The sequence below is a fragment of the Acomys minous genome (assembly GCF_964271855.1).
Source record: "Acomys minous genome assembly, chromosome: 8".
NCBI classification, from domain to species: Eukaryota; Metazoa; Chordata; class Mammalia; order Rodentia; family Muridae; genus Acomys; species Acomys minous.
The window spans coordinates 1,052,316-1,124,404 of NC_140489.1; the positions used below are offsets into that span (position 1 = coordinate 1,052,316).

General features: G+C 42.9%; 1 protein-coding gene across 1 annotated transcript; it reads right to left on the reverse strand.

Annotated features, from left to right (window-relative positions):
• Positions 1-16,370: 16,370 nt before the first annotated feature.
• LOC311603259 (E3 ubiquitin-protein ligase RBX1-like) lies at positions 16,371-17,482 on the reverse strand. The gene has a single exon (XM_084792259.1). It carries the CDS (start codon positions 17,479-17,481, stop codon positions 17,155-17,157), a length of 327 nt encoding a protein of 108 aa, XP_084648385.1. The 5' UTR covers position 17,482; the 3' UTR covers positions 16,371-17,154.
• Positions 17,483-72,089: the final 54,607 nt, after the last annotated feature.

The window sequence follows — 72,089 nt, forward strand, 5'->3', positions numbered from 1 at the left end:
AAAAACCTCAGCGATAACAAGAAAAGGATAGATGACTTAAACTTATAAAACCATCACATCTCAATTTTAAAAAATACATTTAGTTCTCCCTCTTCTTTTTACAGGAATATAGGAACGGAGAACATAGCTCAGGTGGCGCAGTGCTTGCCCTCAGATGGCAGGGTGCTTGCCCTCAGAAGGTGGGGTGCTTGCCCTCAGATGGTGGGGTGCTTACCCTCAGATGGCAGGGTGCTTGCCCTCAGATGGCAGGGTGCTTGACCTCAGAAGGTGGGGTGCTTGCCCTCAGATGGTGGGGTGCTTGCCCTCAGATGGCGGGGTGCTTGCCCTCAGATGGTGGGGTGCTTGCCTAGCACATCTGGAGCCTACATTTGATTCCACGCATCACATTAAACGAGGCATGGCGGTGCATATGTCCCATGGTATTTGGAGGCGAGAACTTCTGAAGATAATTAGGGATATATTTGGTCAAGAGAGCAGAGCCCCTAGGATGGGATTAGTGACCTTAAAAAAGCCAAAGAATTAGGTATACAGGCTCCCACATTCTCACCTATACACCCTGTGAAATACCTCAGTGAGGGCCTGTCCCTGGTACTCACCTGGGGCTTCCCCAACTGGAGAATTCTCAGGCAGGTGTGGTGGCGCACGCCTTTAGTCCCAGTACTTAGGAGGCAGAGGTAGGTGGGTTGCTGTGTGTTCAAGACCATCCTGATCTACAAAGGGAGTCTTGGACAGCCAGGGCTATTACACAGAGAGACCCTGTCTCAAAACAAACAAACAAACAAATAAACAAACATAATTCTTTGTTCTTTGCAAGCCACTCAGCAGCATTCTGTTGCAACAACAATAACACCTCCCTAAAGTATGTACACACACACACACACACACACACACACACACACACACACACCACCACCACCACCACCACCACCAACAACAACAACAGAAGGACTAAGACAGCAGCAATGTAGTTAGAAGAGTCAGCTCAGGATTTCTTTTGTGTGTTGGGGGCAGGGAGGGTTTGGCATGTGCACACCACAGTGGAGTGAGATCAGAAGACAACTCCCAGTTAGCAGTTCTCTCCTTCTACCCTGTAGGTGTTCTGGTATTGAACTCAGGTCATCCTGCTCGATGGCAAGTGCGTTTATCCACTGAGTCCTGTGGCTAGCCCCAAACCCAGGTTTCCTCCGTTAGAGTTGATAATGTTTCCACTCTACCCATTTCCCATTAACAGTTTCCCTGCTTAAATAGGACAAAGCCCAGGACCTTAACATACTCTTTCTGGTTCCTCCCTTAAAAGTTTCACCTCCTAAATTTTAAACTCAATCTAGTCAGGAGCCAGCTTCATTAGACTGCTTTGTAGGGAAGGCAGTATAGACCCATCCAGAGTGTCTATTCCTAGAGAGCAGGGGTGCTCCCCATGGGCTCCTCCAGGCTCGGTTTGAGAAGTTGGCTTCTATCCCTGTAGCATTTGTTGTGGATTATCGTGAACCCCACTCCCCATATTCCATGTCTAAGCTCTCGATGGGAAGCAAATGATTGGTTGTTCACACTGAGATAAAAACGAGACGCCGGTTTAGAGCAGTACCTAAGAGCAGTACTTCGGTTGGGTCTTGCGATCGGCTCATGACACTTTAGGACAGTATCTGAGTCCTTTCATATGGCGAGGGCCATTATTAATAATACTTTGCTAAGGTGTCAACCAAATCTTTTCTACTTGTAATTTGTGTATGTTTCTTGCAAAAAATTATATATTATCAATATTAACTGCCTTGATTTATTTTGTTTCTGAAAATTCTTTTGCTCTACTCATTTTTCAGTTCATTGCATCTAAGCTGTTGAGATCTATTAATAAGGCCCATTTTCTAAATGACTAAAGTGCTTGTAAAATATATCACTGCTAACTTCCTGAATAATATAGTACCTTGATTCCTGCTGGTTCCCACTCACCGACACACTGCCTTTTGTTGTGTAAATATGACAAAGGTGTATTGATCTTTTCTCTTAAGTGCTTAATCAAACTCTCCTAATGTGGCTAGCCATAAACTACCCATCAGATGGGTGCGCTGCAAAAGGTTCGCCTCTATGAACCAAATTTAAATGAAACAATTAATCACGAGATGATTTTCTGAGCCTACTGAGAGTTCACCCCAGATTTTTTTGAGTTATTATTAATTTGCATGTTGCCCTTGTCTAATTCTATGTAAAGTATGCTGATTTATTAGAATGTCCACTCAACAGTAAGCTGATAATTGGATGCTCTTCAAAGAATGAGTTTTATCGATTTAGTCGATGGCCACAGATATTACTGAAGTAAACCTCTTCGCAGTGCTGGGGCGTATTTTGGCTATGATCAATGTTTCTGAATCTTCCCTTGTATTATTTTGTTTTGTTTTGTTGTGTTTGGTGCCAGCTGCATCGATTAAAAACCTACAGCAGATTTAATGTGCTAAATTCATCTTGACACACAGTTTCATTACTTTTTGAGGGATGCAAACTTCTTTGTTTATTATAGATTAAAAATCCTCCCTGTCAGTCTTTGAAAATAATCTATTTATTCTAAAGTCAATAAGTATCAGCAGTTGACAATAAGAAAAGTGAAAAATTAAAGTCATTGCCTTTGAAATAATTGAATTAAGTCTCTCTTTCTCAAGCCATTGCAAGCATGTACCTCGGTACTCTCCAAAGGATGTCTGAATGCTCTGAGAACTAAAGGTCAAATCTAAAACAGCCTCGCGTTTCTGTTTGTAAGAAGAAACTGCCAAGCATCTGGCTAAGGAATGAGTCTGATCCCAGGTCAGAGTCCTTGAGAATCATCTGTGTATACAGAGTGGCTGCTTTTAGGCAACTTCATAGTCTAAGAAGGACAAAGGAAAATGCCCAGGAACTGGTTATAAACTAAATATGGGCTGTCAACGTTCTAATCTATGCATCATGAAGAAACTGTACAATGCACAGGCTGGTGCCATTTTGTCAGTATGATGGGCTGAAGAGGAAAACACCACACAGCCCACATGCACTAGGTAGGGTGGAGTTTCTGATTGCCCAGTACTTGATTATGTATGATTTTTTAAATGTTATACATTCTAATATCTACGATAAAGAGAATATGGGACACCACATTAACTTAATTGATTAAAAAATCTAATATGTACAAGTGATACATATATGTGTATTACATGATACATGATCAGGGAAGTTCAAAAGGCAGCAAAGGTATTGTCCTCTTTCCTTAACACGCAGCCTGTTAGGATACAGTCCCCTCTGTTGGTAAGTGGTTGCTTGCTTCTTATGCATACTTCTAGGCATGCTCTTACTGCATTGTAAGTACAAACACAGTATATAACATGTGTATATGTAGTATGCAGTCACATATATGTGCACATACATACAAGTGGTGGCATGCTGCGTCACTTAACCGTACTTTTGAACTCTTTCTAATGTCACTGTATACAATGATGTCATACTTGAAGGCTGAACAACAGCGCATCCTATGACTACGCCATGGGGCTTTTAGTCAGCCCTTCGCTGCTGGAAATTTAGGCTGCACTCAATCCTTTCTGTATGGAATAAAGCTCTCACACGATTCCCTTCTACACAGATTCTACCTTATACACGGAAGTACATCTGTAGGATAGCCTCATGAACAGAACTTCCTGGCCTAGAGGCCTGTCGACTTGAATTTTGACAAACACTGGGCGTTTAACAATGGGTGAGGCACAGGTTCTGGGCGACAGGGTAGACAAGCTGTGGAGAAGGGGATGAGGACCAGACAAGAACACCTCAAAGTCTCCTCCGGAGGTACAGCTGACTGACCCTCCTGTGAGGCTTAGCTTTCCAGTGTGATGCCTGTCTACACAATTCAACTCTGAATGACCCTTATAGCCAATACAGCATTATTACCGGGAACTGCTGGGGAACGTAGTGATGATAAAAGCACTATATTTAGACTACGTACAAAACGTGCTATTTTAAAAGCAAACTAAATGTCATCAGCTTTAGCATCGTGGGGGGGGGGTCTACCTGTGTGGCCAGAATGTGGCCAGAGGACAGCCCTACTCCTTCCAATCAACACCTAGTGGAGTGCCCGCAGGTAGGGAAAACTGTTTCCGTGAGCACCGAGCCGAGGACCGGGAAGATATAAAATGTTCTCTCCAGAGACAGGCTGCGAGTACCCATATAGTAACACTCAATTTTCTTGTTAATTTCTACTTTCTGTTTCCTAACATGTGGAATTTGGTCACTTATTAAATATGTACCCCAAAGTCAAAATTATCAAAGGGAGAAAAAAAACTTACATTTTATCTTTTGGTCATTTAATTCAGAAACCCGAAGAAAACTATCTCAGCCTGAATATTCTTAGACCATGATTATTGCTAAAATTTGCACATTTCATAATGTGGTAATTGTATTTAGCTAGCTGTCTTTTGTTTTGGAGGGCTGGGGTGTAGATACTTGCAAATGTGGAATTTAACACCTGAAGTAGTAATTATGTGTACTTAGAAATTACAGGGTAGGAATTGGAAGCTGTAATGGAAAAGGCAGGTTATAGAAAATAATGTGCAACATATAGATGTATGTGTTGAGTGCTGCAGGGACGCAGAGCAAACGATGCTCTGACGCCTTCAGGCAAAGTTACTAACTTTATTAATTCTCTCCCGTCCTCCTCCGCCTCTGATTCCTGAGAAACAAAGGGGGCAAAACCATGCAGATAATGAATCCCAAACGCTGCAGTATTAACCCTGAATTCAGTGCTGCCTCCTACATTCACGTTGTTTGCGTAGAGTGCGGTCCTAGAACTCTAGTGCTATACACACCGTACAACGTCTTCACAGCACCTTAAATTGTCTGGGCTTCCACCCTTCTCCTGCATCTGTGAAATTCTGTGTCATAAACACAGGGACTTTCGATGACTGGAAAAACAGCCTGAAACTTAAGGTAAGAAGGAATTGGCTAACCACGGGAGGCGAGTCTATTTAGACAATGTTAAAAAAAAAAAGTGTGAATTCATTCTGAAAAGAACAAATTCTTCTCCTTGAGAGTTGGGCATCTGACATCTGGTTTGTACGCTGTAGGCACTGATGGACTATTTGTGGAATGAGTTCATGAGGCTGCCAGAAGGATTTGCTTTATTGGCTGAAATGGGGACAACAGGCAACAAGTGCTGAAGCCTGGGAAAGGGGTTGCATGTGCGTCATTAAATAGTGCCGGTGATATCAAGACTGGATTCCATTACCCAGGCTAAAGGTGAACAGCTAATTTCCTAGTTGCACTAAATAGTTATATCACATATCAGTCAAGGTGATATAGGCTTCTAGATCCCTTGGAAATCACCAAAGGGCAGAAGCTAGGAATCATTATAAGTGTGACTAAGAATACTGTTATTAAAGTGGGTCATGGAATTTTTTTTCTCAATGCCAAGAAAATAATGTCATAATGGGATTGTGTCTTTCCCATTTGCTTTGAAAATGGGTTTAGTATTAGGTTCTAGCCAATCAAAGGATTTAGAAATATGCTAAGAGATGGAAGTTTCTGGGGTTTAGTTATTGCTTGCTGAGCTGTATTTTCAGATTAAAATCTTAATGAGTCAAAAGCAAGAGAAGAATGAAGGAAGTGAGGGCGTGTTTGGTGGGCTCTGTGAAGACCTTCAATAAGGAAACTGACAATTACTAATGTTTTATTTGAGGAGAGTAAACAAGAAACTTTTCTGTGTGAAAATTGGAGGCATATAATTCGCAATGGAAGACTGCTTAGTAAGCAAATCTTTGTAGGGTTCTAGAGAGAGCACCAGGTACATTATTCAGTTAAGCATATTGGAAAAGCCGTTGAAAATAAACCATAGTTCCACACTGTCTAAGAGACAAGATCTGGAAACAATTTCACAACTAACACCAGATTAGTTTATCATGCCCTGACTTAATGTGGCTTCATAATCTAATTGCTAACCTATTTCAGGCCAGAATGAACTGGAACAGTTCTTCATCTCAGCGTCCTGACCTAAAATGAAGATGAATGTTCTGGTGATGTTAGGTTTGCAATCGGGGTGCTTTAGCAGCCACTGCGCCTTTTGCCCTTATTCCCGGGAGAAGCCTTTGAAGTGTATCAAGTCTGGCTTGTGAAATAGGAAGCTTCACTGGGGAGACTGTGACATTGGGGGCATGCGCACAGACAACCAGCCCCCTTAAACCTTTTATCATCCCAGTGTCTTCTACCTTGAAGCTTCTAGGTGAAGCGCTTTTCTAGAATTTTCTCCCCAAACTCTCTGCCCACCAATGTTGATGCAGAGGACCAGGCTGTCATCTCCTTACCAGGAGAGATATCAGCCAAAGGCGCATGACAGTTCCCAAGAGCTTTCCGGTGTTGAGGAAATACTGAATGTCCCACCTGCACTCTCTCTTGAGACTGAGGAGGAAGACATGTTGCCCTTGCTCTGTAAGCAGTGAACAAAGCAGATTCTCTGTGGTCTTCCGGGGACACCACTGCCGGTCTTGCTTACTTTTTCTCCCTGCCTAAGCTTATTGGCGTGTGTGATGCTAACTTGTGAAAGGTAAAGGATCAAGGCTCAACACTCTACCTTACTAGATGTGTGCTCCCTTGATACACACACTCCTCCAAGTATTTCCCCATAGCCACAGGGCAAACCCAACCTACTATAAGAAAAACACCCAGTTTATGGCAGCACAAGTGTCAAATACAGCCTATTTTCACAAAATAATAGTCTCCTGGAAAGCATGCCATACTCGGTAGTCTGAAGAACCCACAGCTGTGTTCTTAGTTCCCCACGTTTCCTGAAGCAGGGAAGATGCAGTTTAAGTTGAAGGCTCACAGGCGCGGCTAAGACTGCCTTAGTGTGTTTTCTGACTCTGTAACAGAGTGCTGCAGACAGTAGCTGAGACGAAAGCACATTTACTTCTTACAGTTCTGAAGACCGTGAAGTTCAGGTTCAAATAATGTCTATCTAACACGTTAGAAGGCATATCTACCTGTTGAGAAGCTTAGGAGAAAAAAGCTTTCATTTCTTTCTCATGTGCGAGTTTCAGTAAAGCTTAGGAGAGAAGAGATTTCATTTCTTTCTCATGTGCAAGTCTCAAAAAAGCTGGACCACAGGACTGTGTGCGCACCTGCAATTCCAGCTCTCAACAGGTGGATGAAGAAAGATCAAATTTAAGGCTATTACTTTAAACTGGGGCATATGAGGAGGCTCAGCAGCTAAAGGCACTGGCTGGTCTTTTCAGCACCCACTTTAGATGGCTCATAGCTGGCTATAACTCCTGCTCCTGGGTACCTTATACCCTCTTCCGGCCTCTGAAGGTGCCTGCATACATGTGACGTATACTTTAGATAGACACCCATGCATACAGTTTTTAAAGTAAAAAAAAAAATTTAAAGCTATGGCATGCTAACTGCACCAGCTCTTGTCACTGAAAGGTTGCACTATTAGACCTTTAATCTCTGCAGTTGTTTACCGTCTTCTAAGAGGACAAGTGGCACAGAAGTCTTTGCACCCAACACCCTCCGACTTCCTGGGCCTTTATTTGGAAGTAGGGTTTGGCTCTAGAATCTCACAGGAGAATCTGCTTTTTTGTGAAAAAGTAAAAAATCTGATCCAGATTCTTAGCTCTTTTTTGAGAATGGAAAAAAAATTTTTTAATACATAAGAAATCAAATGTGCTTGCACAGCATGCCTCCATGCAATGGGATTGAGAATGACCCAAGAACTACTTACAGTGGTTTGGGGCTTCTACATTTAAACTTCATGATGAATGAAGAAATTAAGTGAATTTGTCATCAGATCAAAAATGTGAAATGTTAATGTTCTTTAGTACATAAAATCTAATTTAGGAAAAGCATGCTTTATCTGAAAACTGAGCAGTTTTCATGACAGCAGTCTCTGCCAGGAAAGGAGACATGAAAAGGAGGTTTCAGTATATGTTTGTATAGGTGAATTAAAAAGCACAATAAAATGTATGTAGAACAGGAAAAAAATTAGAGGCACTCAGGTTATAGTGCCAAGGTAGTTTCTGTATTGTGCAGACACATTCTGTTCCATAGACTTCTGTGAGGATAGGCATATTTATCACTGTACTGGCTGACCAGTTAGACTGTAGCCACATGCAACTACTGAGTGCCTGAAAAATTACTAATTTGAATGAAAAAGTAGCTTTAAACATTTATTTAAATCATGTGACTAGTACCTACCATTACTGGGATCATATGGCTTTAGACTATGAAAAAAACTCTCTAAATGCTCTATGACTTTCAATTTGGAAGAACCATCACTTTGCTCTTCTATTATGAGGAAGGTTATAAATACTAATAAATAATAATGTAATAACATATGAATAACCACCAACTCTCTTGCTGCTAACTTTTAGACTGGAGAAGGACAACTGAAAGTTACTGGGGTTGGGGGTATGTGTGTGGGAAAATAAAAGCTCCCTGCCCATGCCGGTACTTTTGAAGTGGACTGTGCAGAAAGGTCAGATTGTGGTTCCATCGGTGTCTATAGAAACGAGTCAAAAGCTCTCCAAGTTCTCATGGGGACACTTTGGATTTGGCAGCAGATTTGATAACTGAAGACTTAATTTCCCCAGTGACTCAACTGATACAGCAGGTTTTATCTGTTTATTTGTTTTTCTTTTTTCTTTTTCTTTTCTTTTCAGAAATTTAAAAGTAAATTGGCTGGCTCAATAGACTTACTGACTCCAGATAGATAAGTATTTACTGTGTTTATTAAGTTGTTTATATACTATAATAATACAAGTGATTTAATAAAGATAAGACTTCAGATAAATGTCAACACACTTCTCACTTTGCAGCTGGTCCATTTCAAGCAATTAAAATAAATTAAAAGATAAAACACTGCTCTCTCTCACACACACAAAATGATCATTGTCCAAGAGAAACATTTAAAATGAGAAGAAATCTTCTGCTTTTTGACACAAAGGCATATGTGTACATGGGACTCACCTCTTTATAACCTACAGATTCTTTACGCAGAAGAAAGGCGATAGAAAGCTGTGCTCCGTAGTGTTTGCCATAATGAGATACAATTAAAAAGTACTTACAGTTCATAGACAAGTATTAATGGTCAGTGTTATTTATAGCACAAATAATGAGAATCTTTGAATGAGACAAAATAAATGCTTTTAATTTTGTTATTTATCTATCTTTACATACAGCAAGGCATAGCCAGTGAAAGATTACTAAGCTGTAAAATGCAGAGGCTGTCAGTAGAATTTAAATAACATAAAACAGATCTCTGCCCATCCTTCTCTGTTTACACTACAGTGTGCTTACTTGTAGTTTCCTCAAGACATGATGTGACATCTGAGAAAGATTGAGGAAAGATGCTAACAGCGAAGGAAGATCTGTCTTCCCAGTGCCCTAGGCACATTATTCAGCCTGTTACCTTCCCTCAAAAGCATCAGAGCCCAACTTTACCATCTTATCATATATATGCAATATGTAACTTTCTCTTTCACTTAAGGCCTGTAACATAGTGGCTGATATACAGTCGAAGCACTGCTCCACTGAAAAATGGTGGCCTACCAAGCCCTTGGAGAGCTCTCGGTGGGATCTGAGCTGCGAGGCTTCCTCGGAAAATACTGAGTGTTGTCATACCGCAGGGCGCATTGGGTGGAAGTGTGAAGCATGATGGGATCGGTCAAGTTTCTGGAATGGTTTGGGAAAGACGGTCTACTGTAGTTACACGGTGCACAGTGTCTGCTGTACACTCACAGTGGACACTGCCAGGCCACACTATGGGAACAGATGCCGGCCTGCTCTAGGAACTGGGTACCTGGCCTTGGCTATCAAACTTGTTACTGACCGTCCCTGGGCGTCCATCTCATTACCAGGAGAGGACTTTCTTCTTCTGGGCCTTGATTCTGTCCTGAACTTGTGACTTATTTAAAGCAACAGAATTTGCCAGTGATGGTATTGTGTGACACACAGAAAATGGGACTTACAAGACTACAGCTTCTGCCTTTCCCAGAAGGCCTCAGAGTTCATCCTCAAGAAAATTTTGATCCCTGGATGATAAAAAGGGCAAACTGCGCATTCTGGGTTGACAGTGGCACCAGATAGAGTGAGGCTTCCTTAGACCTCCCAGGCCCAGCTGGCCACCCGGCAGACTGCTAAGGGCCACCTGAGTCAGCCACACAGGCCACCAAGGGAAAAGTTTCCATCCACAGCGCTTTGAAGTTTTGTTGTGCAGAAAGGGGTTCTGGTTCTCTGGTGAGACAACTCAGGTCATTGCTGATTTCCAGATCTTTCAGGGCTTGGGAAGGCTGATACTGGGAAGGCCACAAGCAACTTAATGGTAATTGACAGATACCTCAATATCATACGTGTGACATACTTAATTGAAACAGTGCTTAAAAGTAAAAGGCCAATTACAATGTGTTACTGCTTATAGCTTTTTTTTTTTTTACTACTTTGCCCATTCTGTTGATCTAAATGCATTTTGTATAGCACACTGTACATGGTAGCAATTAAGGCTATTTTCTTTGAGACTCAAGTCACCTGATGAAGGTCACCTTTAGAACAATAACAATGATTAGAATTTACAGAGATTCCACATTGAAGACTCAACTCCTATAAACCAGTGGGAGAAATACTGTGAAATGCTTGCAACAAATATACACCTTATACCCACTTTACATAATTATCTACACCATGGAAGTGAGTGTTTCAGCTTGATTTGAGTCTTAAGATTTGCAAGGTTTTTCCCAACTGAAAAATAAATAAATAAAATAAAAGGAACACGTCAGAGAGATGGGTTATTGGTAAATCCTTCACCTAGAATTTTCAAGAACTTGGCTTCTGCAGCTTTGTTGGGGGGGGGAATAAGAAAGTAGTAATAAAACCCCTTAAATCTTACTCCACCAAAAAGAAAGATTAAAAGTTGACAGGTGAACTTAAGCAGTTTTAAAAATATGCCCATATTAATCAATATTTCTCCCAATATTGAGGCACTATAAGCTTCCAACATCCAAGAGTGAGTATCTTTTCACCAAGTTGTAGCCAACCAAAAATGCTTCTGAATAACATATTTTCCAATTTCAGAGAAATAATAATCATATAAAAGTATACTGGTTAGAAGGTTGGAAGAAAGAGCAGAAGACTGCAAAACTAGGACAGAAGATGATTGGCTGTTAAACGTTCAAAAAATCAATAAATGGAGCTTAAAAACTTGTCCTCTAAAATCATTTTTCTAGTAAGACAAATAGAGTTTTTTTCCACCTTAAATTCTCATTTGACAGTATCCCTGCAGTGTCTTGGCTATTAATGTGCTGGGTAGCCTTAGGGATATGTTCAAAAAGCGGTTCTTAAGACACTGCTGCTGTCTACTCTGGACTCATGAGTCATCTGGACACAGCTTGGAATTTAAGAGACAGTCCCTTCCTTACCTTGGAGGAGCTTCAGTTACTAAGCTGAAGATTCAATAAGCACTTCTTCATTTTCAAAGCAGCTTCTCAGGGCACAGTTGCCAAGCCCTCTGCAATGGGTCTTCTGTGAGAAAGGCGTAACATGAGTTAAATGTGTCGCCCACATACATCCCTGGCCACCTTGGCGAAGCCCTTCCCAACCTGAAACTCAGCTCCGGGAGAATGAATAGTCATGCCCACATTAGGGAAGGGAAGGGAGGTGGAATATTACTCACCAAGAAACCAACCCTGTTAGCTTTGTGTGGCGCTGGGATTATTTTAGTGCCGAGCCGTTGAACAGGTAAGTCTGGAATTGCCTTTAAATAAATAGATGGATACTGCCTGCATATTCTGGAACCTTCTGAAGTGTTTTCAATATTGAGTTAGTTATGGAAGGCTAGCTGAGACTGAATGGAAAGTAAACACACACATACATGTATTACATTTTGTGTGTATGAGTATTTTGCCTGTATGCATGTCTGTATACCACATGCACACCTGGTGTCTGTGGAAGCCAGAAGAAGAGACTGGAATCCCAGATGGTTGTGAACTGCAATGAGAGTGCTGGGAACGGAACCCGGAGCCTCTGGGAGAGTAAACAGCGCCCTTAGCGAACAAGCCAGCTCTGTAGCTCCACTGTTTTAGCAGTGTTGCTGTTGCTTAATTTAATATTTTAAATTTCATACAAGAGAACTTTATTATATCGCTCTGCCCCTCCTTCTTCCCCTTTAAGTCTTCTTGTGGCCTTCCCAAACTCATTTTTAATTACACACACACACACACACACACACACACACACACACACACACACACATACACACACACACACATACACACACATATATATATGCATGCACACATGTATATAAAACCTATGAAGTCCACTTAGCTTTGTGCATACATACAGGTTTTAAAGTCACTTAGAAGTGACCTGATCATGTAGAAATTTTGTATCTGTGACCAATTCTTTAGACTGTTGGTTCTGAGCCTCCACTGGCACAAATAGCACTATACAAACCAATACTTGATGACTGAAAAGTAAGATGAAAATGTCTTATTAAAATAAATCAGCTGGGCACACCTTTAATCCCAACACTCAGGAGGCAGAAGCAGGTGATTTGTGTGAGTTTGCGGCCAGCTTGGTCTACACAGTGAGTTCCAGGAGGGCCAGGGCTTTCCTGGTGAGACCCTGTCTTGACTAATAAACAAATAAAAATGAATGACTTAATCAATTTGAATATTATTGTGAGTTTAAAAATTATTTAAAATGTTTTTAAACAAAAAAAGTTAGGTTAGGTCTCTAATACTGCTACTAAGGGAAAAACCATTGCTATTTTGGCACCGAATTGTTGAATTTTAATTAGTTTTGCACCCTGTTCTAATGACCCGTTACGTGTCTATGCATTTCGTGCTAGGTGGTTAAGTGACTCAATTTTCTGGTGGTATATGAGTTTTATTTAAGCTACAATATACAAAATGTGTTAGGCAATGCCCAATATAATGAATTATATTTTATGGGTGAAAAATTCCATGCAATATCCTTAGGTGCCTTCATCAAATTTATGAGAGCCAATTTATAAGCAGGCACAATATTACCCAATTAGCAATCTTGGCTTAATGAATCCAATGTACTATGTGTTTTTAGATTTCAGCATCTCTTGTGGTCAATCATCTTTCAACACCGAGTGCTCAAATGCAGATTCAAGATGAAGAAGTCAGAGTCAATGAACATCATAGATGCATGACCAGTTGCTTTATGATGCTAATTTGTGAGAAATTCAATAGGTCTCAGTGACAATCACGTATTTTGAACAATATTATCATCAAATGAAGTACAATAGAAGTTAGCTGATACATTAAAAATGTTACTGGGAATAATTTTCAGGTAAACAGTAAAATATTATAATTTAACTTTTGATTGTTTATCTTGTCAAGTTTTGTTTGTTTGTTTGTATTTGGTAAGAAAATATATTTTATTCAATAGAAGGGTGAAACAGGCTTATATGCCATTCAGTCAAAAATGATTATGCAACTTTATTAAAATAAAAGTAAAGTAAGATGAATGAGAAAATAGAAGACAGATGCAATAAAGACCTTTTTACAGAAGAGCTCATTATCAACTCACCAATAGCCACATCATCTAAAATGTGAACTGAGGATTCAATTTATCTGTTGACCAATTTGTTCAGAATTGAATCTTTTGTTAAATGGTTTTGTGATGGCCTTGAGTGCACTCTTGTCCTGCCATTCTGTTCCTCCTCACCCCAGTTTTTATAATATTCTAAGGGGAAAAACCCTAAAATTAATTTGTCTAGGTAATTCTGCTGAACATTACGACCATCGTGCCTTATGAAACTACTTTGCACCCTTGTAGGTATCTATTTATAGCTATTCATAATTACAGCTGTATTTATGTCAGCGCCATCTACCAGTATCTGCGGCTTATTTCTATCTTTATATCCAGTCACGCATTGCTTATAAGGACACCTGAGAAAGGGATCATTATAAGGTTTCCCTGTTTGAACACCATAGAGTGTACTCGCAGACACTAAAATATCTCACCTGACTAGGTGACATAGTCTTGCTGTACGAGGCCTGTCAGACCAGGTGTCGAGAATCCTATCTGCCCCAAGGCATCTGTTGATCTCTGGAGTTTAGGCCATAGCTGCAGGAGATGCAAAGAGAGAACAGTATGTCTGGAGATTGGTGGAAAAGAAACACTAACAGGGTGCTCAGAGAGTGACGTGGAGCCACCTCACCTGAGAGGAGAGTGTTCTCTGGAACTTAACACTGGCAATGTCATCCCTGGGCAGTAGTGTCTGGTTGAATGGTTCATAACATGAGCATCCTTTCCAGCTGATACAGGGGTGAGAGGTGATCCACAGCAGAAATCAACTCGAAGTCAGTTCAAACCTACTGCTTGGTCTTCTGAGAGAACTGTCTCCACCTATCAGAACGGCATGCAGCATCATTTACACATGGTGTTTCCTAAAGTGGATGTGTGTATTAGTTTTTTAAAAGCCTGAGTGTTTAAGAAACTTATGTTGAGACTTTCAGTCATCTGATAATAGGATGTGGCCCACATCTTTAATCCCAGCACTTGAGAGGCAGCCTCGTCCACTGAGTGAGTTCCAGGAGAGCCTTAGCTATACAGAGACACCATGTATTAAGATTATTTTTATAAAATTGTTTCTCAGTTTCGCTCTTAACCTGGCTATAACCCAAATACTTGACACTTCACTGTATTAACTGCTTAACAAGCTTCACGGCACAATCTTGAGCACTTTTAACTCGATTCTTAACTCTCTAAGCAGGCCTGGCTTCCTTCCAGAGTAAATCCCTGAGATACTTGCACTTTGTGGCATCCTCTGCTTCAGCTGAGTCTCCTTCTCTGCTGGACCTCTGCCCATGGCTCAGCCCCCTACTTCCTCTTTGCTCTCCTCCTTCACTGGCTGGCAGGAAGTCCAGCTGTATCCTCTCCTCTGCTCAGAGATTGGCTGTAAGCTGCTTTATTGGTGTATCCGGGGACGGCTGAGGAGTAGTGCTGACAGGAGACTCTCAGAACAAGGACTGCAACCAGATGTGGGGGTGGTGCGTGCGGGGTATGTAAATCAGCGATAACCTCAGGCCTACATCTTCCCCTCTTAGTCTAACAAAAGGGCTTTTTCCGCCTACAATAGCAAACTATAACTAATAAAAAACAATTATGAAAATTATTAGGTAAGATTTACATCTGCACATTTGGCACCCCTGGATAAAGTGGCTAGCGAGCCACATATGAAGACTTTGATGCTCTCTGAAGTAGAATGGGGCTTGCCACCAGGAGCAGACCTGTCTTGTTTTCAAAAAAAAAATCCTTAAGTTAATAAAATCTTTAAATGCCACATTTTGTACGTAGATCATTGAGGTCTTTGAAGACTACCTATCTGTGTTATCTGAATTGTTTGTTTCCAGCCGTTTCCTATCGGTCAGCCTAGGAAACACGTTCTTGTAATTACTATACTAGTATTTAACATGACCATGAGTTTGACTGTCTGACTTGCTAATATGCATTTCTTAATTGTCATCAGTTGGTAATAGCAACTTTCAAAAGGACTAGACCTTAACGTTGCATTTTTAAGAACTACATAGGGACAATACCTTAGAATATTATAACAAAATATAATATGAAGATTTATACCAGTGTAAGATTTTTTGCTTATTACTGCTCTGTGGTGTAAGAATAGACTGAATAATCTACCATTTTACTTATAATTCCTATAACCAACCACTTTTGAAACAATAACAACATCTATCACACATTGAATAACCAAAATACATTCAACCCTTCTGGGGATGGGGCATTGTTTTCTTAAAATTCCTTCTTGCTTACCTGAGACATCGTTTTCCTCTGGGTTCCAAGAAAATTGGAATGTTGTCCAGTCTTAAGAAATTAGGACCTTTACATGTGGATCTAATTCAGGAGTCCTTTCTAATATCCAGTCGGTGTCAGTAGGTGTGTTACCTGTCTCATTTAAAAATTTTTTAAATCAATAAATAATTATTTAACCTATTTTGGGGAGATATCGTATTTCCCTTCTGCTTTATGACAACCTTTTTTTATGTTAACATATTTTTATTAAAATTAACTTTGAAAACAAAGCAAAACAGAAGACAGGATTGTTTCACATTTTTGCAATCTTTTTCTGCCTAACAACAGAAAACAGTTGGAGTTAAGTGAAGAACGCTTTCACCTGCAATTGCACTGGAGCAAGGAAGGATTTCAGGACATTGGGCACATGAAAACCACGCAAAAGCTTCTCAGAAGGGACTGCAGCCACTGAATTAGCATCAGGGTGGCAGCTCTTTCCTCGGCTGAGCATGTTTAAAGGAAACCGGAGCACTTAATTCCATCGGAAGAGTTCTTTCTACTTATTCATGCCAGCAATTGAACCCAGGGTCTTTTGTTTGTTTGTTTGTTTGTTTTTTGAGACAGGGTTTCTCTGTGTGGCCTTGGCTGTCCTGGACTCTTGGCTGGCCTTGAACTCACAGCAATCCACCTGCATCTGCCTCCCGAGTGCTGGGATTAAAGGCATACATTTTCAAACTGTCCAAACATCAAAATTTAAAATTACTCTAGTGCCAGCCAAGATTACCTAGCAGGATTTTTTGGGTAAACGTTTGTTCTAGAGAATGCAACATGCCATACACAATCAGCACTAGCCCTGTAGTGTTGTAAGCTCACAAAGCCCTTTTCTCGCCAGCTTGCTACCATTTACTTGTTCTTAAATTCCCTCATGAGAGGCAAAGGAAGTCCAGAGCCAATCTGGTTGGTCCAAGGCTGCCATGTCCTTCCTTCCTCATTCAGCTGCCCGGTGCCATCTCAGAAGGAAGACAGAGCCTGAGGCGTTTCTGGGTGCTAGTGACCCACACTTCAACAGGTTCCTTGTGACCTTGAGATGACGCACTGCAGGACACTGTTCTGGTGAAGAACAGTGCACTTTTCGAGGCAGGCTTTCTGGCTTTGAAGAGGTCCCTTCTCAGATCCCTCTTTCCACATACGTAAGACAGCAACCATACTGGAACTTAACAACTTTATTTGACACAAAAAAAAAATATGGCTGTGGAAACAGCGAACTCCAAAGACAAAGGAAAGGAAGAAAGCCATGGTTTTTCTATCTGCTAACTGACGGGAAGGCAGGTGACTGAAGGAGCAATGAGGAATGGGTGGTACAGCTGGTCTTTCCTAGTGCCCATACTTTTGGAATTCCCACTCTCTGTTGTCCAATGGACACACCTGCCTCGTTTTGAGCCACCGAGAGATGCAGTGGAAATGGAAAGCATGGTTACAGACTCCCCATGCAACGGTACACTCTTCAGAGGTAGCGGACGCCTGGTTGGCCTGACATTTGATGCAAAGATCCATAATGTGGTTCCTGCAGATGGCACAGTTATCAACCACAATGTCCCAGGCCCAGAGGGCTACTGCATTCCACTTTTTCACTTCAAAGCGCTTCTTGCCCGCGCCACTGTTGGTGCCGCTGGGAGTATCCACGTCCATCGCTGCCGCCATTTTGAAACACACCGCCTAGCCATGACAACCTTTTAAAAGTTATTCTAAGATCCTTTTTATAATTGCCTGGCCTACAGTATTATAAGGTATATCTGTAACAAGTTTCACGTCACAATGTCTTAAAAAAAAAAAGTATTGTATTCTGATGGACACACACGGAAGTACTATCAGCCCTGCTTTGCAAAGGCATCCCCAAGAAAGTCACCATCTCTAACAAATGTGTAACCTCAGAACTCTGCTTTTCAGACCTTAAGGCAAAAGCCCATTGAAATTCTGAATATGTAGAACATTATGATAGGCAGATTTGGGCCCAGGGGTCCCGCTCATACTAAGGCACCAGCCAAGGACAATACAGGGGTAAACCTTAAACCCCTACCCAGATCTAGCCAATGGACAGAACACTCTCCACAGTAGAGTGGAGAGTGGGATATTACTTTCTCACATACTCTGGTGCCTCACCTTTGACCATGTCCCCTGGAGGGGGAGACCTGGTGGCACTCAGAGGAAGGACAGCAGGTTACCAAGAAGAGACTTGATACCCTATGAGCATATACAGGGGGAGGTAATCCCCCTCAGGAACAGTCATAGGGGAGGGGAATAAGGGGAAAATGGGAAGGAGGGAAGAATGGGAGGATACAAGGGATGGGATAACCATTGAGATGTAACAAGAATAAATTAATAAAGGAGAAAAAAAAAGAAATTCTGAATATGAACCTATGGAATGATCCGTATGTTTCACTTCTCCAAACTCTACAAAGTAGAGCACACAAGCCACTGTATGACCTTGTTCCAAGGCAACACCAAACATCATCTGCATTTTTCTTTTCTTTTTTCTTGTTTCTCTTTTCTTCTCTTTTCTTCCTTTGTTTTGTTTTGGTTTTGGTTTTTGGTTTCTCGATTCCCGGTTTCTCTTTGTAGCTGTGACTGTCCTAGGTTTGCTTTGTAGACCAGGGTTACCTTGAACTCACAGAGATCCACTTACCCTGTCTCCCTGAGAGCCGGGGTTACCGGTGTGCGCCACCGAGCCTGTCTGGGATCTGCGTTTCTGCTTTAGCATACAGACCAGTAATTGAAACTTGACAAGTCCCACAGTGCCCAGTCCGACCATGCTGGCCTATCCATCATCTCAATTGGCTGCCATTCTGCATTTTCTTCGGGTCTTTGCGGACTTTCCTCATCTGAAACTACCCCTTCTGGTGTTATTGTAAATTCCGTATTAGATTTCTCTGACGCTTCCCTATTTTGATTCAAAGTTTCCTCCAACATCTGTTCTATGGCCTTTAAACTTAGCATGTAATTTCTCAGTCTCTTCTTTCTCTAAGTCTGTCTTATTCTGATCTCTCCCCCTTAAAAAAAGGATATCTAGAACTGTAATCATCATTGAAAAATTATTTGTATGCTAAGAAAAACAAATTCAAATGGAGTCCAGATGCACTGTGCCATTGTGTCTTCCATCTTTATCAACACAAAATAACCTTCTTTAAGGACTTTACTTTCTTTTTTTATATACCTTTATTTTATTTTATTAATTTATTCTTGTTACATCTCAATTCTTAGACCCAGATTCCCTTCCAGACTTTCTCAGGTCAGATGCTTGAGGCTTCTCAGTCTGTCTCTGGCTCCTGCTTCCAAGAAGAGGCCTTTTTTCCCCTGCCTCCCTCACTGGATTCTGACCACCTCCCGGATTCTGGGAAGTGACTTGGTCCGCAAGTGTTTGCTCCTCTGGCCAGCAAGAGCCCTTTCTCAGAGGGGCCTTGGCTAGGGAAGTCTGGCTTTGAGAAAAGCGGTTGAGAATACTAGGTGCTGAGGGAGGCGCATCCCACTGGAAAGGCAGAATTCAAAGCTGCGTGCGACTAAGGAAGTAAACGTGGTACTAAGTACACAATCCAAAATTTAGAGAAAAAAAAACCCTGCAAAAAATCTAAGTAGACTTAAATCACGGTTTTTCAACCTCTTGGTTGCAATGCCTTTGGAGGTCGGATGATCCCTCCACAGGAGTCACTTAAGATGCATATCAGGTATTTATATTACGATTTACAACAGTAGCAAAATTACAGTTATGAAGTAGCAATGAAAATAATCTTATGGTTTGGGTCACCACAACATGAGGGACTGGATTAACGGGCCTCAGCATGAGGCAGTTTGAGAACCACTGCTTTAAAAGAATAGCAAATAAAAGCACTGAGAATTAACAAAGTCCAAACTCATCATTCTGGACAAATATAAAATTAACAACTAAAAATCATAAGATCGATCAACCCAAAGAGTGAATGTGCAGACGCCAGCTCTGTCATCTTCTCATTTTGGAACCTGATAACCTGATAACCTGTAAACTCAGGTAACTAATTTTATTCCTTCTCAAGTCTCTGATGGGGTTGAAGACCAGATAGCTTAGTCTTACAATTAAGCTTAGCTGTTTAGGGCTTAAGATGTTTTTAGGTCTAGATAGATGTTTTAAGTTGATAATGATGAGATATGATAGATACTGATTTACATTTAGAAGTTTAGATACATCAAGATAGGAAAGATGTTTTCTTCAAAAGCCAACTACGAATAGCCAAACACTAAGAATGTAACATTTATATAACTCCTCATTGTTCATGGTTCTTCTTGTTGTGGGTAGTTTATTGTATACATGTGAAATAATATAAATGTAAATGTAAAAAATGTTTTAATGCTTAAAAAAAAAAAAAAAAAGAATGCTAGCTGCTTTTCCAGAGGCCCTGAGTTCAATTCCCAGCAACCACATGGTGGCTCACAACCATCTATAATGAGATCTGGCGGCCTCTTCTATTGTGCAGCCATACGTGCAGGCAGAAAACTGTATATGTAACAAATAAATAAATCTCTGAAGAAGAAGAAGGGGGAGGAGGAGGAGGAGGAGGAGAAGGAGAAGAAGAAGAAGAAGAAGAAGAAGAAGAAGAAGAAGAAGAAGAAGAAGAAGAAGAAGCAGCTTGCTTATGTTAAAGAGCCACTCTTTTCTTCAGAAGAGCTTAAAAGAACTGCTTCTCTGAGGCTTGTTTCAGTCTTTGTTTTTCTGCAATTTGGAGGCCTTGCTGTTCAGGCCCACGTGGTACGCCAAAATTTTACTGTGTTTGTTTGACAGTTTCTCTCTTAACCTGCTATCATACAAATAACTGAGACTCTATTATATTTTTAAATAACCTTCACAACACAATAACTGAGCAATTACCACTCTCTGAACTAATCTGACTTCCTCTTTGACAAAATTCCCTAGATACTTGCACTTTGTGTCTTTCTCTCCTTCAGCCGAATCTTAGTCCTCTCTCCTGGACCTCCGCTTCTGGCTCAGTTCCCTACTTCCTCTTCTCTCTCCTCCCGCCCTTGCTGCCAGGAAGTCCAGTCCTATTCTCTCTCTCTGCTCAGTGATTGGCTGTAAGCCACTTTATTGGCATATGAGCGGGAAATTGCGGAGCATTGTTTACACAACATTGAGACAAGAGATTCTCAGAACAAGGATTACAACCAGGTATTAGCATTTGAATTACACAGTAACCTTATGTCTACAACCCTGTATTATGATGATGATGACAACGACGACGATGATGCCAATTTTGAAAACAAGCATTTCAAATTCCAGATTTTAGGTTTTCCTTCTAGAACCTGTTTCTGATTAATCTGTATATCTTCACAAGACTTCTTTATATCTTTACAAGATGTCCGATCCCTTGTCTGAAACTCAGTATATGCCAGCTAAGCACAGTCAATATGTCACTGTCCGTTTGTTTTTAGTTTCTAAGACTTTCTCATTATTCATGAGTAATTGGCTATAGGAGTTGCTAGAATAAATTCTTAAGCCTCTTCAGCGTACACATGCGAAGATAACCGACAGGAGGGTAGGAGATGCCTTGTCCTTCTGCTCTTGGCGCGCAGCTGTTCTGAGCTGTGCCGACGTCGGTTAGGGAGAGGCTGTCATTAGAGACCAAGCAAGGGTGCTCATGGGCTAACACGACGAGAGAGAAATGCTCCAGTATTAAACTAGAGAAACACAGCCAGCGTTTACCGCTGAGTCAAAGCACAAGTCTGAAAAAAAAAAAAAGTCAGTAAGAGAGCCGACCAAGTAGTGATGGTGTGACCAGAGAAAACATTTCTATGTCAAAAGCATCGCCACTTCCCATCCCCCAAACGGAACACCGGCCACGGAACCAGCCTTTTCTTCTGTGGCTTCTTAATCCTCAGATGAGCAGAAGATCAATATGGCAAAAGGAACAGTGGGAAATGAAGTTACCTTAAAATAAGGTTTTTTAAAAATAATAAAAATATACCTTATGAGAGAATACAAAGAGAAACATTTATGGCTGGCATCACAATTGACCGTCTCCTTGTTGCTCTACTTACTGGAGTCTTCGTATCTGTGAAGTTAGGGTTACAGCACAAGAACACAGGTAACTAGAAAGTCTGATTTTTCCGTTATGCAGCGATATTACACGTGACTCTCCTTGACTAACAGCAAGTTCACAAGACAACTGAGGACATAGTCAAAAATCTGTGTAGCATGGACACAGTTGTTGTACGGTGTTGTCATGGCCAGGAGCCCATTGAGCCGCCTGCAGGCTGTGCAGTGTGGTCCAGGTTCCCAGCTTTGTGTGCTGTCTGGCACTCATGCCAGGCCGGGCTTTGGCGACACAGGTGTCTTTGAGCCATTCTGTTTCTGTAACTAACCCCTCCCCTGTATTCCTGGAAGTAACCCCAATATTTATCAGTTCATGAGGCTGGACATTGGTGCAATCGTTGCTCTGTTCTGTTGTGGGCTCCATTTCTGTGGAGAAAAGATGTGTGTGTGTGTGTGTGTGTGTGTGTGTGTGCGCGCGCGCGCGCGTGCGCGTGCGCGTGCGCGTGCGTGTGCGTGTGTGTGTGTGTGTGTGTGTGTGTGTGTGTGTGTCATACAACAACAAGATAGGCGCGATGCAGACCAGCCAGTGTGGAGTTCACCGAGACCTTCCTGCTTCTGTGTGTTGAGGTTAAAGATGTGCCCCACGGGGACCATAAACAGTTTTTATCTTAGTGCAGCTTCTAGTTGACTTCTTTGTTATTCTGTAAAAACAATGAAGTCTTTTTTTTTTCATAGCTGAAGTTTCTATGCAGTTTATTTTAGACTGAAAAAAGTTTCCATTTAACTTATATCATAGAGTCACTGCCCAGAATTTCCCTAAAACAAACAAACAAACCAAACTCTCAATAGTTAGTAATAGTCTTCAGGCCATTATGGGTCTTGAGTGTTAAAAGCTGTTCACCTTAAAGTATCTTTCTTAAAGGCTTTCTTGTTTGCAATGCTGGGGACTGAACCCAGGATCTCCTGCACACTACACAAGTGCTCCACCACTGAGCCGTGTCCCAGTTACAGGTTTTTTAAAACTGTGTATCCAAGTCAGGATCCCTTCTCCCTCTGACTAATAGGAAGTCCGGAAGAAGAATTACACCCAGCCTTACCTCCCTACTCCTATTGATCTGTATCTTATCGACTTTTATCACAATAGCACCGAATGGCTGATTCATATTCAGCTTGTGGCCGTTGCCAGCTCACTTCCTGTTTTATTTGTTCGTGTTTGCTTGTCCTATTACATATTTGTAGTAGCTGGTAATTTTCCTGGGGCATATTAATCTACACTTGCCCTATTTGATTTTTTTTTTTTTTTTTTGCTATTCTAATGATCAAATGTTAGTGGATTCTTTGAAGAAATATAGGAATATTTTTTACAATGCCCTGCTAGGCATACTAACCTAAATATTATGTTGATTTTTGCAAAGCCTGGTTGTATATATGTATACACATACACACACACATATACACACACACATATATATATATGAAACCACACAATGTTTGTTTATACATGTATGTGAATTATCACCATTCACAGTGCGTAATATACATGTAGTGGTTTGTAGTAGATACTGAATAAATACTTATTAATGGTTAATGACAACAGCCTATCGTACACAGAGACCATTTCAAAAGCTAGCAGGAATCACCAATTTTTTTTTACAAAAGCAGCATCGCCCTGTCTTTCTTTGCTGTCTACATCCAAACAATAAGGATGAAAACTACAAGCCAAAGGGCTTCTGTTCTCAGTGACTCTCTGAGGTGGCATTTCAGTAGCACACTCACAAGGTTTGCGGAAATTAACTTCACACCAGGAACTCTGTATTGAAATAGATTGTTTGAGAATAATTCTTCCCTTTGAGAAAGGGTGAGGGATTAATCTGCAGAAATGTTCCTGCTAGAGCTATGCACGTGTTGAAATTTGTCAGGGAGAAGATAAATGGGTCCTCCTTGACAGGGAATCGCACCGTGGCTAATCCCTCGGGAAGGCCAGGGGATTGTTATGGCAGCAAAAGCAACGTGGGAAGAGGGGCGCCATCACTGTTCGCTGTAGAAGGAGAAGTAAGGGGGTGCAACGTGGGAAGAGGGGGCGCCATCACTGTTCGCTGTAGAACTAAGGGGGCGCAACGTGGGAAGAGGGGCGCCATCACTGTTTGCTGTAGAAGAAGTAAGGGGGTGCAACGTGGGAAGAGGGGGCGCCATCACTGTTCGCTGTAGAAGAAGTAAGGGGGCGCAACGTGGGAAGAGGGGGCGCCATCACTGTTGGCTGTAGAAGGAGAAGTAAGGGGGCGCAACGTGGGAAGAGGGGGCGCCATCACTGTTGGCTGTAGAAGGAGAAGTAAGGGGGCGCAACGTGGGAAGAGGGGCGCCATCACTGTTCGCTGTAGAAGAAGAAGTAAGGGGGCGCAACGTGGGAAGAGGGGCGCCATCACTGTTTGCTGTAGAAGGAGAAGTAAGGGGGCGCAACGTAGGAAGAGGGGGCGCCATCACTGTTCGCTGTAGAAGGAGAAGTAAGGGGGCGCAATGTGGGAAGAGGGGCGCCATCACTGTTCGCTGTAGAAGAAGTAAGGGGGCGCAACGTGGGAAGAGGGGGCGCCATCACTGTTCGCTGTAGAAGAAGAAGTAAGGGGGCGCAACGTGGGAAGAGGGGCGCCATCACTGTTCGCTGTAGAAGGAGAAGTAAGGGGGCGCAATGTGGGAAGAGGGGCGCCATCACTGTTGGCTGTAGAAGAAGTAAGGGGGCGCAATGTGGGAAGAGGGGCGCCATCACTGTTCGCTGTAGAAGAAGTAAGGGGGCGCAATGTGGGAAGAGGGGCGCCATCACTGTTCGCTGTAGAAGGAGAAGTAAGGGGGTGCAACGTGGGAAGAGGGGCGCCATCACTGTTCGCTGTAGAAGAAGTAAGGGGGGTGCAACGTGGGAAGAGGGGCGCCATCACTGTTTGCTGTAGAAGAAGTAAGGGGGTGCAACGTGGGAAGAGGGGCGCCATCACTGTTCGCTGTAGAAGAAGTAAGGGGGCGCAACGTGGGAAGAGGGGGCGCCATCACTGTTCGCTGTAGAAGAAGAAGTAAGGGGGCGCAACGTAGGAAGAGGGGGCGCCATCACTGTTCGCTGTAGAAGAAGTAAGGGGGCGCAACGTGGGAAGAGGGGGCGCCATCACTGTTGGCTGTAGAAGGAGAAGTAAGGGGGCGCAATGTGGGAAGAGGGGCGCCATCACTGTTTGCTGTAGAAGGAGAAGTAAGGGGGCGCAACGTAGGAAGAGGGGCGCCATCACTGTTCGCTGTAGAAGGAGAAGTAAGGGGGCGCAATGTGGGAAGAGGGGCGCCATCACTGTTCGCTGTAGAAGAAGTAAGGGGGGTGCAACGTGGGAAGAGGGGCGCCATCACTGTTCGCTGTAGAAGAAGTAAGGGAGGCGCAACGTGGGAAGAGGGGGCGCCATCACTGTTCGCTGTAGAAGGAGAAGTAAGGGGGCGCAATGTGGGAAGAGGGGCGCCATCACTGTTCGCTGTAGAAGAAGTAAGGGGGTGCAACGTGGGAAGAGGGGCGCCATCACTGTTCGCTGTAGAAGAAGTAAGGGGGTGCAACGTGGGAAGAGGGGCGCCATCACTGTTCGCTGTAGAAGAAGTAAGGGGGCGCAATGTGGGAAGAGGGGCGCCATCACTGTTCGCTGTAGAAGAAGTAAGGGGGGTGCAACGTGGGAAGAGGGGCGCCATCACTGTTCGCTGTAGAAGAAGTAAGGGGGCGCAACGTGGGAAGAGGGGCGCCATCACTGTTCGCTGTAGAAGGAGAAGCACGGGTGGGGGACCCACTCAGGAAGAGAATGAGCACGCATGAGACAACACGTTTTTATCCACATGTGTTACATATAATGACACAATTACTATACCTGTATTGGAGAGTTGTCTTTGGAGAATCGTTTGCATGATTTAAAATGAGAGTCACACTTAAGGTTGCTATGAGAAACAGTTGCCTGCACGACGTCCAACAGTAGGAGATGTCGTTGACGGGGTGCATGATCAGATCTTCATGATGTCCACTCACGTGCCAGCGGTTAACCCCTCAGGTGCCAGCGGTTAAGTCTTCTGCTGCTGACTCAGGGGCACATGAGATGTGTTGGGAAGCTGATTAGGGGGCTCAGAGAAGTTTTCTAACAAGTTTGCAAGACATTGATAACCTAACAAACAGCATGGCTGTTCTGATATGAGCTGTCTACATCATAGCCTTCATTCTAAAAAAACAAAACAAAACAACTAATTTAGTAATTTATCAAGAAAGGGAAACCTCTTCAAAGAGAAAATAGGCATTAAGTAAATGTTATGGAGTACCCATGGAGTAATGGCAAAGCCAGCCAACCAAGCAAACAACCCAAAAGACCAAAACAGCAAAAGGTTTGGTTGGATTTGTTCATCACACGAGTACAAAATAATCTTCACACTCGGTACACACATATTTCTCGATATGGAGAAATATCCAGGGCTTTTTTACACTCAACCTTTTTTTTTTTTTTTGGTTTAACTGATACCTAGATTTAACTAGCAGCCTTCTATCCTCTGTGACAACCCAAAATAAAATACACAGAACAAGAAATAACCTGTGCTCTGTTGACGAGGTTATATGAAAGAGAGAAGAAAGGTTTGCTCAGAAAACTCAGTCATGGAGATGACCTGTGCATACCGATTGGGGCCACCACCATGGAGTTCCAATGCCACGGCAAGAGGTGTTGCCTGTGGAGTTATAAAACCACAGGGCTTGAGTTTTGCATTCACTAAGATACTTCGGACAGTATGCCAAGAAGCTGCACGGCGGCAGCCAGCTGTGAAAGAACTGGACCACAGCTGGGACGTGTTGAGTCATCGTCAAGTAGCCTCAGTGCATCGGCAATCTGTGAGAAAAGAGACTTGGTGAGTAGGGAGATAGGCTCTAGAAGCTGTCAAGGGAAACAACGGGGGCTCGAGGCTTACAACGTCTCTTGCTTAGCCTAAATAAAGGAGAGAGAGGTAGCTTGTTAATCTGTGCTTCAAAATGCAGTTTTACTGCGTTCATATCTGTGAACATAAGTATGCGGTAGGTTCGACATCACGTGCTGTGAAGCAGATCGGAGAAGCCTCAGCACGACTGCCATTTTTAACTGGGTTTTTCTTAGTTGCCAGCATCAGTGCTATGTATGGTTGGGTAGTCTTCCCACAAAATGCTGGCTACATGTGGTCTCCCACTTGTGCCAATCAGCTGCCCTCTGGAGGACAGATTTGCCTGAGTTGAGAAGTGCCCATCCTGGTAACTGCAGGACACAGATCCCCAGGAGTGTGCATACATGGTGGAGGTTAGGGGATTTACCTGATCACACGCACACACACACACACACACACACACACACACACACACACACACTGCCTATGGATGAGTTCATTTCAAACACCTGCTATGTCCAGAAAGCCTTCATATTGAATCACCATCATAGGTACTAAATCTATTGGTAATTGGCCCCACCTCAGAGATGATGGCTTGATTTGTCACAAGAAGGCCTAGGTAACTTGACCTTTCAAAAGAGTTCCATGAGGGAGCTGGCAAAATGGCTGAGCGGGTAAACTCACCAGGTACGCAGGCCTGATAACCTGAGTTCAGTCTTTAGAACCCATGAAAAAAGATGGATATGGTGACAGACATCTATATGCCAGTGAAATGAGAGACAGAGGCAGGGGGATCACCTGGAAGCTAAATTGTAGCACCGCAGAAATAAAGGACTGTGCCTAGAGAAGTGATTCCAAACGTTGTCCTTGACGTCCACATGTGATGGGGCAAACACATGTCCTCATGTACACGTGTGTGTGTGTGTGTGTGTGTGTGTGTGTGTGTGTGTGTGTACATGCACACTACTATAATAACAACAACAACAACAATAATTGCTATTGTTGTTGTTGAGTAATTTGTTTTCAAAGTAAAAACAAAAAGTTCCAAGAAATTTATTCTTTTGACGCTAGGTGCTCAAGCCATAGGGAATATAAGAATGCCTAGAGTTTGTGAGATGCACTGATCTGGTCCAGTTGGTCAGAGCTCCAGAACTTGCGTCTTTCCCTAGGGACCAGATGCAGCTGGTCTTCAAGCCACCCTTTGAGAGGTGCTGGTTAGAGCTGCACTGCTCTTCTTTCTCTGATCCTTCAATTCTCCTTCCTAGAGGAAGGAAACTTGGCAGTCAGGACACAGTAGACCAGTGAGCAGGTCCGTGCGGCTCCAGACTCCGCTGGTTTAGTTACTTCTCCCATTGCTGAGACAAAATGCCCAATAAAGCAACTTACGGAAGGGTTTTTTTTCCTCACAGTTCAAGGGTACCGTCCACTATGGTGACAAGAGTGTGAGGCAGCTGCTCACACTGCGTCCTGGTCAGGAAGCAGTCATGGACGTGTTGCTTGCTCTCTCCATGTACTTAGCTTACGTAACCAGCCACAGAATGATGCTGCGCACAGGGAAGGCGAGTCTTCCTACTCCAAGGAACCCAACCTGGCTAATTGCTCTCAAGCCTTCTGAGAGGCTAGCTTTAGGCTGCCCAGAGGTTTGCCTCCTAAGTGGTTCATGGTTCCAGGTCCTGTTCAACTGACAATGCTACTCACCACACTTGCTGAGCCCATTTTACCTTTCCTGCAGGTGGTTTTCAGCTGTTCTCTATGGCGCCATGAATCTGTCTCCTTCAGAGCAAGTTTGGCCAAATTCTATAACATAACATGCAAACCCTTTTGTGTTCATGCATCTAAGTATTGCCCTTAAGAGCCAATCAGTAAAGAAGCTTGTAATTTTATAGGGGAGCTTCTATCTGCTAGATTTCCTTATCTACCTCTTAATTGGTTCTGGGCATGAAAACGCAGCATTGAGATTCTTATATTTTATCTTATCTCCAAGTTTATTCACCTGGACTCCTCTGTGAAGGTAACCCCACATAAAACTTAAAACGTTAGGTAGCAGAAATGTGTGGGGAGGGCGTGGCAACATAAAGTCTGTGAATTGTTGTTAAATAGAAAATGAAAACAAAAACAGTGTAGAGAATTTTTCTAGAATGGCCCGCAGCATCAGGCCTCGGGCCTCAGGCTCCTCCTCCACCCACCCAGTGGTGTCTGCGACACCTCACTGTCTCAGATCTGACCGTCGGGATGCTGGCTTTCTTTCGGTGTTTCTAACTCATCGTCCTTTACATTTTTGTGTCCCTACAAGGGCTTGCCTGTGATACTGTAAGTCAAATTAATCAGGTTAATAGTTGGCATACAAAAGGTCATGGGAGCCCAATGATGTTTGTTCACAGAACACTGCAGTGGTCTTTAAGAGAATTGCCTGCTAAAGAGCCATACGTATTAGAGATGGACATAAATATTCATGTATTCATTGATGATGGATTGCATGAGAGGAATAATGGACAAAGGGGGCTAGAAGAGCTAGTCTACTAGAAAAACGTTAAATACAGCCCTTCTTTCTCATAAGCAGAACTTGGTAAAGGGCTGTGCCAAGGGTATTTCTTATGCTCAGTTTGTCACTCTACGCAAATTATAGAACACCATGGGGATGCTACACAGCTTAAGTTTCTTCCCCCATGAAAGCTCTCTCTGCCTGTGGGCTATAAGACACTCAAAACAGAGTATGAGCAATAATTGTTTTTTTAAAATTAGACTGTATATTTGTGTGTGTGTGTCAACCATTGGAGACACACACACACACACACACACACACACACACACACACACACACACTGATGTGTAGCTCAGAAGACAATTTAAGGGAGTTGCTTCTCTCCTTCTTCATGTGGGTTTCAGGAATTAAACTCAGGTCATCAGCCTTGGTGACAAGCATCTTCATATGTAAGCCATCTTGCTGGTAAGGGTTTGAAAATGATAGACTATGTGCTAAGGTCTTTTTTTACTAGACCTCAGATCAAGGAAATGAACCCTTTGAGCCATGTCTTCCCCACATATTGAGTGATATATGCAATAAATACAGAATAATTGTCACTGGTAAAAAAACCAGTTGCCAATTTAGGAATTTCTATTTCTATATTCCATACTTTCCATTGTAAATCTTACATCTTTCTGTATCTTCTGGGTTTCTAAATGTCCAAATAAACCCCTCTTACTATCAGAGAGAAACTCAAAGAATGATTCGGCTCAAATCCTGCCATCAGGCAATATTATCTCTCCATCTTTAGAAAAAAAATGGCTTTCTGGTTCATTCAGGTTCTTCAGAACTCTGGATACAGTGCGTAGCAAGCCTCATGGTCAACATTGTTTCTCCCGGGTAATATGTGATGTTTAAACCATTCCCTCTGCCCCATTGTTCTCAGTTGTCCCACAGTCCTCTAGACATGACCCTGACTTTTTCTTTTCCACTAGAAAATCTACTGCTGATTGCTTTCCTGGCATGTGTAATTTTCATAAATGATTATATCATCTGGTTTCTCCTGAGAAACAGGTTCTGCCTCACCCCTTCTCTGGAGATCACATCATAGTCAGGGTCCTTTCATTCTAGCTCTGGCATGGCATTGGCCAGTTCCTGAATTCTCTTCAACTTGGCTTTCTGGGGGAATGAATCAGCAAGAATCAGAGAGAGAGAGAGAGAGAGAGAGAGAGAGAGAGAGAGAGAGACAGACAGACAGACAGACAGACAGACAGAGACAGAGACAGAGACAGAGACAGACAGACAGACAGAGACAGAGACAGAGAGAGACAGATTGACAGAGAGACAGAGACAGAGACTGACTTACCTTAGCTCACATGGACTGAGACATCCCACAATCTGGGATCCTCAAGCTGAAGAGACAATGGTTCCAGTTAAGTATGACTTTGACAGAAAAGAGAAGACCAATATTGCCTCTGAAAGGCTCAGCCTCCCCTGCTTCAGGCTTTGACTGACTGGATGAGGCTCACCCACATAGGTAGGGCAATCTGCTTTCTTAGTATGTCAACACCAGCATGTTAACTCACCCTTTAAAACGCTCGTGTTTAATCAAATATCTGGGTTCCCCCATAATCTAGTCAAGCCCACACATTAGAATTAACCCTTGAACCAGTGTGCTCTTCCCTGGACCTCTCAGATGTATCTGCACATCCCTCTGAAGATATGGAAACAAACCTCAGCGAGAGCTGGACTGAGCACAGGACAGTTTTCTTCCCAGCCTGGAAAAGCAATCCCTGTTAATGTAAGCCACCACCAAAGAGTGAAGAGGCTCCAAACATGGAGTGAAAACAGGTCTGGCTGCCTGTCTTGGTTTACAGAAGATGCTACTGTCTTCATTTAAACTTGCATATTTCTTCTTTAACTCCAGATAAACCCCCAAGAATCCTAAGTGTTTCTGATACACACCTATAATCTGATTTGGGTGCTACTGGTAACAGCAATGACTATACCGAAGTTATTCTTCTATTGAATAGCTACTTGGTGCTGGCATCCCACACACCTGTTTCAGTGCCCCTGCCATCCTACACGACTGATCTAGCAACCCTACTCTATACATGAAAAAAGCAATGCATACACATAGCTCCTTCAGGCAAGTGACAGATTGTAAGCTGTCCAATGTCAAAGCCTGTCTCTTCTTACTCCCTCACAGGCCAACTAGGGGCAAACTCGGTAAGTATGTAGGCTTGGCCTCTCCCAGATTCTGTGGACCACGGTGATAAGTCATATTAGATGCTGAGTTCTCTGGACCTGAGTCACAATTGGAGGTCTTTGAATGGATGTTGGTATCTTTCACACCTGACCAAGTAGCTTACACATAACAAGACAGTTGAAGACTATGAGTTGGGTTCCTGATTGATTGATTGATTGATTGATTGATTGACTGAGGCAAGTACAGGCTTCATGTGAGGATATTAACTCCTCTGGTTCTGTTAGCTGGCCAAATTAAACCAGGTTTCCCTACATAACCTCCTTCCTGGAACTCACCTGCCTATAGTCATGGTCTTACATTCTAGATTGGGCCTGGCTTTGGCCAGTCCCTGAATTCTCCCCAACTTGGTTTTCCTCCTTTAAAAAAAGAAAATATAGAACCAGATGTGCCTCGCTTTCCATAAATGCTGTCTAGTTAAATGATGTGGTAGGACTCTGACAGCTGATACACGAGTTCCTCAGGTACACAGTGATTGTAAGGAAGAGGACAGCCAGTGTCTCAATCTCTTACTCCAGAAAGGAACTTATATCATCAACGCAATTGAAACTAGACTTGTGGGCATGCTGGCAGCAGGAGACTGTTTTATTTTATTACTATTTTGAGGTGGAATCTTACGTATTCTAGGCTGGTCTTAAATTCACCGTGTAGCTGACAATGGCCTGAGCTCTAAATCCTCCAAGTATAATTTATGTGGTCCCGGCAATTGAACCCCAATTCTTGAAACAATTAACTTTTATAACACAACTGGCTGGATAGATCATTTTTATCCCATCATGAAATATTTTTAGTTTTCCCAGTACATAGCACCGTGATCTTGTTCGTTAGTGAGTTACTAACATGTGCCTTGGTAAAGATATCAATAAAGACACATTGAAAAATATAGAAAATAAACACTGGGGTACATGGGTGGCATCTAATAAACAAGGAAAGAAAACCATCTGCGTGTAAGATGACAACTATGATTCATCGTCTAGCATTTAAACCTGTCAGGGTACATATTTATGTACGTCTTTTCTTTTGATCTGAGGTCTCCAGAACATTCCGACCAAGAATAGTATGATGATATGTAAAATAAAATTGAAGGGGTCACCTGAAGATTCTGCACACATTGGGAGCAAACATGAGTTTCCAATGACCTTACAAACCTTTAAGACTTTCCAGTTGTCTGACACCTTATCAAGGCCTGGAGTTTGGGAGGCATGTTGGCTCTCAGAACTCCTGGAAGTTGGACTTTCTGGACTCATGCCCACGCTGGATAAATGTGGAGGTCGGAGGCTGCTCCTTCTCCAAAAGGCTTCAGTGGATTTGAGCGCTGAGTGGACAGGGCACTAAGAGGGGTGGGGTGGATGTGCTGTGTAGCATTCTGAGTGTGCAAAGGCTACATGCCTCAGCGGTGGGTTGACTTAGCTAGTTGACATCTTATAGCTATAGTTTCCTGATCGGTGAACTGTGAATAAGTCTGTTGTGTGTATTGTTGCTTCTATTATAAATGTATTAATACATATGCAGTGCAGAGTTATGTCTTAAACCAGTGCAGCAAATGAGAATAGGAGACAGATACGAGCAGGAATTTTAAGGATAATGATATTAATTTTTTGTCCTTGGCCAGAAAGCAGACATGTCCTTGGTTGTGTCCTGGCCAGACTTGTTTGGGACCGCTGGTTCTTAGCTTGGTTTCTTATTGTCTGTCTTCCCCCTTTATACAGCTATATGTGAGACTGACACCAGAACTTTAGTTTCAACACCTGGATGCAGAGGCACATGGACATCTTACCAGTGGCTCAGCTGACCTCGCCAGTGCAAAAGGTATCAGCACAGAAAAGCCTTACCCACTCCTCTGAGAGCAAGCCTCTGTGGCAACCCTTTCCTCGGAGCTGATGTTGTATGCAGGGGCTGTGTTTGCTCCCTGTCTGTTAAGGGCCACACTCTGCTCTGGATTCCAGAGTCACAGAATGGTTATGAAAGGTCAATCACAAGAGCAAAATCCTGCTGCACATTTCCACTAGCTGTTGTAAACTTCTTCTCCACTTCAGCTTGCAGCTCTACCATACACCTTTCTTCCTCTTAGAGAACAAAGAACATCAAGTGTGGCCGCTCTGAGCCCAGCAGACTCTGCTTAGGGATTCCTAACTATCAACATGCTCCTCAAACCGACTGGCAAAAGCTGCCAATGTGAAATATGCAGACAAAGGAGAACTCTGTGGCCAGCCAGGTGCATACTCCAAAAAAATGTTAATTTGCATAATAAATAGTTTGATATTCAGGAGATTATAAAATAACAATTAGTGATGAGTTGCTATATTTGGACTTCTAACAAAAAGGACATTCAGAATGTAAGGTTGGCCTTTACAAAGACCCCCTAAATTTTTTATTTTGAAACAAGGTTTTGTTTATTTTTCAAAAAAGCCTCTAAGTCTTTGGCACACTTCTTTAGAAGAGAAGCAGGAACATCCTTGCCAAACAACAACAGCAACAAAAAGTGATAGTTTTGGTTAAAAAAAGATAATGGGCCGTTAATATCTTTTCATCTTTATTGTTTATTAAGTACTTGCGGAAGAGAGTGTTGCCCCTGTGTGAGGGCTGTGGGGAGACTGGCAGGCCTGAGCTCAGGGAGTGGGTAGCCTTTGTATGCTAATGGGAAAGCAGACTTGCTCTAAAACACCACCTGTGGGTCCCAAAACGATGTGATGGGAGTGGTCCAGGCATGGTGTGTCCTGCAGTTTCTGCTCATGAGAGGTTAGCATCAGAAAAGAAACCCAGCTCTTTAAGTTCATTCACCGTGTAGTTTTACAGGGTTAGCTTAACTAGCTTTATGTAGGATGTCTTGGCTGTGTGTGTGTGTGTGTGTGTGTGTGTGTGTGTGTGTGTGTGTGTGCATGTAGAGGGAGGGTTGCATGAGATATGTGTGTGGCATGTGTAGTCCATTAATCGACTTAATTACACGCCCATCTGCATCAATAACACGTTTTAAAGCATTTTTCGCCTCTTCCTTTGACAACAATGTGATGACATCAACAAACAGTCCCCGATTATCAACTGTAGATTCCCTGATGAAATGAGACTTTTGGAACAGAAGTGGCTTGGTTTGTGAGGGAGCACAGGAAACAAGAAGACCATGAAAGCTACCAGATGCTGGGGATGCTACTGAAGAGTGAGGCTCCCTCTTCCACAGTGCTGGGCTCACACCTCCAAAGAAGTCACCACGATGCTCCAGGCCTTGTAACTACCAGGGTCCCACACAAGAGGGTATCTGTCTGTTAGCATGGGAAATAATTCTGATATAATTACTATTAAGCCATCTCATTAGAGGGTGCATTTTTGCACCCAATAATCTTAACCAAGAATTTTGAATTTTGATATAATTTTACTAAATGGTGGCCTGGTAATTCTTTTTAACGTACTTTAATTATACTTTATTTATGTATGTGTTTGTGTGTTGGGGGTGGATTCCACATGACATACATATGTGTCCCAGGGATCGAACTGAAGTTGCTAGGTCTGGTGGCAAGGTTACCCGCCTAGCCACTCCTGTAACCCTACTAACAATTTTAATAAAACTATTTGTTACAATTTTTTTTTTTTGGTACTCAGGGCGTTGTGATCACAGAAAATTTTAAGTTACCGCTTTTAATTATGTTCTTTCTGTTGTATAACAGAGAAGTAGTATAATCAATGAAAGATACTAAAATATCAACCATATATACTAGAGTAAAAATGGCAGGGGAAAAGAGGAGTGGAAACACTTCAACCAGGAGAAAATCCAAGTCTTGCGACTGTTTAATAAACGACTGTGTGTAAAATCGCTGTGGTGTTTATGTTCCATTGACTTTCAGGGGAAAAAAGTGATTTAAAGTTGTGTTTTTGAAATGTCAATATTACATTCTTTACAGCTATTTTCACCTATGATTAATTTGAGGTGCCACCCTGAAATGCATGACATGGTGTATAGTTTTTCAGAGTTATGAGCTCTCTGTCCTATTTTCTTTTATGTGTGACTTCAAAGCAAACACTTCTGAGACTTACAAGTGTGAGCTTAAAGCCAGTGTGGTGATGCACTCATGCCCCAACCTCAGCACTCCGGAGGCAGAAGCAGGCTGCTCTCTGAGTTTGAGGCCAGCCTGGACATGCGACTTCCAAGGGCTACACAGAGCATCTTTGTCTTGAGGAGGGGGCGAGTTTAGTTTATGTTCTTTATATTTAAAAACAAAAACAAAAAAACAAAAACAACCTTCACAATTGCAGAATAAAGGTCAACACAGCTTCTTAATTCACTCGCTTCTGCTTCTGACCTTTGTGTTTTTTTCTTTCTTAGCTTGTTTCTGTCCCGTCAGCACTTAAGGTAATAACAGTGTGTGGCCAAGACAGCACTTTCTATTTGTTAACTATGTCTGAAAAATTGCCTTAAATATCCATCCCTTCCTAGCTTAAAAATATCTGGTTTTGTCTACAACCAACTTAGCTTGGTTGCTGAGCTGCTTGGGAGCTGAGCTCACGGCATGAAGTGTTTCTTTCAGATAGTGAGGAGTGGCCTGACAGTCTTGTGTCCTGGGGAACCTGGGGTCCTTCTGCAGCCAGGCCTCTCAGAGTCCTCTTGGTGACTGATGGCCTCTTCTCATTAGTTAATGAGCTGAGAGTATCTCCTCTATTGTTACAGGGAAGAAATTAGCATCGGCACTGGTGTGACTGGCGGCTTCAGTGACCATTTCTTTAGCCTTACAGATCCATCTGAAGAATCATTGAGAAGTGACCACAGTTGTTAACCATAAAGAAGATAATGAACAATCCCTCCAGCTCCCAGAAGACCTTGGCTCAACTCCCAGCGCCCACAGGGCAGCTCACAACTGTCTGTAACTCCAAGATCAGATAACCTCACAGAGACATACATGCAGGCAAAACACCAATGCACATAAAATAAAAATAAATTAATTAATTTTTAAAAAGATAATGAACATTTGATCTTTGAGACCCTTCCAAGTCTTGATAATTCTATGCCTTATTCTATATCCTGTTTGCAAATTTTCCCATTCTGGCCCCTTAAAACAATCACAAGTACTGAATTGATGAAAACGAAATTTTAAAAAACAAGGCTTTTTAACCCTGTAAACCTTGTTCTGAAGCTTGGCCTAACTCATTAGAGTTATAGTTCTATTTTGTTGCCGAAAAGAAACGCTAGGAAGCTATCACAAAGCTCTCTGGGGATGCCTTGAATTATCGAGATAATCAAACGCTAGGTTAGTTAGCCAATGAAATAAATGCCCATAGTGATGCTAGTGAGCTTGGGCTCTCCCTTTTGCAGAGGCTCCTGGGGTTAGGAGATAGGGTAAGGGGTAGGGGATAGGAGAAGATGGTAAACATTGCAGGCACATACTCAACTAGTCCAGAGAACAAGCTACTCTTCTTCGTCGTCAATATACCACAAAGTAAGGTCTGAGTCAGCATCGCTCTGTACTGAAAGGAACTTAAGAGCAGACCCAGCGTCACTCTGGGATATATGCAAGATGATTCTAAAACACTGGAAGAGGATTGGAAGATGGCTCTGTCAGTAAATTGCTTCCTAATGCCAGCACGAGGACATGCATTTGTTCCCCGGTACCCACATAAAGCTGGGTGAGGTGGTGAGCAGCACCTCTAACTTCAGCACTGGGGAGGCAGAAAGAAGGTTCCTGGAGCTTGCTGGCCAACCAGGCTAGCTGAATAGGAGAGTTCAGAGAGGGATACTGTCTCTAAATATAAAAGGGTGGGGAATGACAGAGGGGGATAGCTAATGGTGACCTCTGACCTCCACATGTGTGTGGAGGACACACACACACATGTATGCACGCACGTACGAATGCACACACACACACACACACACACACACACACACACACACAGCTATGCACTCACCAAAGAAAAAGAAGGAAATAATTGTGTATTGGTTAGTGAAAAAGCTCTGATTCCATGCCACAGACACCCCATTTCTCTGTCTAACCTGTATCGGCATCTCCTGAAATGCTTCAGTGCCTACAGAACATGGGAGCTAGCCAGAGATGACCACTGGCAGGGACGCGGACCTCCGGAGTCCTACTCTGGCCCTTTGAGAAATGCCTGTTCCAACTGGTGCATACCTAGCTTGTAAGCTCCTAAGCATTTTAGTAATATGTGCTGCTGAAGCCAGCACACACTAAACATTTTAAATACTGTCCATGGATAAAAGTACCGTCTAGCGAATCCAGGACATGCAAGGCCACGCAGAGAAACCCTGTCTGTGGAAAGAAAAAACAAAAACAAAAACAAAAAGTATTGTCTGCCTTTTTCCTTTCTTTGCAGAAGAACTGTTCGGCCCGATTTTTCACAGTTGGAGAAGAGAAATAAAGCCAGTATTGATAGCTCGCAGTTTATTTATGCACATTTTAGCGCACTTGCTCCTTGTTGCTTGATTCTGCTCTGTGACGGTGGTGTCACTGCCGCCCTACACCATAATTTGCCGGCGCACTTCACTGCTCCTTCACCGCACAAGAAACTGTAAGGGTCAGTGATCTCCGGCACCACCACTTCCATTTCCTCATTACAAAAAATTGACCTTCTTTCTGTTGTTCGAAAGGACTCAGGCCACTGTCATTCAGATTTCAAGACTGCTGAACAGTAATAACAGTATAGGAGGGCCGAGCAAGCACGCCGCAGCCTGGCACTGTGCCTCCTCCTGGAATCCATTTTGGATTTCTTAGTCTGGACAGCAGGCGCTGTGATAGCCTGGGCCCAGAGTTTATTTCACAGTAATTCCCTCCTCACCATTAAGCCCTTTGGCTGCATTAACGCATTGCGTGCTGCTTTGTGAGTGTTTGCCAAGGTCCTCGGGCTTTCCGGGCAATTTTCACGTTCCTCAGTCACAGCACTCAACCAGTACGTGCCGCTAACGTCATCAAAAACATCAAAAACAGGCCGGCGAGGAGCTCCTGTTGAGGCACAGACGACCTCCTCGACCTCCTCGTTGCTGCAATTGGGGTGGGCACAGAGCGCAAAATCAGGTGGCAAAAGCACTCGTGGGACACAGATCTGCGCTCCTCGGTTTGTCTTCTCGCCTCACAAGAACTGGATCCCATCAGTTACCACGTCCTGTGTGTCTAGCTGCTCCTGGGGGGAATGTTGTAAGTCGAAAGTAGAGTATTTCAATATAAAATACAACTATTATACATTAAAAATAGCTTCCACGTGTAAGGCAAAATTGTCTGTCTCTGTAAAACCTATAAATTTTATAATAAAATCTAGAGTCATAACTTCAGGTGTATTTATTCTATTTGATTGGAAGATAATTCATTAACTCTTTATGTTAAAGGAAGTGGTACTTTTTTGATTAGCAGGGAATTGAAACCTGGACTTTTTGCTTGACAGTTTGTAACCTTGTCAGCTGAGCTGCCGGATCACTCTGGAAGTAATGTTTGTTTGTTTGTTTGTTTTATCCCATCAGATAGATGCCAAAATTAGATGCTTAATGATGCCCTTTGTGAAATGCATATATTCCTTAAGTGTCAAAATCATGAATCTCCAGCTCCTGTTAGCTTTGCTCTCGTTTCTTTAAGAGGTGTTTATTGCTGTTATATGCCATGTCTGATCAAAGGGACAGAAGCCAGGCTGCCTGCCCTTAAAGAATTCATAAATGGTGTTGTATTTTACAATATTTTCCTTAAAGCCACAGTTTTATAATTTATTTTGTGATAATATGCAATTATAGGATTTAAATTAGAATAGCTGTCTCTATCATAGAAAACCACCACGTGTTCAAAAGCTGATGGTTTGGCTGTGATAAGACCTAAGCCGAGGGAAGGATAGTTTTGAGAGAATTGTGATTTTCTCTAACTTTCTGAGTCTTCAATTGAAGGCTTAAAAAAAAACAATTTTCTCATGTGCAATTGATATTTCTCTGTTTTTGTCCCTCCAACTGTGTGTGTGTGTGTGTGTGTGTGTGTGTGTGTGTGTGTGTGTGTTGGGGATGGTGTGGTATAGGTATGTGTGAGGGGTATGAGGTGTGTGTGGGGTATTTGTGTGTGTATCTGTTTCTTTCTGTGTGTCTCTGTGAGTCTCTCTCTCTCTCTCTCTCTCTCTCTCTCTCTCTCTCTCTCTGTGTGTGTGTGTGTGTGTGTGTGTGTGTGTGTGTGTGTGTGTGTATGTGCATTTTAGACTAGGAGGGTATCTCACTATGTATCCCTGACTGGCTTCAAACTCAGAGAACCCCCTGCCTCAGCTTTCTCTGTGCTGGTGTCAGAGGTATTGGTTACTACTCCTAGCCTATGTATATATTTTATATGTAAATATGTAACTAATTTCATTTCGGGTTCTCCTTATTATAAAACAACAACAACAAGACAGTTTCTCTGTAAAACAAACTAAAGCTTTTAGTTTACCACAAAAAATGTTAGAAATTCAAGACAGGATCGTTTTCTAAATATATCAAGTCTATATGCTGCTTCCTTTTAATTAAAAAAATGTTTAGTTATTGGAAGAACCCTGCTGTTTGTGGTTGTAGGACTCCTTTCTCTAGCAGGGCCTCCGGCTCTCTGCCTGACCTCACCTGGAGTGTGTCTTTAGACACAGATGTCCCTAACCACACTTGATCTATGGCCCTTGGCACAGCTCCCTGCCAGCTCTCCCCTCCCTGCACCTATAGGATAATTAGGTGCTGTGTTCCAGTTCATATGATAGGAGCGTGACGCCAAGTACAAACCAAGCATCCTTAAAGTGCCTGGTTTCAGCCAGTTATGAACACCTATCCTGGTAGCCCCCACCCACTCCCCAAGGGCTATATAGTCTTTGTTCTCCCTGAGTAAAGTTGAACTAGCTCCTGAAGTGGTTTTCAGAGTGTTCGATCTCCTCTATGCTTATGGCCTTCCAGGCCCTGCGTCTTGTCTTCTGCTCCTCCTGCCTCGGTGGACTGGGGGCCAACAGCCCCCAGGGAGGAGGAGACCCGCACTGAGTGGTTACTAATTCAGTTTACTAGCAGCAACTACGTAACTCTTCCCTCTAGCTAAGAACCTTCTTGAGTCCACATGGGGCCCCAGCTTAGGCAACACTGGGCACTGTCAGCATCTCCTGTTTGAAATGCGTCTTTAAGAGTTACAAATACAAATACAAGGTGGGGGGGCTGCAAGTCTTCAATCCCTGCACTCAGGAGGCAGAGGCAGAGGGATCGCTGTGAGTTCTAGGCCAGTCTGGACTACAAAGTGAGTCTAGGACAGCCAAGGATACACAGAGAAGCCCTGTCTTGAAAAAAAAACAAAAAACAAAAAAGGAGTTACAAATACAGTAATTTTCAAGAATAGAAAATAATTGATTATATGACCTGAAAAGAGAAACAAGGAGCAAGCTGCTGAGACACAGGCCCAGGAAGAGATAGGTGAGTCCACCATTACAACATGAGCCTCCTCATAGTACAGGAGGAGGTGAACTCTGAGCTTCCATGTGCAGGAAAGCAGCTCTCGTCACTGAGAAAAGGGACCCAGCACAGCTCCCTATCCAGATGCTGAGCATGGCCTCACCTCAGAAGACATTTGGGGATAACTTGAGCTGGGAGCTGGGAGCTGAGAGCTGGGGAGGATTCTCCTTGGATCCCGTTCCTCAACAGAGAGGAGATTTTCCTTAGGGAGAAGAGAGCTGTCCATTTTCAGATGAAGACTAGTTTTATTCAAACTGAGTATTTCCAAGGCTTCGTCCCTTTAAATTAAAATCTCCCACAGAAACCAAGGGTGGGGAGCATCTCTGAGACAAGATGAAGACCTGCAATGGGGCAGGCCAGGAAGGATACGGATATGACTCTAGCTGAGCCTCCTAGCGGGGGGGGGGGGGGCATGGAGACTGAGGAGGACACCTTTCAGCCAGGCAGGACCTATAGTGGTCCTGCAAAACCTTCAACCCAAAATTTTCCCTGTCTACAAGATGTGCAGAGATAAAGATAGAGAAAGGGCTGAGGGGATTGACCAATTAATACCTAGACCAATGTGAGACCCTCTCCAAGGGAGAGAGCCAACCCCTGACAGCACTGGCAATACTCTGCTACGTTTATAGATAGGAGCCTAGCGTAATCATCCTGTGAGAGGCCCCACCCAGTAGCTGATTGATTCAGATGCTGAGACTCACAGTCAGGCATTAGACAGAGCTGAGGGAGTCCTGTGGGAGAGTGGGGGTGGGGTTGGGGGGACGATAGAAGAACCCGGAGGGAACAAGAAAGCCGCAAGAGGACCAACGAAGTCAACTAACTTAGGCTCACGGAGACTTACTGAGATGGAAGCACCAACGAAAGACCACGCATGAACTGGACCCAGGCCCCCTGCACATGTGTAGCTGATGGGCAGTTTGATCTTCATGTGGGTCCCCTAGTAAATAGAACAGGTGCTATCTTTGACATGAACTCTGCTGCCTGCTTTTCGATCACTTCTCCCTATATGGAGCTGCCTTGCCTGGCCTCAGTGGATAAGGATGAGCCTGGTCCTGATGCGACTTGATGTGTTGGGGTAGGTTGGTGGGGGTGGTACCCTTTTCTGAGGAGAAGGGGAAGAAGGGGAGAAGAGGAGGGAAGGTAGGACTGGGAAGAGAGGAGGGAGGAGGCTACAGTCCAGACGCAAAGTGAATATTAAAAATAAATTTGAAAAAAGAAAAAGAAAGAAAGAACAAAGAAAAGAAAGAAAGAAAGAAAGAAAGAAAGAAAGAAAGAAAGAAAGAAAGGCTTCCATAATGACATACTCGAATTTGAGCCTGCCAAGTTTGTCTTAATCTAGCATAATTCTCTATTTCATCCCAAATGACTTGTAGGGAAAGTAAAAAGGATGGAGATTTAGTAGTGGCGAGAGGGGAAGAAGGAGGGAGGGAGGGAGAGAGAGAGAAATAACTGCATTAAACTAAAGATACTTTGACTATGAAAAGGCAGGTTTGGCAAGAGCTCTGTGGGTAAAGGCACTTACAGGCTGGACTGAGCTTTGTTCCCTGGGACCCACCTGGTGGACGGAGAGCTAACTCATCCAATTGTCCTCTGACCTTCATGCACCTGCCCTCTTCCACAGCCCAATAAATGAACACATATAAAAGAAAAGTGGGAAAGCAGATTGCAGCTTCCCATACCTACTCACAGGGGTATCTAGAAACTCAAAGTATAAGAAAACAAGCAAGCAAGCAAACCTTGGGTTGCATTAGCAAACGCCTTACATACTGACTTTCATACAGAACTGGAAGTGCAGAAGAAAGGCACACCCCTCCTCTCTGCCTCCAGTGGTTGACAAGAGCGCCCTGACCCACAGCCACAGAGGAAAGGCCACTGCTCCCTGTGAGGCGGTAACACTTACCCTTTGCTTTAGGGTTGTTAATACCATTGGAGGTTATATTCACACACAAAGTGATTTTTTTAAAAAATCACATCAATCATTAGTCAGTATTATCAATTAATAGTCATATATTATTTGCCAATAGTACAGTGAACACACACACACACACACACACACACACACACACACACACACACACACACCTACACAGGCTTGAAGCCGACTTAAAATGCCACTGAACCAAAGTATAGCCTGTTCTTCAGGTGGGGAGAAATAAATGTGACTTGGACTTAAAGGTAAATTAATTTGTTAATGTTTCTTCTTCATCACCCTTGGAGCTGGATGATCAGTGAACGGATGACATTCTATTTGAAGAAACCCAGGAAGGCTGACACTCCTTCTGGAGCCTTCACTGCCGCTTTCTGGTGGATCAAGGGCTAGCAGAGACGGCAGCAGCAGGAAAATTCCAGCTTGCCTCACATCAAACCAACCGAAAGCAGCATTTCTGCCAAGTGACGCAAGCCTATAATCCTAGGCTGAGGCAGGAGGATCGTGGTGTTTTAGGCCTTCTGTGGTGTTTTTAGGCCTTCTGTGCTCACAGAGACCAGCTCCGGCAATGTAACGAGACTATCTCAAAATAAAAAGTAAAAGGAGCGCAGCTCACGCCCAAGCACCTCAGAAACTAGCAGAGAAACGCGGGTATCTGGCCTGTGTATCTATCTGTGTCCTCTTGAAACGCTGCCCACTAAAATCCCAGGACAATAAAGTGGAACAGCAGCACCCCAACACTAGGGTCCTCAGAGCCAAAAAGGTCTCTCTCTCTCTCTCTCTCTCTCTCTCTCTCTCTCTCTCTCTCTCTCTCTCTCTCTCTCTCTTTTAATCCAAGCTGTAAGTCCTTGCTCGATCCAGGACACTATTTCATTCGCACCCCTCTCTCTCCTCTTGCCCCACCGGAAGTTGCATGCGTTCCCTTTGGCCCCGTACTTGTGATGCAGCGGGCCACAGTGTAAGTCCAGTCGGCAGCGCCAGGTTCTCAGTTCACCACAAAGAACATACAAACTCTTTGTACCTGACAGTCTGCACAATATGCTCCCTGGCTTTAAGAAAACATTATTTCGTGTTCTTACTCTAATCAGTCTTGTCTGCCACCGGGGGAACTGAGAGGTTCATTGTTAGACACTGCTGTCATTTGTCCCATCCCCACCTGCTCCTGCCTTCAATATCTCTGCGGTATTTAGTGAAAGTAATTTTCAGTTGGAAATCTTCTGCCCTTTCTGTGAGAGCTGTATAGCACTTCATCAGTGGGAAGAGAATTCTGGGCTATCTGGGATGTATCAGGACAGTTGATAAAACCTCACAGAGCAACCTATGATAGTACATCCCATCATAAATTAAAAAAAAAAAAGAAGAAGAAGAAGAAGAAAGCAGAAAGGGCCTTTGTCAGTGTTTATCTGAAGCGCTTTTATTCTTTGCCCTTGATTTCCTCTTCAGAAAATTGATGCGCCCTTAAATTGAAGCAAGAGGCTTGACAGGTGATGGTTAGTGTGATAACTGCTTGGATTTCATCAGCCAGTGTTTTTCTGGTGGTGCAATTGTCGGAACTTTCAGCTAGATTACCTGTCATCCACTACATCAGATAAAAGAGACAGGGTTGAAAGATGCAGTTTTGCCACTGTACCTTAGAGGAAATGAGAGGTGCAGGTGTGGTGAGGGCAGCAAGGAGGAAGCACGGTGATTTTCTAATCAGGCTATTTCTTTGAGAAACTTGGAGGCCTGGTTGGTTGGCAACCACTGCAAAAATCTGCATCGTTGGGTTTCTGAAAATAAGATGGAAAATCAAGACCCACTCCGTGGGTGGAGCCATGTCCCCTTCCCTCTCCGCTGCAACCGCCCTATGTGCTGAGCCAGTTTGCAGAGGAGTTCTTTGTTTTTTGAAACAAGAGTTTCTCTGTGTAGCCCTGGCTGTCCTGGAACTCACTTTGTAGACCAGGCTGGCCTCGAACTCAAAGAGTCGCCTGTGTCTGCCTCCCGAGTGCTGGGATTAAAGGCTGTGGAGCTGAGCTTGGGTACAGGGAAAGTGATGGTCTACTGTGCATCTCAATGGGCTCATGTTTTGATCTGCTCTTAGCTGCTCTGGGAAGTTTCACAGAGTAACTTTTCAGTTAGAAAGACAGGGAATAGCGTGTTTGAGTGGAAATTTGCTATTATGGAGTGAAGTTTTGAAAAGCAATTGCTTTTTTTTTTCCTTCAGATTTTAAAAGTAGCACCGAGTGATGACTCAAGGTAAGAAAGGTCCTGAGTAAATAAGTACACGACTTTATTTGTGAGCTAATATTCTTGAAAACAACTGAACAAATCATTTATTTTTCAGAGTGTCACAGCCTCAGAACAAGGACAAGTATTTGAGTACAGCTGTGGCATAATCAGTGCTAATTTGCTTCCTCATGGAAGGAAAAGGAACACCTTGTTTTTCGTGGGTAAAAAAGCAACATGACTGGGCCCTAAAAATGCTTGCTTTTGGAGATCTCTGTACTTACCCAAGATCATTTTTCCCCAGAGTAAAACTACATACAAGGAATAATTGTTCACTACTGGGACAAAATAACAATTTTCCATTTCAGTTTGTGTATACACATCAAGGTAAATATTTTAAAATTTTAAAAACTATTCATTTATTATTTGAGATAGGCTCTCACTATGTGGCCCAGCCTGGCCTTAAAGCCAGAATCAGCTCTGGAGAGCTCGGGTTATAGGCCTGTGCCGTCATACCTATCTTTTGTTGTATTATTATTTTACATTTTAGTGCGTGCGTGTGTGTGTGTGTGTGTGTGTGTGTGTGTGTGTGTGTGTGCGTGTGTGTTTGTGTGTGCACGCGCGTGCATGCGTGTGTGTGTGCGCACGCGCATGCGCGCGCACACATACATGTGAGGGGCACGTGCACGCGCGTGTGCTCATACATGCCACTGAGTATGTGTAGAAAGTCAGGAGGCCACTTGGGAGTTGGTTCTCTGCCAGAGTTGCTTCAGAGTTATCAGTACCAGTTTTGCAGACTTCCTGTCTTAATTTGTTTCCCTGTGGCTGTGGTAGAACATTCTGACCAAAAGCAACTTTGGAAAGAAAGCGGTTTTTTGGCTTACATTTCCCAATACATCAAGGAGAGACAGGGTAGGAACCTGGAGGCAGTAGCCAACTCAGGCTCCATGGATGAATTCTGCTTACTGGCTCACTTTCCATGGTTAGCTCAGTTTGCATTTTTTTTTAAAATACAACCCAGGCCCACCTGCTCCCCTCCCCCTGCCACACTAGCCACAGTGGGCTGGACATTTGCTCACAGCCTAATCATCAGTTAAATCCCTCTTCCCACCTGACTCTGGTTGGTGTCAAGTTAGTGAAGACCAAGCAGTACACTCCCTCATGTGATGCTTCAGCCTGCTAGTGCTTTATTCAGCCAACCTCCCTCTTCCTATCTTTAAACCTCAATAGCTCTAACTGTTTAAGAAATCAAACGTGTATCCAGAAAGTCCAGAGGGGAGGACATCCTATTGGAACTCTAGGTGAGAGAAGCATGGGAGAATGGGGAAATAGAAGGATCCAGAGAGTCCTAGAAACCTACAAGAAGAACATTATGATGGGCAGATCTGGGCCCAGGGGTCCTGTTCAAACTATGGCACCAGCCAAGGACAATACGTGCAGTAAACTTTGAACCCCTACCCAGATCTAGCCAATGGACAGGGTATTCTCCACAGTTGAGTGGAGAGTGGGTTCTGACTTTCACATGAACTCTGGTGCCCCATAGTTGACCACGTCCCCTGGATGGGGAGACCTGGTGGCACTCAGAGGAAGGACAGCAGGCTACCAAGAAGAGACTTGATACCCTATGAGCATATACAGGGAGAGGAGGTCCCCCTCAGTCACAGTCATAGGGGAGGGGAGTAAGGGGAAAATGGGAGGGAGGGAGGAATAGGAGGATACAAGGGATGGGATAACAATTGAGATGTAATAAAATAAGTTAATAAAAATCAAACATGTATGTTCTATGCTAGGAAACACCATCTGACCTCTCTAGGAAACAAGAAAACCCTTCTCACCTCCTCTAATTCTGGACTTTCGAGGTCACTGTGGCCAGAGCTCATTAAAGCTCATAATGCTATATTGATAAAAAGTTGACTTTAGAATAACATATTAGAGAGGTCTTTTCTACGTAGAGCTGAAATCAAGCTTGCAATAATTATCCGAGCTTGGAGCCCCTGGAACTCTGTCTAGAGTCTACCTTCTGCTTCTGCTATACAACGGTTTGCCAAACATTTAAAATCATCTCCTGGCTTTTCCACACTGAGTTTGTTTCAGGCTAACTTTGTGTGTGTGTGTGTGTGTGTGTGTGTGTGTGTGTGTGTGTGTGTGTCTGTGTGTGTGTGTCTGTGTGTGTGTTTGTGTGTCTGTGTGTGTGTGTCTGTGTGTGTGTCTGTGTGTCTGTGTGTGTCTGTGTGTCTGTGTGTGTCTGTGTGTGTGTATGTCTGTGTGTGTGTCTGTGTGTGTCTATGTGTCTGTGTGTGTGTGTGTGTGTGTGTGTGTGTGTGTTATGTATCCATTCATTTGCTTTTGGAGATGGTTTTCTCACTTTTCATTGAGTCTGAAACAAGCAATGGTTGCCCCTTTAGCATTCCTCTAAAGGCGTGGCTGCGGGCATCTGACCTTTCTTCTTCACACCTATTCTAAAGTGTTCTTAAAATACACAACTCTACAAATCTTCACCCATAAATCCTCAAACTATAATAGAACTACCTCTTCACATCAGCTATTATTCTAGGAGTATGTTACAGTGTATGTGTTCTTTGTCAACATCCCTCTATCTCCCAGTATAAAAGTCTTATTTTAAGAAAAAAAAAAGAGGTAGAGAATGAAGCTCAGTAATAGAGCACTTCCTCAGCATGAGAGAGGCCCTAAGCTTAGTCCCCAGCACAAAAAAGAAAGGGAGGGAAGAAGAAAGGGAAGGAAAGAGGGAGAAAAAGGGAAGAAGGAGAGAGAGAGAGAGACAAAGTAACTTGGCCTGGCTTGGTTTTAGTGAGCCCTTCTGGCTTTTATTGGCCATCATCTTCTCTCTGTGTGAGGATAACCATTGCTTAGTGCTGCTTTAAAAGTATTTCCTATATTTGTTCCTTTATTTATACGCAAAATAAGTTCAATCTAACTTAAACAGAAACTAAGTCAGATCAGATCATGAAATTATACAAAATAGGCAAAGAATAAGTACTTAGGGAAAAAAAATATGGGACAAGGATGAAGTGAAGGTCAGTGGCAGAGTTTTTGCCTCAGGTGTGCAAGTCCCTGAGTTTGATAGTCAGAACTACAAAAGAAAAGTGGGGGAGCTGGGGAGCCGGAGCAGTGAGTAAGGAAAGGGCTTTCTGTGCAAGCAGGAGGACCTGGGTGTGGATTCTCAGCACACTGACTGTAGTAGCTTAAGCCTATAGCATCAGTTCTGGTAGGAGGACAGGCCCATCCTGGAAGTGCTGGCCAATCAGCGAGCTCCAGGCTCCAGGAGAGATCCTATCTCAAGGAATAGGGTGACCATAATAGGGTAAGGTGCCCAGTGTAAACCTCTGGCCTATACACATACACATGAGTGCATACACCAGAACATACACATGTTCAGATATACACACACATACACACACATACACACACACGTACACACACATACACACACATGTATACACACACAGACACACATGTGTACACACACAGACACACATGTGTACACACATACACACACACACACACACATACACACACACACACACACACACACATACCCAAGGCTAGGCAAAATATTCAGACTTGATATCAAAAGCCCAAGCATAAAAGGAACAAATATAAGTTGAACTAAACCCATTTGAAACAAGTGAAAAGCTGCAAACTGAGCAAAACATAATTGAAAGTCACACGTTTGACAATGGGTACATATCTAAAACTTATAAAAATTCTCAAACCTGGGGGCTGGAGAGATGGCTCAGAGGTTAAGAGCACTGTCTACTCTTCTAGAGGTCCTGAGTTCAATTCCCAGCAACCACACTTTGGCTCACAACCATCTATAATGTGATCCAGTGCCCTCTTCTGCCCTGCAGGTGTACATGCAGATAGAGCACTCATATACACTAAATTAATTAATTAATTTAAAAAATTATTAAACCAACAGTAAAATATAAGGAGAAAGATGGAGAATAGATCAAAGATATTAAGTGGCATTTCACAGAAACAGAAACAGTCAGGGACACCAAACAGAAGGATGCTTGGTTCCATTAGGTGCAAAAGGAGGCAAATTAAAACCAAAATGATACATCACTGTGCATACATGAGAAGACTTGAGATTTTAAAGGGGTTGGGTGATAATACAGTAGGCCAGGCAGCTTCTTACAACAGTAACAGACGTTTATTAATCCAGCACTGGTCTTACTGAGCACTTCTCCCAGAGAAAAAGAAAAGTTAACATTAAAACACACACCAGAATGAGTAGCACTTCTAATTGCAGTGCTTGCTTCTGCAAGGCATGGTTAAAGAGTCTCTGGTAAACCAATACATAAAATACTAGTCAACAGTAAAAAGGAATCGCTCTCTTTTCAGGGTGATGGGGCTGTGTTGATGAGGTTGTCCAAGAGTAAACTATACATTCCATTAAAGGGCAGAAGAACGCCTTGTGGACTCATCTCTGTGTGGCATGTGACTATAATGGATGGAGATCCAGCTGACGTCATGGACCACATGGTACAGGCCATGTCTAGATCATTATAGCCAGAAGCAGCACGGAGCCCCTAGTCTCATGTATCTTCTGTCTGTAGACTATTTAGGCCTGGATTTTTTTTTATAACAGTAAAATAAACAATAGATGTACCTTTACTTGGGGCTTTCTGTCACATGCAGGTGAAGCTGGTCCTAGATCATGTACAGTCAATAGGAGAGGAGCAAGGTCTGAGTGAGAGAAGGTGTGGTTTAGATTTCAAATATTTGCCTTGTTTGCTTCATGTGGCAAGAATAAAGCTTGGGTTCTAATTACAAGGTTGACACATGCTTGTTTGTTTGTTTGTTTGTTTGGGTTTTTTTGGGGGGGGGTTGTTTTTCGAGACAGGGTTTCTCTGTGTAGCCCTGGCTGTCCTGGACTCACTTTGTAGACCAGACTGGCCTCGAACTCACAGAGATCCGCCTGCCTCTCCCTCCCTGAGTGCTGGGATCAGAGGCATGAGCCACCACACCCAGCTAGGGTTGACATATTTTAAACAAGACAGACTGAAAGAAGGTGGTAGGTTGAAATATGTTCTAGAGACAAGGGGACTAATGCTTGCAGAAGGGTTAATTGTGAATTTGTGGACTAATGATGGAGATGTCAGTGATGAGATCCACGTAGCTGCGTTTCAAGGAGAGCTCAGAATAGAGATTTAGAAGCCATTGGCACAGGACTGGACAAACTCACCCCGGGACCTCACAACCTCGATGGGTAGAAGCACAGCTGAGAATGCCCCGAGTTCACCAGGCATCATTTCACAGAGAGACCTGAAGGGTGAGCAGGGAAAAGTTGGGTAAATGAGGATAGTTATCAATGACAGCATTAAGAACAAGGTTAGCATGGATAGGAAGGAGTGTTTAGCACATCCAAAGACCTGAACATCCATCAGTGGTAGGAACAATGGGTCATGCCAAGGAGTGTGGAGCCTGGGGGTGGGAGGGCGGTGATTGCTGTTGAGGTCAAAGACGTGGAGAGATGAGCTTAAGTCACTAATCTGGCACGAACAGTAAGGGATCTGCGCATTACCCTGGAAGGGAACAGGAAGCCACTTAGCCTTTAAGCAACAGTGTGACTGACTCCTTAGAAGCTTAATGAAGTAGTGACAAAAGACAAGGAGCTTGGCTCTGGAGCGCACAGGAGGAAATAGGTCTAGTGTTTTCTACTGTCCCTAAAGAGTGGCAGAGGCAGCATGATGCCTCCATTTCCTTGTGTATGGAAGAGAATTGGGACAACACCTGTTTGTGGGGCTGTTGCAGAGATGTGAATACTTGAAATAGTGCTGGGAAGGGAACTGCTAAGATTAGGCTGAGCAGCTGGAGAGAAGAGCAACGTAACAGCCACAGTAAGATACAAGGATCTCAGCAAAGGTAAATGGTTGGGCAATGACAAGAGGCAGAGGTTTGTCGTAGCATTTGCAACTCCAACTCCTCTTTTCTTCACCATTAAATGCATTTTAAAAATCCATCACTTTAAAAGCTATTTTTATTAGTATAGCTCCATGTGTTGTATTGTTTTGTTTTATACAACTTAAGAGACTAGTGCATTTAAAAGAATTGCTAGCTGATGTTTTGAGGCACACAATGTTCTTTTTTCTTTTCTTTTTCTATTTTATTTTTTGAGACAGTTTCTTTATGTAGCCTTGGCTTTCCTGGACTCACTTTGTAGACCAGGCTGGCCTCAAACTCACAGAGATACACCTGCCTCTGCCTCCCTGAATGCCGGGATTAAAGACGTGTGCCACCATACCCAGCTGGGGCACACAATGTTTAAACATATAATTTATGACAACTTTCCAAGGATGAGTGGACAGAGCTATAAGCAAAGCCTTTACATGTTACAAAGTTAAATTGCTACCAAGTCAAAAGATCAGAAAAGTTGGTAGCTCATTCTGTGAGGTCAGTAGTACTCTGATACCAAGCATAGATAAGGCTAGTGTGAAGAAAAAGAGCCACAGAAAAGCCTCCTTTCTGATCAGCGGTGCAGAAGTTCTTAAATAAATACTAGCAAACCAAATTCAGTGGCATGTTAGGAAGATCATGCACCATGACAATGTAAGATTTATTCCTGGGATGTAAGAACGGTTCAACATTTAAAATAGGAATACACTAACAGATAAGGAACAAAACCATACTGCAGACAAAATATTTGATAATCTTTTCATGTTTGAAAACATTTGATTAATTAGGAGTAAAAATAAATGTCTTCGACATAGTGGTAACTACAAATGGAAAGGAAAACCCACAGTAGAAGTCTACTCAATGATCACATCTTTGTTGTCAGTAACTATTCACTAGACAATGTACATTAGACATAAGTTTCCTTCATGAGCTCATACTCTGATAGGATAAATAAAATATTTTGTTGTATTATATTGCATAGAACACGCATGCATATTTTATGCATACATTGCATAAAAGGACACATGTACTTTGAAAATAAAAATGAAGGTGGAGGAATGCCAGGTTAAGACCTATTTTACGTGGGACGGAGATAAGATTTATTTATTTATTTATTTATTTATTTATTTATTTGCTACTTGAAAAAGTAAGAGCGTCACAGGGATATCTTCAGAAAAAGGAATGTTCTAGAACAGTAAGTACAAATGTCTAAAGTGTTTCCAGCATGTTGGAGGAGCACTGGGGAGGATAGTATGTACTGGGGGCAAGGGTAGTATATAGCAGGAAAAATAACAAAAGAGTTCATAGAAGTGACAGGCAGCCATATCGCGCAGACCAGAGCAATTATAAGAGTACTAACATATGCTCTGGGGTGGGGGAAGGGGGGGAAGGGAAGGCATGAGCTAACACCTTTTCAGTAAGATTACTCTAGCTGCCTGATTCACTAGGAAGCCTGGGCCTGGATTGTGTGAAGCACAGGAGGTCTTGAGCAGTGTCCTCTGGCGGGTGGCACACACTCATTCGCTGGCCCATCTAGCGCGTGTTTCCATTCATTTCCCCAGTTCCCAGTTCCCAGGAGACATGCCTTCTGATGTCTCTGAATACTCATCTCCTTCCTTTTTCTTTTTTCTGCCTTCCTCCCTTCCACCCGCAGACGACTGTTGTTTGCTTACTAAGAGCCAGCAATTCTCATCTATTGTTTGAGCCTCAGGGATGAACAAGGAGCCGATAGTTCAGTGGAGTGACAGGCACATGAGAATGCTGTGATTCAGGACAAAACGCTAAGTGGAAGTGTGTATGAAGTGCTACGAGAAAAGAACAGAAGGAAACTGTAGCTGCTGCAGACGATGGAGCAGTGGTGAGGGGCTTTGCACAGTGGGGACGATATATTATTAATCTGAAAAAAAATCCTAACGGTCTTTTATTTATTACATTGTTACAGTGTTTCATTGGCCAACAAAGATAAGTGTTCTGTTGTTGTCCATTGAGCATGAAACTGTTTTTTAAGAAGCGTTACAATTGATAAGATTCACTCTGGAAAAGCATACACCCTAAGGAAAAAAATCTTTATCTTACTTTTGTTTATTTTATTTCTATGTGTATGAGTGATTGCCTACATGTATACCTGTGCACAGTATGCACTCCTGGTGGCCCCAAAATTAAGAAGAGGGTGTCAGTGAGTTTTAGAAGGTTGCGAGTTGCCAAGCGGGTGCTGGAAATTGAACTTGAGTCCTCTGCAAGAACAGCAAATGTGCTTAACCACAGAAACATATCTCTGGGCTCCTATATATCTTTTAAAATAATGCGTTTGATAACATTTTCAGTAGTTTAAAAATCACTGTCATCACTGTCTTCACACACATGTATAACAACATCCCCCACACGTGTCTCCCACACATGTACCATCTCCCCACATGTTATTTGATCTCCCTACACATGTGTCTCTCCCCCACACCACTTTCAGTTAGATAGTAGTGCCCTCTGCCCCTTCTTTGGAAGTGTTATTATTTCTGTGGGTCTAGTAGACAAATCAAGTTTTGCAAATCAGGAAGGCAAGGCAGAATAGAGTACTTATATCAGCCTCAAGGTGACTGGAATGTTCTACAGTTTGGATAACTTGATGCAAAACAAAGAGTAGAGCAGGGATGGTGAGAGAAAGGGTAGAAAGTTCTAGCTGGTTAAATTCCAAATATGTACACCAACTGATAAAAGTGAAACGTCCTCCTAGATGTTTGTGGTCCAAGAATTGATCAAGTGGAGAAGGCTGGGGTGGGGTGCAAAAGCAGTGGTAACCCACTTTCAAAAAGTTTACTTGTAGTCGGGACCGGTGGCGCACACCTGTAATCCCAGCACTTGGGAGGCAGAGGCAGGTAGATTGCTGTGAGTTCGAGGCCAGCCTGGTCTACAAAGTGACTCCAGGACAGCCAAGGCTACACAGAGAAATCCTGTCTCAGGGGGGAAAAAGTTTACTTCCTTACACTGTATATTAAAAGGTACAAAGGCTTAAAAGCTAAAGCCATATTTTAGGCTGTGGTGTGTAAAGGCCTTTATAATTAAGGATAAAATACAAAGATTATAATAGAAATTTTAAGTGAGTTTATACAAAAATAATGTTTTAAACCTCAGAGTGGAAACAAAATGAGGAAGCAAGTCCAGAGAACAGTAATAATCTGGAGAAGTGATTGCAGGTCAGTCAGGCAGTGAATTGTCCCAGCAGGTCAAAACACCCTACAAGTTATTAAAAACAAAAAGTAATAATGATAATTTGAAAATAGTAAATATAAGATGAGTGTATCCTAGATTTAAAACAGAACCTCAATGTAAGTGAAATGTAAAATTCTAACAAAATATCCCAGTTTACAAGTATACTATCAAAGTCTCAAACTTTTCCCCAAACATATGAGTGTATAAATATTTTCTTCCTAAGCCTATGGGAAATTGGTAATTTGCTATATTGTTGACAGTGTTGTTAATGGCTGTGCAGGTGAAGGAAAGTCTAGGAAACCTCTATCATTGACTAACATTGATCTCCTATCTCCTTTGATCCAGGCTCCCAACTTCGGAGGATTTTTCTTATAGATAAATTTTGCACACCTGCAAACCACATAGCTTCGAGGGGTGTGCAAACGACAAGAGCTGTTCCACCTGACTTAACTAACGTCTGACTCAGCAGTGTCCCAAAGACCCCCCCCCCCCCCGCCGAAGTAGAACTAAAGTCCCCCCCTCCCTTCCCCCCACTCCCTCCACCCCCACCCCCACCCACCCCCACCCCCTCCGCCCAGTTGCACTGTGAGCTCTTGTTTTTGTCACCAGGGAAGCTGAGACTGGAAGCTTTGGAGAGAATCATTAGGGTCACAGAAACAAGCTGGGACTTCTAACCTAGTTTTTCATTTTGTTTACTTACTGGTTTAGTTTTTATTCATTGTCTCTGGCCAACACTCTGTTCCATTTAGATCAAGGCTGCTCATTTCAATATGTATAATCACTGTTGGCTAGTGAGGGAGAGGGGAGAGAGAGAGGAGGAAAAGGGGGAGAGAGAGAGAGAGAGAGAGAGAGAGAGAGAGAGAGAGAGAGAGAGAAAGTGGTAACCATAAGTTGCAGACACGTGTGTCAAACAAATAAATGAGAAATGTCGTTTGTGTGGAAAGCTGGCTGGCGATGCCTGTTCTAAGAAAAGCAGATCAGAAGCAGCCAGCCTGAAGCTCTGAAGTTCCCTTTTTCAAGGCTTTTTGGGAAAAAAAAAGTGATGGCAAAGCATTAAAAGAAAATTATCACCCTACTGTACTGTCCATAAAGCATCACAGAAGTTAACTTTTTCTCTTTGGGACCTTTAGCCTATTATAGTCTTGTGAGATGTCTTACAAACAATACTTACATGACGTCCCTTAAAGTACAGTCTGCCCTCCATACCCATGGGCTCAGAATACAAGCAAATGAAGAAGGAAAAATACTTGAAAAAGGAAAGTCAGTACTGAAGAGCAGAGAATCTTTTCTTGCTATTAATGCCCCCAAACAAACATTTGCACAGCATCCGTGGTGTGTTAGGTATCCTAAGCAAACCCAGGTGACTTAACGTACTCAGAAAAACATGGCTGTTACAGCAACCACAGCCTGAACATGGCCGCCTGTGATCTGTGATGTCTTGTGCCATTAACTTACCAGTTAGGTTATAATGAGAGCTGTTGTTGAGTACAGGCCTACTACATGCCAACCATCCTTGGAACAATCTTGTGATGTCTGTTCTCTTCGTCTATCCTGCACATGGGAGAAATGGGAGTTTTGGAGGTTGAGATAGGAAGTAAGCAGAGCGGGGGATTAGAAACTCTCAGAGTATGGACTTAAACTTGGATTTCAGAATCTCAGTGCCTGTCCTTTCTGGTGTCACCACTCCTGTGCTCTACACCCTATACCTTGATTCTGGAGAGATCCTTACACTCCTGTGGTTCTATTACAAGTTAATATAAAAATGAGTCTCTGGCAAAACCAAAATCATGTAGCTATATGTTATACAATTTAGTTCTTATCCTACTGAAATTATTCAGCTCATCGTATAAGGTTGAGTAGAAACTATAATATTATATTAGCTGGACTACCGTGATTTTTCAGTAATTATGTATAAATAGTAGTCTATTCACCCACCCATCCAAACACTGAATAAATGGGGCTGTGACTGGCAACTTTCTAGTCTAGACCCTAGAAGTACAGAAGATATCAAGATTTTTCTTTTTGGGTCTCAGTTAGATCATAACTTTGTTCATATAAAAATGTTACATATCTGAGCTAATGAGAATACTTTAACAATAGCTAATAGCTTAAAATTTACCTGATATAGACTTAAGTAGTCACATAAGGCTAGTAATTAGAAAACTAGGTCTGGATATGGTTTGAAGTGGGTAGCTAAAAATGGAGACCAAAATATAAGCAGATAAGCAGATGAACTTTTTTTATTTGGATGCATTCTATTAAGACAACAAGAAAACAGGTAGAGTATGTGATGGGGCTGGAGAAGTGGAGGCACGAATCCAGGTTTCCAGGGAGACTTCGATGAGTAAGCACCTGTTAGACTCACGCACTTGAAGAGAAGTCAGGCAGATCAGGACGCAGGGAGCATGTTTCTAGGCATAGAAAAGATGAATCAGAAAGGCTAAGGAGAAAGGCTCTGTGCTCCTGCTGCGGGGAGCCTGGCAAAGTAGGTGTGGTCACAGGGAGCCAATGGGAGTCCACCAGGAGGTGAAAGACCAGGTGAGGAGCGGATCCTAGATAATAGGAAAGGGTGCGGATTTTACCTTAAGGGAAACCTAAATCCGGAGAAAATCTTTAAACATTTCGCATTATCCTATAAAATACACATATCTCTGCTGAATCGCTGAAGAGAAAGTAGGGGCGTCCTATAGCACATGCTAAGTTTTTCAAGCCTTACTGATGTCCTAGCTGGGTTTTTTGTTTTTTGTTTGTTTGGTTGATTGGTTGGTTTGGTTTGGTTTGGTTTGGTTTTTTGGTTTTTTACTTTTTAAAAAATTTTAATTAATTTATTCAGATTACAAATAAATTGTTGTCCCATCACTTGTATCCTCCTGTTCCTCCCTCCCTCCCACTTTCACCCTATTCCCCTCCCCTAGGTCTATGACTGAGGGGGACCTCTTCCCCCACTATATGGTCATAGGCTATCAAGTCTCATCTTAGTAGCCTGCTTATTCTTTCTCTGAGTGCCACCAGGCCTCCCCACCAAGGGGAAGTGGTCAAATATGGGGTGCCAGAGTTCATGAGTCCTGGCAGGTTTTATGTTGACTGGAGTCATCAGAAAGGAGGGATCCTACAGAGAGAAAACAAACAAACAACCTACTTTGACAAGACCTGGCTGTAGGCAGGCCTGTAGGGCATTTCCTTAGTGATGACCGGGGTGGGGGGGGTGGGGGTGGGAGGGTCCAGTCCACTATGTGTGGTGTCAACACTGGGTTGTGCCAGTCCTGGGGTCTATAAGGAAACAGACTGAGCAAACGGAGTTAGCTGTGCCCTTCCATGGCCTCTGCATCTGCTCCTGCCTCCAGGTTCCTGCCCTGCCTGAGTTCCTGTCCTCACTGCTTTTGACGATGGACTGTTACATAAAACTGTGAGTGAAATTAACCCCTTTCCTCCCCAAGTTGCTTTTTGTTCACGATGTTTCATCACAGCAATTGTAACCCTAACTAAGACAGCTCGCAACATGCCCCATATTGAAAAGCTACTGGTGACGAAGAAATTGCCTTGAATCCTCAGATATGTGTCTTTAAGATGTTCATAAGGATGACAGCAGGAAGCATATTTACACAGAACATCTTCAGGGAGGGTGGTACGGTCAGCACAATCTGTTGCCAATGTTCTGTAGTTTGTTCTGAACAACTCTCAGGGCTGCTCTGCCTTGACCACAGAAAGGAAGCTCTTTCTGGGTGCGGCACGGGCGTCATCCCCTAGAGATGTGACATTGTATATGGTTGGTCTACAACTAGTTTTCAGTGAAAAGCTCATTATATCAGGGGGGAAAAATGTAACATGGTGCTCTTAAATCATGGCAGAAAATCCTAGACTCCCTCATTAGCCCCGAGGATAGTTCCTTAATTGAGACTAGAATTTGAAGACCTCATTTTTCGAATTTGTCAAATCTGAGCTACTGATCCAATCAGTTCAACAGAGCTGCCCTCAGAAGTCACAAGTGCAAATGGGCCTGTGCATGAAAAAAAAAAGAGGGTCATAGTAACCCAGTCTCCATAGAAACTACATAAACCATTGATTGTGCCTCTCTTGTCAAATAAAGCGTAACTCATGACACTTTTAACATCATTGCTTGAAAATAAAGTACACAATTATGCCTCATAGGATGGTGAAAAAAACTGATAAATTGTGTTACTAAAATAAGCAAATTACTAAATTATACAAGCAATGCGGATCACTACAGCCTCACGGCCTGCTTTTGTAGCACAACCTTCAACCACTGGTCACAGTACGTGGTGTGTACTTCAAACACATCTTGAAGCCTTCTACATCCACACTTTAAAAAGGCACGAACTTTTCTTTTTTGATTAGCTCTTAATTACTGTCTTGTTTTGCTATTTAAAAGTACAAGTAATGAAAAAATAAATAAAAATAAAAGTACAAGTAATGAAAGCCAAGACTAAACTGCCATAAATAAGATGATACAAAGGTTTTTCAAGTTTATATTTATCAGTCATTTGTGATGATAGAGCCAATTAGTAAGTAAGTTACAAGGGAGAACAGAGCAGAGAGAGGCAGAAAAAGGGAATCGGCTTTGCTACATCACTGCATCAGTGTGTACTTGTGGAGCACAAATGCTCACTTCCCTCAATAAATCATCTTTGGTATAGGAGATGCTGTCTGTCCAGTGAGTTTTTACAAAAGCAGAATGATTTTTTTAAAAAATCCACCTTTTACTAGCAAATGTGGAATTATAATTATGTGAAGCCATTAAGCCAAAAGCAAGGCACGAGCCATGGGGTTTGTCTTAGTTTTAGAACACACTGAAAGCATACATTGGTGTTCTTTGTTTCAAATACACCCTGGAACGCAGCAGACCACATTCAACCTAGTTAAATTATCTGAATGGATTTTGGGGAAGAGAAAGGAGTCTGCTCATTTTAATATACCTTCAGAAATATTTTCCTCCTCGATGATGACAGCAGCTCTCGCTGACAACTATTAATACATTATAAACACCCCATCAGAGTTATATAAAAACATGTCAGTTTTAAAGAGAACATCTTTGACAGCAAATTTTCTGATTGTGAAACAGCTGTGCCTTCAGCACAATGCATTAAGTAGTTTATTCCTTTTAGATAGTTAAATTGTGCATGAAATGTTGCTGGCGCAAGGGTTCCAAATCTGGCCTGATTAGCGAACATCTGTTACATTGGAAAAATTCATGTCTACCCTAATTAGCTGTCAGGCTGATGTACATCAGGCCTGATGGTGAGGGTTCCTGTGCTGTTTAAGTCAAACAGGTTCCTCTCCTCTCCCGTCACCTGCCCTTTCAAATCTCTTCCTTTCATGTGTTGCTGTAATTAGAGATGGTTGGACATACAATGGGGCAGGCTACGGTCAGTTATAGGCCCATCTGTGCAATATTTTTATTCCCACCAAACTTGAGCCAGAAGATAAAGTGGCTACATGGCAAGGAGACTGTCAGGCAGGCTCAGTCTATGACATTTGATAATCTTCACCCCAAGGCCTCCCTTGGAAAGACTTTTCAAAACCTGAAAGTCACTGTTCTGTGGCGACTACGGGGGCAACAGCTTTGCTGGACTTGGCCTTTGTTGTGCTGCTTTGCATAGCGATAGATCTGAGGGGCAACAGGAGCCTCTGCAGGGTACCGTGGGTGCGACGAACGTATGGTTAGGTACTAAAAAAAGCCCAGACAGGCAGAGAGAGGAACAAATGCTCTGCAAATGGAACTTCCACAGCAGAAGACCTGGCCTTAGCCAGCCACGCAGGACAACGACATGTGATGGTGTCAGCATTGCTAGCCAAGTGTATACAGAGATTTCTGATGCTAATACAAAGTTTCACCAATGTACAGGCAGGCACAGACTGTAGCTTCCTGTTTGAACTGCCTACCCTTATTACAGAGACTTGAAAAGTACAGTTTGGAGCACCCCGTACGGGTGACACCTTTATTTGCTCATAACTGCCTTATATTCAGGAGCTGGGTGGCCTGGAACTGTGTTCAGGCTCAGCCTGGAAAACTAAGGTAATAAATATGACATTATCGGGCCTCATTAGAGTGTGCCTGGGGCCTTACAGGGATAAAAATTTAGCCATTCTGACATTGGCTTGTCCTTCCAAGACAACTACAATGTAGGATCATCGTGTCTTAAGCATATCTGACGGAGGGTTACTATGCATGCTAAGGTCCAGCCGTGGAGGTCGTGCTGTGTGAAAGGCTGTGTGTAGTTATAACTGAGGCAGCTCCCTTGCTCACTGCATCGGGGAGTCTGGACGCAGAAAGGGTCCCACTTTAAATTCTCAACAGTCTGCAATAGCAGCTGGACTTGAGTTCACTAGCTGGAGGGCTGGGTTTCCCGCTCTTTCCCTTCTTTCATTTCTTCCTTCCTTCTTTGTTCCTTCACACTGAAATATTTCTTCCACCCATCCGAAGCAGAACCAAGGGAAGACTTAAGTATGGTCTCAAACACCAGCTCTCTGGTATCATATCAGGCTTGTTTGGAAAGAAAGGGCAGTGTTCATCGAAACACTGTACTCTGACCTCGGCTTCTCGGGGGTGGAGTCCTCCTGTATCTACACACCAACCTTGACATCTTCACTTTCTTTAAAGCTCCTATGATTTCCAAAATATTTGCTTACCATAGTGCCCTGATATCTTATTCCATACTGTAATCTCACTAGAGATGGGGAGCATGGCTCTCATATTTGTCCCATAAGGTCAAGTTCATATCAGGGACTCAATGTATGTTTGGTGTGTGGGTATTTTGTAGCACTATCTCAGGGATTCACAGCTCGTCACAGACCTTCGCGGTCTGTGCGTACATGCTCTCTGAGTTCCCATGAGTCACAAGGAACATCACCATCTCTGGTTGCCCAGAGAAGCTACTGTAGGTTCGGCTGAGGACCACTCGAGGTTGGTTTAAAGGAACGTGCTTGTAAGTGTTTACCAATCACAGAATATTCTTGCTTCCCTCAATGGAATTTCCAGATTCGTGGTCCCCAAAAGACATCTGTGGTCTCTTGGGCCTCAGCAGGTGTCCAGCTTGCTCCGAATTTATTTTTGTACTGCACTGCTGCTTGGCGACATGCTGATGCTCGGGCAGCCTGGACCGTGAGCTCTGAGCTCTTGCTTCTTTCCCCTCTGCCCCCCCCAGCCCCGCCCAGGGTTTCTCTCTACCTTCTGCATTAGCTCCCAGGCTAACAGAACTGCCAAGGCAGGACTACCACAAGAACAAGGAGAATCTGCTAGTTCTGTAGGTTTGAGAGAAACTCTAAGCCCCATTTGCCAAGCACATGCAAAGCCTTTGGAGGTCAAATTGTTCCGGCTTTGAAACTATTTTGTAGCATGGCCATGCATCGCTTAACAATAGAACACATTCTAAGATTACATGGATAGATGATTTTTGTCACTGTGTGAACACCAGACTCTGCCTACACGAATTACAATGGCCACAGACAGCATTTGTAGGCAGAAAAGATCTATGGGGACCAATACAGGGTAGATGATTGCGCGGTGACCATGATCACCAAAAAAAGATCAATGTGAAAAGCACCCTCCAAGAGACTTTTCCCCTTTTTGATTATGATATTAACAGCTTCTTCAGTTTTACAGCATGTTTTAAATGTGTTACTACAGATTATGTCACTCAGATCTAGTGGCTATTTTCCATTGTTAGCTCTGGATACACTATCAGCATTTGGAAACCAGCAAACCTGAGGCACAGAGACTTTGGATGCTTAGCAGGGTAGGCGTCACAACCACCACCACTCAACAGCTACAACAGCCAATACAGCCGTACTCTTTATTTACACATCTGATATGTGACATTTCTAATTCAAGGCTCTTACCATTCACACAAATTTCTGCCTTCATTTTACAAAAGACACAATGTAGACCTAGAGATGAAGCGATTTCCCCACAGCTGAACAGTGACTGAAGAGCAGGGTAAAAATGTATCCAAGTGGCTTCACAGCTGCTACTCAAGGAAATTTTATTTTCATACTTTAAATGCGCACTAAAAATAATGATTTCCTCTTGTTGTTTTCTAAAGATTCTTTAAAACCTGAAAACATTTAATTGGATAAATATTAGCCCCCAGAGTGGCTATTTGGTGGAGGGGGCACAGTGAAGAGAGTCTACTTGAGTAGCTTTGTAATAATCTACACAACCTTTCACTCACATTCTTAATTGGATTATGAAATACCTATATTGAGAACAGACGTCAACTGAAAGTAATAAAGACTCTGAAACCTCCTCTTTGGTAAACTTCTTTGTTTAACTCCAAGTCCTAGCCCTGGATTCCATTAAAATTTGATCTTTGGTGTCAATCCTATGAACTGTAATTGGTGTTGAAATCGTTTTGATGATTCAGACACTCTTTGCTTTACAGTTCCATAGTAGGTGTGTGGGGCTTTGACAAATTTGATTAATGAAATCAAAAGGGTCTTTTCTGAAGTTAATAAAGAGTGATAGAACAAAAGCATTTACTATGTACTATGCCAGCAATGAAATTAACCAGTAATAATTGTTTTCACGTGGTACCAATCAACAGCTGAGGAAAAAAAATCCCACAGGTCATTATATTTACCAAAATTAACAGAAGGGTTCTGCCTACCCTCTTGTATACCACTCCCTTAAATACCATGAGTCAATAATACACACAGACACACACACACACACACACACACACACACACACACACACACACACGGGTGGGGGAGAAGGAAGGGAGATGTAGGGGGGTTAATATGTTACTTCTCAATGTTTGCTTAAACTTTTGAGCAATTTACTGGAGATAATAGCAAATTTCTTATGGCTATTTCAAGCCTATAATTTGCCTTGAGCCTGCTTGTGTCAACTTTCCAGAGAATCACCCCTGTCGTGCTATAGGCAACAAGTGAAAGTCACACCTTTCCTGCGGTGACCTACTCTCTGAGTCTCCCACAAACAGGCAACAAATGTACACTTCCCTTCAGGGGGCAGGCACACATAGGCCATCTAAAACCAAGGAGGAACTCATTCCTTCTGGAAGGTTCACACTGCAGAAAGTGGGAGCACTTCCAGGACAACTGTGCAGTTAGCGCCCATAGAGGCTGAGGCCCTGTTTTCAGGTAAGCAACAAACTTCTTCCCAGATGGCAAACATGGCCCATATTGGAGGCCAGTTCTCTCCATAGTATGGATGAGCACCCGAGACTTGTATTAATTGGGTGCTTCTTGCAGCCAGTTGCGTTTATCAAATGAGCATTAATTGGGTTCATTGAATGAATGTGAGGAAGAGGTGTTTGATGCAAATCTCCCTTGGAGTTAGTATTGTTACATTGCAAGTGCAGCAAGGAGAAAAGTACTGGGGGCTGACACTCCCGGCTGGATGAGACTCACTGTACAGATGCCAGGAGAGGTCATCCGAGGAAAGAGCCTGGAACCACTTGTCAACACAACCCATTAGGTCCCATAGTTAGAGACATCCTGCGTTCTCTTCTCAAGCACGATTCTTTGCAGGTCATGCTGGCTACTGAACGGCAGGAAGCTCATCTTCTGTAGTGGACTTTTCACCAACATCCCATCACTCCAAGCCTGGTTCTCTCATTTCTCTATTTATGTGTGAATTATAGCACTGGAACTCAATCAAGAAAGGCAGAACTGTTTGTGAGGGTCAAAATGTTACCCTGTCCTTACGCCCAAAGGTGAAGCAAGTCACTCAGAGCCTTTATGAACACAACTGCTGTGAAAGAACCCTTTCCTTAGGCCAATATTAAGATGAAAATTAAACTTAGACTTTCTGACACTGTCCTCCTGTTCTCTCACCGTGAGATCCCCCCAGCTTGCTGAGAAATCATCAGGTTTACACTATAAGCCAATTCTCCCCAAAGCCTAACAAATTTATAGCTTCTCATGGGCGCCAAAGCAGAAGTTATCAATTATTTTCAAGGTGTCTAACTTTTAGCTGGGAATACATTGCTGTAGACGTGTGATGGCATCTGTAATTCTAGCCAGTCCTCCAGGGAATCCCCAGGGATGCTTTTTGGAGCCCTCTGTAAGATAATAAAGTAGCTTCTGGTCAGACATGCTGTACCTCACCCTCTGTAATAGCTTTCCACATAAATCTGGGCCATGATTTACATTTGAAAGCTCTAGATCAATATTTGAGGAGGGATTATTTTTTATCAACTTGGCTCTAATTCTCTGAAATATAAAGTTATTTTTTTAAATGTCAAGACCAACTACACCCACCATGGCATGAAATGGCTTTGTCGAAAAAGTTGGGAAAAAAATTAAACGTAAATTTTGTGTTGACATAATTCAGGTTAAGTCTAAAAAAGAAAAATACTTACTTTTGTAAAATGAGAGGCTATTTTATCACCCAGAGAATGTCACATCAATTGTAAAGCCATCAGCCCAAGGTTTGCTGGTGATTGCTTCATATTTACTGTTAGTCCAGCAATGGGGATGGTACTTTTACAGTCTTTGGACAGACTAGTGAGTGTGACATTTAAAGTGTTGATTTTTGCAGCACTTATGTTAATTGTTGTAATTTTCCTGATGAACCACCATTCTGGTTTCCTGATGCAGCCAAGATAGTTTTACATTTTCTATGCAGGGCCTCTTTGCCATTTGGTCTGTGTAGTGTCAGCTTCGAGTGCTACTGAAAGCAGACAAAATTGCAAGCAAATTGCATCAGATTGCCAACATTGTGAAAAGGTAAATTGCTTGCAAATCTATTTAAACCACTGCCCTATTTTCATCAGCTTCAGTACTTGGTATTCATGATTGCTTAATTGGCGACCTTTCCTATTGTGTAGTGCTTTATGGTGTAATGGAAAGCGATCTTTACCAAACCAATTACCCTTTTTTTCTCAGCACTACATTATTGCTGTGATTGCAACTGCCAGTCCTTTGTAAATGAACTTTCTGATTTCAATGATGTTTTTAAAATGTAAGATAGAAAAAAGTGGCATTCATATTGTGCAATGTTCTATTTTGAAGCCTCTTTGTAGTCACCATTGTCTGGGAAAATGGACTGAAGGGTTACACAGTACCTACAAATATCCATGTAACTATTATTAATATTATTATAATGTCCTCCTTTGTACTGCAGCTCAATTAGGAAAGGATAGGAGAAATATTTTGTCACCCTGTCAAGAGCACAGGAAGTGCATTTGAGGCTTCTTTTTTGACACGTACATTATCTCTGGTAATAAGATTCATTTTAAGGAGTCGCAACGAAGATACAAAATCAATTTAAATAAACTTCACATTGCTAGTATTATGGTCACTCAACATTTTAAAAGCAGTCAGACTTGGGATCCAAGCCTCGTTTTATCAGAGACAGTGGTAAGCATGCTTAGGGATGGTAGCTTTTTAAGGTCTTACGTTCCAAACGCAGATGCCAAATCGGTGTCAACAGACAAGTAGCAGGAATTCAGAGAGAATGGAGACACTTGAAAAAAAAAATCCCTTTAACATTATTCTTTGATATTCACATCTACATGAATTCTCAGGAGGCTGGTGCAGCGAGTTGCTTCCTGTTTATGTATTTTTATGTGATTTAGAAAATTATATCATTCCTCATAAGTGTGAATGGAGAAAGTAATTTAGTCATTCCCTAATACCGTAAGTGGAGATGGATGCATCTTCCTACCCCCTACAGCCTGGAACTCCTTTGTACAAAGGATAGTTTGCAAAGATTTCTTTTACTCTTTTCTCATTTAATTAGGAAAAAAATGGAGTTCAGACAAGGCTAGCCAGTGATGGTTGGGTGATTGCTGATTCTAGCACCTTTGGTGTAATGTAATGATTTATTTACAGCACAGCAACGTATTCTTTGAAAGCAGAGAATGTGTTTATTATCTGCTGCTTATGTAAGTGCTCATAACAACCAATTTCACTGGGATAGTGAGGTCTAATACAGTTACTACTTTGCATCAGCAGCATAGATTCTTCTGGAACAATTAGACACATGATTCAATTTCCTACTATAAACATATTTATATATTTACAGATGGGAGGGTCACATTTGCTAGGGTGTTTAATTTTTTTTAGATGTGGGATATTTTTAATGTCAATTGGGGGTCTGGAGAGATGTGTTGGTGATTAAGAATGCATACTGCTCTTACAGAAGACCTGAATTTAGTACCCAGCAGCCATGTTGGGTAGCTCACAGCTGCTTGTCACTCGAGCTCCAGGCTAACTGACATCTTCTGGCTACCTCAGGCACCTGCTAATGCACATAGACATGATTTAAGATAATAGTAGTAGTAGGAGTAGGAGTAGTAATAATAATAATAATAATAATAATAATAATAATAATAATAATAATAATAATAAATTTAAAATGTTATTTGGAAGCAGGGCTTACAAAGCTCTCTATCTGTGGACTTTTTAAAATCACCTTTGTGGAACAGCTTTTAAGAATTTTTTTTTCTTTTTCTGGGACACAGGAAGCAAAGTGGTTTACTACAGAAAGAAAAAAGCTCATGGCTTAGCATGGACAGGAGTCACAGAGGGGGTCTGGACTATTCATTCATCTTTCTGAAGCGCAACCAAGCCTGTTGATGGTGACAGAAATACTAATGATGGTAGCTCACGAAGTCAGGGCTTGCAAGGTGCTTGGCACTAAAAGACAACTTTAGCTGGCTCTTGTCATTTAACCCTCCTGAAACTGTTATGAGGAGGTAATAGTCTTCTTCCTAGTTTATAGATGAGGGGATCGAGGCTGAGGCAGTCTGAGGGTGACACGTGGTCAGCCAAGTAGCTCATAAGGCTTGAACCTGGGCTATGGTCTCCAACAGGCTCAAGACATCACTACTCCATCTGTCTTGCGCTGTTGGTTTTGAAGCAATGTCGTCCCTATCCGTGGCTGGCTTCAAATTCAAAATTGAGGCTGGCCTTTGAACTTCTGGCCCTCTCGACTCTTTGTCTCAAGCTCTGGGGGGTACCACATGCTGACTAGTTCATGTCAACTTGTCAGAAGCTAGAATCATCAGAAAGGAAGGAACCTCAATTGAGAAGATGTCTCCATAAGATTAGGCTGTAGGCAAGCCTGTAGGGCGTTTTCTTAGTGATGAAGGCGGGGTGGAGGTTGGGGGTTGGGGGTTGAGGATGGGGACCCAGACCACTGTGGATGATGTCACCACCGCTAGGTTGGTGGTTCTGGGTTCTATAAGAAAACAGGCTGAGCAAAACACAGAGAGCAAGGCAGTAAGCAGCTCCCCTCCATGGCCTCTGTATCAGCTCCTGGCTCCAGGTTCCTTCCTTGTTTGAGTGCCTGCACTGACTTCTTCAGAGATGGACTACCGTGTGGAAGTGTGAGCCACAATCACACTTTCCTCCCCAAGCTGCTTTTGGTCATGGTGTTTCGTTTACAGCAATAGTGACCCTCGCTGGGTCTACTAAGATGCCTGATTTACATTGCACTGGGGGTTGAGCTCAGAGCTTTCGTATGTGCTAGGCAAGCACTGTGCTCTACCAACTGAGCTACACTCCTAGCCCATCCACTGCCTCCTACCTCCTCCTTCTTGAGCTAAGGAGTGGAAGTTGCTGGTTAACACAAGAATCTAAACACATGATTAAAAAAAACAAACAAACATGGAAACAAATGGACAACAGCAGAAAACAATGGACCCTTCACTCTTCACCTGCTTTTACTTGGTAAGGATTTGGTACTGATACCCATGTCTTAGATGCAAAACCCTGAGACCCTCCTGTGATGTCCAGAGTCTGTATCCCTACAGAAGAATCTCCCTAAGTGCCACTTGCACAAAGATGCTGGCAGCTTTGCGGCTATTTCTGTTTTTCTCCTCCCTTCCTCGAGTGGAGAGGCTCTTGTTGTTTTTACTTTGTTTCATTTACTTATGTGTTTATTTATCGGGAGGGAATTTTGCTGTGTAGCGTAGACTGGCCTCAAGCACTCAGCCGTCTTCCTGCCCCCAGCTTTATGAGTGTCGTGGTGATGGGTATGTGGCCACCATGCTGCACTGAAGAGAGTCTTGAACAGCAGAGTAATGGTAAGTATCTAACCCAGCTTTACTGTCTTTGTTAAATAATGGTCTCTAGAGTTCGGTAGTGTTATTGGCAGTTGGAACCACCTCATTTCCAATGAAAGCCACTTCAAGGTAATTGCAATAAAAATGGGCAGAGCTAGATGTGTTGGTACACAGCTTTAAAGCCAGCGCTCAGGAGGCAAAAGCAGGCAGATGACCGTGAGTGAGGGTCGGGGGAAAGCTAGTCTACACAGCCAGTTCCAGGCCAAGTAGGTTGCACAATGTGACCTTGTCTCAATAAAACAAAAGATAGATGTTTTATTTCTTACAGAGGAGGAGGGAGTAGGGTTGGTTCTGTGTCAGGGACCTACATGGAAATCATTTCAACATTTGGTTTGAGTGCTTTCAGGTCCGGGATTCGAACCCAGGGCCCTTGGCGTGCTAGGCATCTGCTGTACTATTCAGGTAAACACCCACTGCCTGAAAAGTCCCCACCCACCCTCAACAGTGTTAGTGAGCAAACCCAGGGGCCTTGTGCATGTTAGGGGAAGTGCTCTATCACTGAGCTACTTCTCCAAGCCTGGAAATCACAGCATGAATGAGCCATCGCTGAGGCTGTAGGGAAAGGCACCTGTTCTGTTGATTTGCTCAGAGAACCGGTGAATCCCTGCTTAACATCCCACCCCTCATCCTGCTCTGTGTAAACTTAAACATGCTCCCAAAGACTTAGATAGCAGTCAAACACATGCTCTATCTATCTCGTGTGGTCGTGGAAGGCCACCGAATACCGGGAACTTGGAGACTCAGGGTTAGGGTTAGAGATCTCTCACTAATGCCTCTCCACAGGCTCCTGTATCAGCATCTGGATTTACCCTGCAGATTAATCCAGGCGACAAGGGAGGTAGGGAGCAAAAACAGCCCAGCACAAAGATCTTTTAGGTAAGAATTGGTTACATCTCCATCCATCAGATTTCCTGACTGTGTCTACTGCAATATCTTATTTGTGGACATAATTGTAGGTAAAGTTCTTTTGTTTTCTCATAGTTTGAGGAAACTTCTTGTGAGATATATATATATATATATATATATATATATATCCTTCTGTGCCATGTGCTGCTGTCACCATGGTCCCTTGTGGGCCTGTGAGGGTGGCTTATTCTCTCAAATCCTCTTAATCTTCATAACCAACAGTACCATTGAGCCCCAAACACAGGGATACTAGCTGTGCCTGTGCTTTCTCACCCCTCACAGATACTGAGTTATTAAAAACTTTGTAAGAGGCAACCTATGTTTGTCATGGATCACGGCATTTGGCCTGGGGAGTAGGACTCTTCCGAGCATGCTCCGGCCTCCACTTCTCTTCTGCAGGAAGGTAAACTATGGGTAAATAGCTAACATCTTTCAATTTATTAATTACTTCACGTGGCAATGCTGCCTCAGCAAGGTTGTATAATTTCAGAGGAAATGAAAATGGTATGCTGAAAGGAGGGCTTCAGTTTTGTTAAACTGAGCCCAAAATTCAGAGTTTGGGGTTTTGTTTTGTTTTGTTGTTTCATGTATTTTAGGGAGAACGCAGCTGTTTGATACGCTGGTAACACAATAAACCCCACTTACTTAGGGGCTATGACCAGCTGAATAGCAAGTCTAGAAGGGTAACACTATTGATGCCTCCTCATTTAATGGATAAAGAATTTAGAGGTTCATAGCTGTGAAGCCAAAGGTCCAACATCAGAAAGTTTGTTAAGTAGCATATCCTAGTTTACAGAGTCTAGGAACTGTTGAGTTCCCGCTTCAAAGGCAAGCAGAGGTCTGGAGAGGTGGCTCAGCAGGCTAAATGGCTTTACTCCCAGTCCTGAGCACCTAAGTTCAACCCTGGGACCTACACAGTGGACAAAGAGATCTGACACCCCAAAACTGTCCTCTTGCCTCCGCAATACTACGACTGCGCTCTCTCTCTCTCTCTCTCTCTCTCTCTCTCTCTCTCTCACACACACACACACACACACACACACACACACACACACACACAGGACTAGAAGGAGGGAAAAGAAGATAGAAAGCTGGGGATGGGAATTTTAGAGAAAAACCAATAGAGAGTTTGGTGAGATGGTTCAGTGGGTGAAGATGCTGTCCATGAACCCCTGATGACTCCGTATCTCCAGAATTCATGTAAAAAGCTGCATACAATGGGACATGTGTAATCGCAGCATGCCCACAGAGGGATAGGAAACAGAAACAGGACAATCTTCTGTAAGCCCGAAGGGGCTGTCTAGCCTGGAGTACACATTGCAGGAGCACATACAGTGAGCAAGATCCTGACTCAACACGGTAGAGGAACAGAGCTGACTCTGGGAAGTTGCTGTTGAACCTACACACGCACAAACAGCAGGATGCACTCGTACTCATGTACCTCCACAAACCCAATCAATCACTAAATGAAAATTAAGAAAAAAGAAAACTAACAGGGTCTTCTTCATTGTCACCAACACTCTTCAGAATTCCTAGTCTTGCACGCCAGCATTCAGAATTCTTCTTAGTTTTCTAGAGGTCACTTTGTAGTCTCTCTGTCTGGCCTGAGATTCTTTCCCGTCTTTGCAGTATTTCCACAGTAGGCTCTTGATGGTCAGTGCTGTGCAGGGTTGCATAACGTCCGTATAAAAGCTTTTGGTGGCAAAATACTGCTGTCTACCATTGAACAGTATTCACAGATGTTATCCTGGGGAAGGGAAACTTGGGTCTGCTGGAGCCCAAAAGAAGTCAGTCATGGACAGTCCTCCATAGAAGTGCTTGAAATTTTCAAGGCCTCAAAGATAGCTAATACACCTACAGAGAAATAGCAAGACTTGGGACAAAGAACAATGTTCAGTTCTAGAAGTTTACCTCAATGGATCCATTAAATTGATGTATTGAAAGCTAATTGCCAATGTGATTGTATTAAGAAACAGGGAAAGAAATAGCTCAGTGGTGGAATTCTTACCTAGCATGTACATGAGGCTCTGGATTCAATTTCCAGTACAGTGAATGAATGAATGAATGAATGAAGGAAGGAAGGAAGGAAGGAAGGAAGGAAGGATTAAATTTAAATAAGTAAATGAGTATACATTTTAGGCTGGTGTAGAAATTCTCTCTCTCTCTCTCTCAAAACCCATGTTAAAACTGTAAAAAGCCAGGAGTGGTGATGTGGTCTCTGAACCCCAGTGTTGAGGTGAGAGACACAGAGTCCAGATCAGTGAGACCCTAGTCCAACAAGACAGATATCCCTGAGAAATGGCCCCTGGGCCTGTCCTCTGGGCTTCACACACATACCCACAAGGAGTGAGACCTTTGGAGGGTTAACCAAACCAGAGAGGAGCTAACCTGGCAGACTGCCCTTCTGTTTTAACGCGTGGTCTCTACCTCTTTTACGTAAGGATGAAACAGCAAGGCACCATCTTGGAAACAGAGGCCTGTGGTCCTCACTGGATAGTGAGCTTACTGATGCTTCCATCTTGGATTTCCCATTTTCTAGAACTTTGAAGAATGCCTGTTACTATTAAATCACCCAAGTCTATAGATATTTCATTATGGACCCTGCCCCCCCCTCCCCACCAATGGACTGAGACGCTATGAAAAAAATCTAACCTGCTTTATCCTCAGCCCATCCTAAGTGATAGATACCCATTCTGATGAAACATCTTCTTTGGTAAATGAATCTATAGGGAGATAAAGTTTTAGCTCTTTAGGAAGCCATTCAAAATAGTCACCATCAAACAAGGGACGGTTTCTGGACCAGGAGAACCTTCGTTGCTAAAGGCGTGGGCGGAGGAATCCAGTTAGCAAAGACTGGCAGGAACAGACCGTGTGAAAACTCACAACAGGAAGCCCAAACCTGCAAGAGTCTTCCACCCGCAGCCCCCACTGTCACCCCACAGAGACATACTAGGTCCTCTTTTTCATGTCAAAGGCTTTCCTTTTAATTAATTAAGTTTGA

Coding starts and splice junctions, on each gene's coding strand:
- LOC311603259 (XM_084792259.1), bottom strand. CDS start 17,481: ATGGCGGCAGCGATGGACGTGGATACTCCCAGCGGCACCAACAGTGGC.